Here is a 72089-nt window from a genome sequence, read left to right on the forward strand (position 1 = left end):
CAGGTTTTTAAAAATAGGGCAAATTGGGGCTTCCCTGGCGGCGCAGCAGTTGAGACTCCGCCTGCCGATGCAGGGGACACGGGTTCGTGCCCCGGTCCGGGAGGATCCCACATGCCGCGGAGCGGCTGGGCCCGTGAGCCATGGCCGCTGAGCCTGCGCATCCGGAGTCTGTGCTCCGCAATGGGAGAGGCCACAGCAGTGAGAGGCCCGCGTACCAAAAAAAAAAAAAAAAAAAATAGGGCAAATTGGAAAAAACAAACATTTAAAACTCTTTCCAGTAGTTTAAAGTCAATGGAATGTAGTATTCAACTAAATGGGCTCTGTTCTTCCAACAGAAAATTATAGATTCTTTGAGGGTTGAATGTTAACAAATAGTGTATCAAATTACTCTTTGCCTTCTTTGGAATTTTAATGAAGAATTCTAGTAAGTGATTATAAGTCAAAAAGAAATTTGGAAGACAATTTGATCAATGTGATTGGCCAATGTATTTGACATTCATTCTCTACAAATATTCTGCAGTAGCAATTAAAATGGCATCAGCAATAAAAACAAATCTATAATTTTGAATTAAAATCCAAAAGCATTCATTTTTTTTTTCTGAATAGCAACAATGATTCAGTGAAGGTCATTTACTGGGGATTATTGACTGCTACAGCTTTACTGGACTTAGATTTTGTAAAACCCTCAAATTTTTCCAAGCAGTCATTATAACCCTGAAATTGCCCTCCATATTCATTATTTTTACTTAATTAAGTTTCAATATTTGGGAAAAAAAATCACAAGCAGTAAGGATATAATAATATATAATACAGAGTTAATATTTCACTTCATGTTATTTTGTCCTTGAAATTAACAAATGATACACAATAGAAATTTCTTTCCTAACAATTACAAAGCAAAGGAAAGGAAACTAGTAGCCTTTTGAAATTGACATGATAGTATTTAAAGAAGACAAAAGACAATTATGCCTTCAGCTTCTTAAAAATCACCAGAAACTTCAGCTTAGTTATATCTTATTTAAGACATTTAGGGTCTATATATACTGAACAAATTATGGTACCCATCCTATATAATTCAAAATAGAAAGATTGTCATACATTAAGATATACGTGAAAAGGTCCAACAAAGTTCTGAGGTTTTCCAAGGTGACTGCTTGATAATATATCTACATCTATATCTATATCTCTGTATATATTTATACACACACGTATATCAAATAACACATTCTTTCAAAATTTTATGCTTTGTTACCTATTTTTGGCATATGCCCTTAGCAAGTACTTAGCTAACCTGCTCAGTAAGTCTTCAATAAGGAATAGTATAGAGTGAACAAAATGAAGAGACATCCATGTAATATTTTTCCCATTAAGAAGCCATTCCTCCACTGTCAATATTGCAGGTGTGATTTTCTAACTATAAGCCAGTTTTTAATTATAAAGAGTGGCACTAGGGTATACTGGTTAAGGCTGCAAGCTATATAGGAAGATGAAAAAGATTTAAGACTTTGTTCCTCAATTTACTAGCTCTATGACCTGGGTAAATTGATTGAATCTCCCTGTGCCTCATTCAGTTTCCTCATATGAAAAATGGGAATAGTAATATACTACTTTATGGAGGTGTCCTATGGTTAAATGAATCATGCTTGCAGAGGGTTTAGAACAGGGGCTGGTATATACAAAGTGCTCAAAGAATGCTTGCTATTATCATTACAATACCCAAACACTTATTCTGTAAAATCAGGAAGTTTGTCTGCATTACATTAGTACTAATGATTTAGTGAATTCAAATGGAACACTGGATAACTGGAATTATCACCCACATTTAGGAGAAACTTCCACTATATTCCAGAGAAGGAAATCTAATTAGCAGCTGATGTCATTTCAATAATGATGGGTACAGTAGACAGAGGTTGTCACAGAGGTTGTCATTGGTAAAAATACCCATTAGAGTCATAGTTTAGGGCTGGTATCTCTTCCTTGCTGCTGCCACCTTATCTTCTACTGCTGCTGCTGCCTTGTCTTCCTGGGTGATTAACATGGAAAAAGCTACTTTTGAGCCCAAGGCCAGACAGAGGGAAGCTTCCCCCGAAGGGTTTTATAGTTAAGTCTATAGCCTTAAGTATTGCAGCTGCAAACATTACAGTTAACTCCTGGGCCTTCCGACCTGAGGGGGTGGCTGCAGCTGGGCCTGCTGCTGTTCCAGGTAAGCACCCAGACCCCTGGCCTTCAGGCCTAGTGCTCACTGGTCCTTTTGGCACTGTACTTGAAAGAGCCTGGGAGGAAGTATAATGACTAGACATTTCTTTTTCTGACAGAAGTCTTATTTCATCTTAAAATGGTTATGCTTATATTCTAATGTTTTCATCATTCGAAATGTGGAGTAGGGAAAAATCGAAAAGTGTTTGTTAACTTTCTTTCACTGAAATCTGTTTCTACCAAATTAACTTTGCAGAACTCATGAAGCCTTTGATTACACTCAGAATGTTCATTTTTATTCAATGCTTTTCATAAAATAAAGGCGAGTTGTTTTGGATTGATAAAATATTATTCTGAATTTCTTTAAATACCTCAGAATAATTATTGGCTAGTTTATTTGGGAATAAATGGTACATCTTTGATGTATTTCTTCCCTGGTATTTATTATAGTCTGTAAAAAATAATATGCATCATTCACATTCTATCTTAGTTTCTTATTCTTCCATTATCTTCACCCGTTGTTCCTGCTCATATGTTGCTGCTGTTTGCACAGTCTGTATCACAGTGCTGACAACCTGTAATAATTGCATGCATTTAGGTAAGCCTTACAGTTTATACAGTCTTTCCACAGACATGTTCTTATATGAGTGTTATAACCACCATGAGGTGGGCAGAGTAAGGATTACTATTTACATTTTAAGGCTAAGGAAACTGAAACACACATCAGATTAAGTGACTTGTCAAAGATCAGTAAGGGCGAATCAGGTTATAGGGTCTGAAATCCAATCATCTGTCATTCCACTCTTGGTACCAGGACAGGGTAGCCTAATTGTACAAGTATGGGCTTTAAAAATCAGAAATATTCTGGTCTCAAATCTGGTTCTGCCATTTACTAGTTGTATTACTCAGGGTGACCAACCATCTTCACTTACTTTCAGACTGAAAGCAGGAGACCCAGATAGTTAAACAGAGATGTATTTCAATAAAATACAAAACAAATAACAAAAAACAAAACAAAATAATGGCAAGCTATAAGTAATTGGTAAGATTAAGTAGCGATTATTGGTTTGCTTATATTCTGTCTCCTTGCCTATCCACTTTCATCGGCTGTTCAAATAAAAGTAGTTTTTGGTTGAGCCACATGAAACTTCAGAGTTTTGAAAAGGAAATTGTCAAGTATCAGCAATTCCATATGGTTCTATCTAATTCTTACAGAGTCCTGAAATATCAAGGCTTCATGATGCTTTGATTTTGCCTTTTGTTTTGGCTTTGATATGCATTTAAAATGTTTTCTTTTTGAGTAGGTTATGCAAACACATTTTAGAAAAATTTTAAAAGATTCAAAACACTATATAGGAAAAAATTAAGTCCCTCATTTATCACTGTTCTCTAGTCACTTAGTTTCCTCCTCTTGAGGCTTCCTCTTTTTTCTTCTTTAACATCTTTATTGGAATATCATTGCTTTACAATGGTGTGTTAGTTTCTGCTTTGTAATAAAGTGAATCAGCTATACATATACATATATCTCCTTATCTCTTCCCTCTTAGTCTCTCTCCAATCCTCCTTATCCCATCCCTCCAGGTGGTCACAAAGCATGGAGCTGATCTCCCTCTGCTATGAGGCTGTGAAGCTTCCTCTTGAAGCAATCACTGATAGAAGATACCTAGAATACTTTCCAAAGATGTTTTATTTATTTATAAAAACACTCGCATAATGTATCATTTCTATGTTTTTTTCTACCAGATGTTTGCCTAATATATACATTTGACCAGACAAGCATATAAATTTGATAGATATTCCCATAGACCACACACAGTGGGTGAAGGGAATTACTCAATAGAAAGTTGATACAGTGTTCTTAAAAGAAGAGAAAAGGGATGCTAAGCAAGTACAGACAATAGATGATGACTCACTAACTAAAGCCTCCAGGCTAATAAAGCAGACCCAAATCAGTGTTCTCAGAGCCCCTTTATAAGCAAGTATACAAAAACACTAAATACATAACATGTTCTCACACTAGACTGTGAGCTCTCAGAGGGCAGGAGCTCGAATATGTTCATCTCGGTATCCCCAGCTCTAAGTATACTTAGTTTTTGACAAATAGAAGGCATAAATACATTTTGAGGGCATAAATGAATATTTTGCTACTTACTGAAATCTTTCTCAAGCATTTCAGTAAGACCTACTTAACATTGTCACAATATTACCATCCAATGTTTATCTTTTCTAAGCAGATGTTTTCCCACATGTAACATTTCTGTGTTGCAGCTCTTCTTATTTCTCTAAATCTTGGTAAACAATCTAAATTTCATGTATTTGTGTTACAAAACTGGAGTGGTTATTTCTTTTAAACACATGCCACTGGCAGTAAAGATTTCATCTGGAAAAAAATCTTATTTCAGACATTTTTTGTTTGCATAGCAGAAAGTAGAGTGAACATGAAGGCTGGATAGTTATTTGGCCAAGTCATTGAACGATAGATATTGTAATCCATTTGAAAGAGGGTACAAAGTATGGTATAAGGTACATTTTTTAATGTAAAAAATATTCAAGTATACAAGGAACACACAAGGAATCCTTTATATATCTAGCAAACATAGGTACTATGTCTACTGGGGAGACTGGAGACCAATTCTCATCCTGGGGTGGGTCACTAGCGCAGACCTGAACATACTGAAATATGAAAACCCAGAGAAGAACTAAAAGGGGGATGGGTAAATCTGTTTCTTTCCTATGTTCAATTTCCCTTCATAGGACAGGAATAAGTTCTTATTCCATGACTTCACATTAGTATTGTAACATTGAAGTTCAATTACAGAGGAGTACACAGAACAATAAGCCAAGAGGTGCTTGAATACTATCACTGACTAATGGACAAAATAAGCCTCAAAGCAAGCACACTCTCCTCCATTCCAGAAAGGCTAAGCATATTGGGCCTCAGTATTGGGGACTGGTTGAAAGAAAGCAGCTGCTGATAGAGGCATCTAAAGTTGATTGGAGACTAGCATTAAAAAAGAGAGACAAAGAAAAGAAAAGAAAGGGAAACAAACTTCCCCAAGTTCCTCTATACATGACAATTAGAGGTTTAATTCAAATTGTTCTTAGACTCAATATTTACATCTACAAACCTCAAATTGTTACTAGGATTAAATGAAACTTTGTAAACTGGGAAGAATTATTTTATTATTGTGTTTTCCACAACATCTAATACATGCGTTCCATATATTAATGTGCTCAAATGAATTGGGTTGAATAATATAAAATTTGGACCTTAATTATCTTACAATTGAAAAGTCTTCTGACTCAAACTTTTTACCTATAGCTTATATTTTAAAATGGACATGGAATTTTAAAGTGGTACAAATTTAATTAATAAGGAGTTTTTTTTAAAATAGTGGATATCATCAAATCACAAATATATAGTTCTCAGATATATCTATCCATCTCATTCAAAACTCAACCTCAGTGCCCAATGTGGTCCCTTTCACACAGTCAAGATAAATATTTGTTGAATGGATGTTTGAATTAATAATATCAGATATAATTATAAATATAAAAATGTCAATCTACTATTAGTCAAAACCTTGAAAGGAAAACTGTGTCTATGAAGCACCTTGAAATAAACTGTCAGTATTTCTAGTTATTTCAAACCTAACCACTGTGAACAAACAGTAATAGAAACCAAAATGACCTCTTTTATGAAGAAAAAAATCCTAACTACAAATTAAACTTTGTGCCCAAACGACAGTCCAGCGTTTGTGTGTATACATGTTATTTATGGAGTTTCACATTCTAATTGAATGTGTCCTGCACAGTTCTGGGCACTTAAAAAACACAAACTACTATTTGTTGAATTAAAATGACAACTGCATAAGCCCAACCGTAACTATTGCTGCAAGCTGCCATTTGCCTACTGTATAATATCAATGAAGCATCTGGTTCCTATTCTGTCACTTTCTCCTAGGGCTTCAAAATGAAAGCTATAGAGGAAAAAGTGGGATCATTATATATGTGGCTAGAAGAAGAAGTATGCTGTGTAGATCCTGAAACACATTTCTGTAATTTCATAAATGGTCTGGATGGTCTGTAATCAAAACTTTTTTAGTTTCATTTCAGTTCATCTATAAATGAGTTTGTTTCCTGCTAAATTACTCATATCCATATTTTCCACTATTTTAGTGGTAGTTGTTATCATAATGATGATGGTCTTTCTCTACAAAAATTATACAAGACAAGTTCAAGCCATTCCTATAAATAATTAATATATATTTATAGAGGACAAATGTTTCTTTTCAAACAAGCTTCCTTTTAAAAAAATGTTGTTTTGCATTGTTTTGTTTTGTTTACCTCCAGATTAGTAAATCCATTATTTATGGGTTCATTATTCCTGGAGAAATGTCAGCACAAAGTTCCTACATAATGTGCCCCCCTAGCCCTCAAACACATAGTAATGATACACTTTGATATACTTATTGATTATATTGTAAAAGTCAATACTGAAAGAAAAAGTTAAAAATGTTAGCAATATAGCATGATTAATTGATTTAAAAGATAAAAAATAAAAGAATATAAAAGCTTAGTGTTGACTTTTTTTGGGGGGGTACGCGGGCCTCTCACTGCTGTGGTCTCTCCCGTTGCGGGGCACAGGCCCTGGATGCGCAGGCTCAGCGGCCATGGCTCACGGCCCCAGCCACTCCGCGGCATGTGGGATTTTCCCGGACCAGAGCACGAACCCATGTCGCCTGCATTGGCAGGCAGACTCTCAACCACTACACCACCAGGGAAGCCCAGAAAACATTTTAAAAATAAACTCTTAAGCCCCTGAACAATAAGCAGGAACTTATTTTGACATGTAATTTATCAAGCTGTGAGACTTCTACTACTATAAAAAAGACAAACATACAGAAAAAAAAAGTAAATGAATAATATGACTAGTCTTGGGGAAGTTCCTCTGAACAAAATGTGAATTTAGGTGTTTTTGTCATTATTGTTACAAATTATAAAGCTGATCTGTACATATTAGATTTTTTTTAATAATTGAAAAGCAGTAAATGGAAATAGTTGCAATATTTTCATTAAGTGTAGAGAAAATCAGCTTTGACCATGTATTTATTTTGGTAAATCCTTTAAATGTACTAATATTTCTCATAAACCTCTAAAATTAATCCTCCAGAGTGCTGAGACTGGATTGGCATAGGATTTGAAATAAAAGGAAATTTAGCTAACAATTTTGAAAGGATTATTTTTCTGCAGCATATATTAATGTTTGCCACACCAAGTATTTCCTTGATGGTGTTTTTCCCTCTCTGCTGCATAGTCTGTCTTTTGGCTGGGTAATCACATTTTTTTAAAAATCTCAGATAAAATGATTTAAACCAGCAATGGTAGACTATTTAAAGTTGGATCATGTCACTGCAGTGTGAGCATGGAGTTTAACCTTGGTTTGTTAATTCTAGCCCTAGCTTTAATATAAAAAATATTGCTCTTTCTTCATGAATTTCCTCATTTCTCCAAATAATAGTCAAAATAGAAAGCTATTCCTGATGAAGGGTCGATTGGATATTATCAGCTTTGGGGAATTGGCTCCTCGCTTCTCAACAATTCAATCTTTTCTCTCTTTCAAGAAAAGCACAAATGGACTAGCATTTCATGAAAATATTTTGTGGGTTTGGAGGCTTTTTACTGAATATATTAGTCTTCTGCTTGAATCACGTTCTAATTATTAAAGCTCACGTAATATCCAAAGGTCCCCTCATAGTCATCTAGGATGCTTTGGTGAGGCTGTCAATTTTGAGAATGTGGTGGTCCATGATAATTTCTCCAAATCCATTATGACCTATTGTACCAGTGTTTTTGAAAGACTACTTTTTGGCCTTCCATTCTTTGGAATCAGCCCAGCAAACACCGAGGTTAGACAAATCTGAACACTATATTCTATAGCTTTATTTTCATAAAATAACACTCCTGAGTAATACAAGTTTCATTTTTGGGTTTGATTTGTATCATTGGAGAAGGGAAGAATAAATCGACCCCACTATTAGATATGGAAGCACTGTAGGACTCCCACTCATTATGGCCTATTTGTGTGCCGTTTTAAATGTAAAGCTCACCCTAATTAGCTCAGCTGTTTGGAGAAACTTAAAGATGAACACCCTCTGCTCTGCCCCAAGCAAATGTTAGCAAACTCTCTCAAGAATTGTGAAACTCACTCTTAAATCAAATGTATCAAATAGTAAAAAGTAGAGGCAATGAGGACCAAAAAGAACCTCCCCATTGGGTATGGGTGTGGATTCACTGTGAATGAGTTATATTAAGTATTTCCTGTTTAAATATATCTGTGTTGTGGATGTGCACTTCCCTGCCTGTGACACATCAGCGTTACTTATTGAAATGAATTGAAGTCAATTGCACCATTCCTGAGTCTTATTTTTCAGAGAATTCCAGTTTTATCAAGTTATTCTAAGGAAGCATCAGGCATCGTGGCACAGTATCTGGCACTACACAATTCCTTATTTAATAGGAGAACAAGAGAGCATTTACAGTAAAATAGTCATAAATTGTCAGCACATCTGTTGTTACTGCCCCGAGGGCCACATTCTCTCCCGTTTTCCAGACATTTTTCTATTTTCAAATATACATTGTACTTTGATCTGTTACATAACCAATCAAGCTGCCTTTTATAACCTGGCCACACCTATTTCTGTAGGTGTAGTAACTGAAAGAGAGCCCTTTCAGGATGGAGGAGAAGGGCTACCTGAGATTCATTTTGAGCCAGTCATTTGCTCACAGCAGCCTAGCAGGCAGTTTTGAGGAATTTCTCATGAAGCAAATCAGTAGGATTTTTCTCTTTCTTATCAGGGTGGCTTCACTTAGAATGAGAATACCTCACATAACATACTTTTCAAATGAGAGATCTATAACTAGGAGAACAGATATTTTTAAAGAATACTTGAAATTATTTTTTTGCATTATCTTGACTTTGTTTTACCCTTTTGAATTAACTTTGTCATATGTGAATTTGTGTGTTGGTTTTTTTTGTGTGTAAATAACTTCTCTATTACCATGTTTTTTTATATTATTTCATCTATCTATTTATTTATTTGATTTTTGCTGAGGGTGTGCAATCAACAAAAGCACTCATGGGCAATAGGGCTGGTTTTACCTCACCTCCTCTTAATCTGTTCACCCAGTGTCAGGCAGACTTCTTTCCTCCTGAAAAGCACACGTACTTACAGATGCTCACAACACACTAAATATCTGTAGCCATTGTTCTGATTCTAGTATATCTGTACACTTGTGCTTCTACCAGTTGAGTTGTATGCTTTCCAAGAGTCAGAAGCACTGTTCCACAACATTTTATATGATTGGAAATTTCTATTGTAATTAGGCAAACGTATTAATTACTGCATAAACTAAAAAGAAAAAAAAAGAGTGTAAAAATACTTGGCACTTTTGCCCATAAAAAACTTCAGTGCTTTAAAATAGCCTGGTAATTCATGCAACTCTCCCAAATGCTATTGAATTTAGATGTGAACCAAGAAATTGTAAACTCTGGTGGTGAGTGGTAGGGGGTGTGAGTCAGGAACATATAAAACAATACAATAGCCACTAGCCACATACAGCTCTTCATATTAAAATCCAAATTCATTAGAATGGAATCAAATTAAAAATTCAGTTCTTCAGTTGCTCTATGTTCAATACGCACATGCAGCTTGTGTTTACCAAATTGAACAGCACAAATATAGAACATTTCCATCATCCCCCAGGTTCTATTGGACAGCACCAAAGAGAAATTCTACCCTGGGATAAATCTGTACTTGTTTAATTCCTTACTCCAATTAAAGAGGTAAAAACTGAAAATTGTAGATGAATAATATCTTAGTGTTTTAGACAAGAAAATGATGCATAATTCTAACAAAAAGATTGACAAAGTGAACATTATACTTTTTTGCTTAAGAATGCTAAATATATTATGTTTTTCCATTTTAACCCATATTTCAGTTAATTTAATATTTACTCTCCCTGCTACTATAAGATAAAGCAGTTTTACTCCAATGTATGGGATAATCATTAAGCATGTCTGCTCCGAGGAGAATTGTGACTGTAGCATTGCTCTATCACCAAGGTCCTGTGGAACTTTGTGAAACTTTTGTTTCCTTATCTAAAAAAAAAAATAGGAATCTTAATAAAATTTAGATTATAGGGTTTTGTTATAAGAACTAAATGAGTTTATGGTAAAATGCTTCTGTCTGTGACTGGCACTTAAGAAGAAATGAATAATTGTTATAATAGTAAATTACAGCATCAAACGATTGTGAGACAGTTTGCAAAATGCCATCATGAATATTATTTCATTTAATTCTCAATAAATTGTTTTTCTTATTTTAGATAGAAAAAAGATCTCAGAGATCTATGATGAACTACTGAGTTTGATGGTAGGTAATTTTTCTCTGAGTTCAAAACATATCATTATACCTTTCCTATGTAATACTTTCCTTCATGAACTACTCCAAAAAGTGTGTGTTCTACTAAATTATTTTCATTTGAAGGAAGTCTTCTGGTTTATTTCTTATTTACAGACTTTATCAATAATATACACCATGGCAAAATGTCATGATTTGAGACACTGAAGCCTGGTAGATCTATTTCACTTGATGTATCTGTCAGTAGAACAGCTCGATTGTGTTTGGAAATAGAGAAAATAACACAGTCATTTTCCTCCAGCTGAGCATTCATCAATTAGTTCATGTAAACGGATTTCAAATCAGTAGAAAACAGAGTTTGCATCCATATTTTTGTCTTCACTTGAGACCATATCCTAGATCTAGTGTAAGATTTTTCATACCAAGTCACCCTGGCCCTGGATTACTGAGAGGGAGCTCTACTATAAACTAAGTCAATATCATAATACAGGACAAAGACAAGGTCTGCATAGGAATGCTGATTCCCATCTAATATTGAAAACATATATTATATCCCCAATGTTAATGGCTTATACGATTTCTCTCCCAGAAAGCTACAGACTAGTGAGAAGAGATAAGTTTCTACAAAATCTACTACATAAAAAGAGGATCTTAAGTACAGGAAGAGATGTACGTGGGTATAGCGAGTTTAAAAAACATTGAGTTTGCATTGTATGAGAGATATGAGATTCAACTTCATGGAAGGAGTGGCTTTCAATATGGATAAAACTCAGAAATAAAGTATGGGCTGGAGGAGATAAAAAAAAAAAAAGCTGTTTCTTATCGTTTGGGTAAGCCTAATTTTCTTTTGATGTCTTAGCATCATTTCTGACATTTTCTACACTTCTGTAGTTCAGATTCTGAGAAACTGAATTACTCAGACCTCTTTGCCACCAAAATTCTGGTTTAGGTGCTATCAGTGGGAGACCTCCACATGCAATTAGCAGGCAGAAAGTACTTTTTTTTTGCTTCCATAACAGTGGCTGCAGTAGGCAAACCCAGTTTAGATTGTTAAAGCCATAACAGCAGACCAATGTAGGTTCTTATAACTGCCAAAAGCAGGCTCCTGGAATGGCAGCCCCAGAGGAATGCAAAGTAGGCAGCAGCACTCCCAGCTTCCTACAGATATTGCCACTCCACCTTTTTGTTCCTTCCAACAATTTTGTAAAAACCTCAGTTCTCTTTCTTCTTGAAATACCTAAGCAGATTTCTGTTTTGGTATTTAGAACCCTTAATGATAAAGAGATAAACAAACAGACAAACAAAAACATGCATGTAGAAAAGTTGGGACATGTGTTGGGGGAAAAAATTCTAGTTTTCCTAGCAATTGAACTAAAAATCCAATTTAGAACTGTCTTAAATAGAGATTGTGATGCTCAACTGTTGAGTTTGCAATTCAGTAGTTTTCTGTCCCATATCTCTAGCTGTTCCTTTTTTGATAAGTTTTTACATAATCATGTAAGTCTTATTTTCTCTAGGTTTGAAAAGGTGAGAACTGATCAAGTCCAAAGTTAACTTTAAAAAAGTCCCCAGAAATACATTTATAAAAAAGCAGTAGAGAAGATGACATAAATGTCTATAATTTAGCTCAGTGAATTAACACCATAAGCTGTGAACACAGTAGGCCTGGAAAAGTGTCATAGAAAATTAAGGTCCAGAGATGTGAGGTAAATCATTGTTGATTGTAAACAAAATATTCTAACAATATAAAAAGAAATTGCTTGATAATATCCACAATAGTTTGTGGGTTGGGTAGAGGAAACAGAGGAAGTAAAAGCATTCCACAAATCTTGTCTTGGTAGGAGACAGCTATGGACACTCATAAACATTTAATATTTGAAAAATACAAGCATATGTAAGCATGTCATGTATTTAGGGATATACAGTAAGAGATCATACCATTCAAGTGAATACTGTGGAAAATCACTACAAAGAGCGTTCAACACTCAACAAAAGATAGTAAGGAAACTAAGACAATAACAATAAGGTATGGAAAATATAAAACACAAAGTCGGTATCACTTGAGATAAAGATGCAAATCAGTTCTCAGAGGGAAGTTTATAGCAGTACAATCCTACCTTAAGAAACAGGAAACATCGCGAATAAAATACCAAACTTTACACCTAAAGCAAAGAGAGAAAGAAGAACAAAAAACTCCAGAATTTAGCAGAAGGAAAGAAATCAAAAAGATCAGATCAGAAATAAATGAAAAAGAAATGAAGGAAACGATAGCAAAGATCAATAAAACTAAAAGCTGGCTCTTTGAGAAGATTAAAAAAAAAAAGAGAAACCATTAGCCAGACTCATCAAGAAAAAAAAAGAAGACTCAAATCAGTAGAATTAGAAATGAAAAAGGAGAAGTAACAATGGATGCTGTAGAAATATGAAAGATTCTTAGAGATTACGACAAGCACCTGTATGCCAAAAAAATGGATAACCTAGAAGAAATAGACAAATTCTGAGAAATGCACAAGCTGCTGAGACTGAACCAGGAAGAAATAGAAAATATGAACAGACCAATCACAAGCACTGAAATTGAAACTGTGATTAAAATCTTCCAACAAAAACTCAGGACCAGATGGCTTCACAGGCCAATTCTATCAAACATTTAGAGAAGAGCTAACTCCTATCCTTCTCAAACTCTTCCAAAAGATAGCAAAGGGGGGAACACTCCCAAACGCATTCTATGAGGCCACCATAACCCTGATGACAAAACCAGACAAAGATGTCAAAAAGAAAGAAAATTACAGGCCAATATCACTGATGAACATAGATGCAAAAATCCTCAACAAAATACTAGCAAACAGAATCCAATAGCACATGAAAAGGATCATACACCATGATCAAGTGGGGTTTATTCTAGGAATGCAAGGATTCTTCAATATACACAAATCAATCAACGTGATACACCATATCAACAAACTGAAGGAGAAAAACCATATGATCATCTCAATAGATGCAGAGAAAGCTTTTGAAAAAATTCAACACACATTTATGATAAAAACCCTGTAGAAAGTAGGCATAGAGGGAACTTTCCTCAACATAAAAAAGGCCATATATGAAAAACCCACAGCCAACATCATCCTCAATGGTGAAAAACTGAAACCATTTCCACTAGGATCAGGAACAAGACAAGGTTGCCCACTCTCACCACTCTTATTCAACATAATTTTGGAAGTTCTAGCCACAACAATCGGAGAAGAAAAAGAAATAAAAGGAATCCAAATCAGAAAAGAAGTAAAGGCTGTCACTGTTTGCAGATGACATGATACTATACGTAGAGAATCCTAAGGATGCTACCAGAAAACTACTAGAGCTACTCAATGAATTTGGTAAAGTAGCAGGATGCAAAATTAATGCACAGAAATCTCTGGCATTCTTATACACTAATGATGAAATATCTGAGAGTGAAATTAAGAAAACACTCCCATTTACCATTGCAACAAAAAGAATAAAATATCAAGGAATAAACCTACCTAAGGAGACAAAAGACTTGTATGCAGAAAACTATAAGACACTGATGAAAGAAATTAAAGATGATACAAATAGGTGGAGAAATATACCATGTTCTTGGATTGGAAGAATCAACATTGTGAAAATGACTGTACTAGCCAAAGCAATCTACAGATTCAATGCAATCCCTTTAAAATTACCACTGGAATTTTTTACAGAACTAGAACAAAAATTTTCACAATTTGTATGGAAACACAAAAGACCCCGAATAGCCAAAGCAATCCTGAGAATGAAAAATGGAGCTGGAGGAATCAGGCTCCTGGACTTCAGACTATACTACAAAGCTACAGTAATCAAGACAGTATGGTACTGGCACAGAAACAGAAATATAGATCAATGGAACAGGATAGAAAGCCCAGAGATAAACCCACACACATATGGTCACCTTACCTTTGATAAAGGAGGCAAGAATATACAGTGGAGAAAAGACAGCCTCTTCAATAAGTGGTGATGGGAAAACTGGACTGGTACATGTAAAAGTATGAAATTAGAGCACTCCCTAACGCGATACCCAAAAATAAACTCAAAATGGGTTAAAGACCTAAATGTAAGGCCAGACACTATCAAACTCTTAGAGGAAAACATAGACAGAACACTCTGTGACATAAATCACAGCAAGATCATTTTTGACCCACCTCCTAGAGAAATGGAAATAAAAACAAAAATAAACAAATGGGACCTAATGAAACTTAAAATCTTTTGCACAGCAAAGGATACCATAAACAAGACCAAAAGGCAACCCTCAGAATGGGAGACAATATTTGCAAATGAAGCAACTGACAGAGGATTAATCTCCAAAATTTATAAGCAATTCATGCAGCTCATTAACAAAAAAACAAACAACCCAATCCAAAAATGGGCAGAAGACCTAAATAGACTTTTCTCCAAATAAGATATACAGATTGCCCAGAAACACATGAAAGAATGCTCAACATCATTAAACATTAGAGAAATGCAAATCAAAACTACAATGAGATATCATCTCACACCTGTCAGAATGGCCATCATCAAAAACTCTAGAACCAATAAATGCTGGAGAGGGTGTGCAGAAAAGGGAACACTCTTGCACTGCTGGTGGGAATGTAAATTGATACAGCCGCTATGGAGAACAGTATGGAGGTTCCTTAAAAAACTACAAATAGAACTACCATATGACCCAGCAATCCCACTACTGGGCATATACCCTGAGAAAAACCATAATTCAAAAAGAGTCATGTACCAAAATGTTCATTGCAGCTCTATTTACAATAGCCAGGACATTGAAGCAACCTAAGTGTCCATCAACAGATGAATGGATAAAGAAGATGTGGCACATATATATGATGGAATATTAGTCAGCCGTAAAAAGAAATGAAATTGAGTTATTTGTAGTGAGGTGGATGGACTTTGAGTCTGTCATATAGTCTGTCATACAGAGTGAAGTAAGTCAGAAGGAGAAAAACAAATACTGTATGCTAACACATATTTATGGAATCTAAGAGAAAAAAGTCATGAAGAGCCTAGGGGTAAGATAGGAATAAAACACAGACCTACTATCGCATGGCCTTGAGGATATGGGGAGGGGGAAGGGTAAGCTGTGATGAAGTAAGAGAGTGAGATGGACTTATATACGCCCCCAAACGTAGGGTGGATAGCTAGTGGGAAGTAGTCGCATGGCACAGGGAGATCAGCTAGGTGGTTTGTGACCACCTAGAAGGGTGGGACAGGGAGGGTGGGAGGGAGGGAGATGCAAGAGGGAAGAGATATGGGAACATATGTATATGTATAACTGATTCACTTTGTTGTAAAGCAGAAACTAACACACCATTGTAAAGCAATTATACTCCAATAAAGGTGTTTAAAAAAATGTCTGATGGTTTAAAACCCAAACTGCTCAGATTAAATAAAAACAGAACAAAACAAAAAAATCCCCAATCAAATTCAAGACAAAATGCCCTAAATGTTATAAAGAGACATAATTCATATCAATATAAATAGCAATATACCAAAGCAAAGTAATAATCACAAATCTTCATGCATCTAAAATTTTTAAAAATTATTTTAAATTTCAAGAAGTGACAACTGCTAAAATGACAAATCCAACACTTCAGTGAGTTATTTTATTATCTTTCACAGAAAGCAACAGATCAAATAGACTAAAAAATAATTAAGCATACCAAATATTTCAATACAACATTTGAGTAGTCTATACTAGTAAGTGGATATGTATTATTTCAAAACAGAGATTTCACGATTTCTAAAATGCATCAATATTACATTGATAAAATAACCATATGTTGATTCTTGTCCGTGAACAACAATCTATTCACTTGACAGATATTTACCAAGTGTGTTCTATATGCCACACAATGTTCTCTCCTTGCAGATCCTAAATTGTACAGAGAGATGAAAAATGTCATGGTAAAAAGATTAGAGAAATGTGATCTGATTTACATTTCAAAAAGATCAATCTGCTGCAGTGGAGAATCTCATAAAACACAATTTTAACTTATAAAAACTCCACACAATTTTCTCAGAATTGTTTATATAAAATAGAAGACTAGAAGATTTAACATCTATCACTTAGCTCAAAGAGCTTACATCTCAGGCAAGAGATACAATACTTCTGACAAAGTTTAAAGTAAGAAAGAAAAACAAAACTGAAAAAATGTGCTGTCCTTGATTTCCCATTAAGAATTAAATGAGAGAGTTAAACTATATTTAAAACAGATTAAGTATAACTTAGAGAAACTGATAAAAATTTGTACAGCATTGCATATGTAAACCAAATATATTTTCAGAGGTAAATTTTTTTTCTATACACTATTTTCCTCTTCCTTGATGACTTTAGAATTTAACTCCTGAAAACAATGTTTCTCCATTGAAATATCCCATTGAATAGTTTGGCAAAATTGTCTGTTTATTTTCAGTATTTACTGATGAGGTTAACTGTCTAACCAGTCTATTGTCTAAGTCTATCACAAGTTTACTACTATTTAAATTAACATAAGCACAAATGGATATGTGTAAATGCATGGAAAATGTCACAGTGGAAAAACACTAAACTAGTAACAGCAGTTACATCTGGGGAGTCATCTGATTTAATAGAATAAGGCAGGTTTAGAGAAGAGGGGAGAGAGGATTTAGGCTTTAGATTTAGACTTATCTAGAATATTTGAATTTCTTTAAATGGGAATTCTTTTTATGTGAATGAGGCATTCATAGATTGGAAGGGAACAGAACACTGAATTGTCAAAATGTATTTTCAAGGGTTACAAACATGACTCATACAAATATAGAATGGACACAAGTCAGATATTTTACCAGACTCATTAATTAATGGAAAAACCAATAGAGCAATAAAGCTGATTTCAAAAGATTTTGAGGATTGAAGATTATATAGCCATCAGAAAAGATATACTTTTAAATATGGATATTAAAATAAGGTTTTTAAATTACATACAAAACTGATTTATATTCCACAAAGCATTAAAACCATAACTTCGGAAATATGTTTTCTACTGATTAGAAATCTACAGATTAACATGTAACTCCAGTTAAATAGCAAAACCAAGCCCAGGTATATTCTCTTGGAGAATTAAACAGTCCTTGGGTATGCTTGCAAAACAATAAACCAGCATAACATTAAAAGTACACACCATGCTCTTTTTGTGCTTATTTTCAAGCATTGTATGACTTTTTCTTTATGATGTAAAGAAAAACAGTAAGAAAAGACACCCCACTGTTAAGAACAGTGGTAGAAACAGATATTTTTTTGGTCATATATTGGGGAAACGTGAGTAATTTCTGGAATAACTGTAATAGAAATGCAAATGCATAGAAATGCATCCAAATGCAGATGGTGAAGAGGTAACATTATGAAAACTATTATTAATTGCAGAAAAAGAGAATCAAAATTCTTTGAATTTGGAATATAAGCCCTGATACTAGAAAATATTCATACAAATGCTGACAGGGATGTAACAGAAAAAGATAAAAGTTTTCAGGTAAGACCTGGAGAGAGATTGCCTTTAGCTACATGTGACTGATTATTCCTGATGAATAAGGATTGTTGTGTTATTGAATCTATTCTATATATTATTTTTAGTTTTTATATTTTCATGTTGAAACTGGTTGTGTAGGAAATTCCTATAAGGTTTTCCATGCTTTGTGTGTGTGTGTGTGTGTGTGTGTGTGTGTGTGTGTGTACACTCTTTATACATTTTTTCTGCTGTAATCAGAACATTATCTCTCTTCATTTATACATAAGGCTGGATAAACTCGAATTCCCAATTACAATCAAGATTTATGTGACGGGCTTCCCTGGTGGCGCGGTGGTTGAGAGTCTGCCTGCCGATGCAGGGGACACGGGTTCGTGCCCCAGTCTGGGAAGATCCCACATGCCGCGGAGCGGCTGGGCCCGTGAGCCGTGGCCACGGGCCATGCGCTGAGCCTACCCGTCCGGAGCCTGTGCTCCTCAACGGGAGAGGCCACAGCAGTGAGAGAATTGCGTACCAAAAAAAAAAAAAAAAAAAAAAAGAAGATTTAGGTGACCATTGTGAGTCCTGAAAAAGCAAAATAATGAACTAAAAAACATAATATTCTTGGTGTGCCACATGTCATATAAATGTAAAACATTTGTTAAAAAATTTCCCATAATTTTCACAAACAACTATTTTCAAATATTAGGCTTAAATCAGAATTAGCCTAGTGAGTACTTCCTTGTACATTTTTATTGATCTCATTTTGTCTTAATTACTTGAAGAGATTTTGTTTAATAGACTATAATAGAAATAAAGGTTGATTGACTCTATGGATAAAGATAAAAAGAACCCTGAACGTCTCTGATAATAAGGAAATATTAGTGTCTTAACATTTCATGATCTTAGTTAAACTTTCTGATATCTTTATCCTGTCTGTTGGAAATCTAGCAAGGAATGCTATCAAAGCCAGTTAATGAAAACAGAGCATCAGATTCTATCTGAAAATTGAGGAAACAAAGACTGAAACATACCTTCTATGAAAGTTAATTGGAGGGTTTAGAATTTATTGTTATAGGGTTACATAAAAATATCAGAAGTGATTATTTCCCACTATTATTGGAAGACCAAAGTGAAATGTACTCTAAAATAAACTTGAAACTGCGCTCCTTTCAAAGAATCTAGGGCACGCATATTTCTTTGACTTTACATTAAAAAAAAGAGAATACTGATTTACATAAATTTGCATATACTGCTTAAGTATGTAAAACTAATTAGTACAAATGAAAACGATGTGTTCAAGATTCACATTTAAGGCCATTCAAAGAACTGGGGTCAACCAAGGTTTGCAAATTAGGAAATCTGACTCCACCAGGGTATTTCTCCCAAATCGGGGATCATTTTCAAGGTGCTTTGCCTAAAGACAAAGGCTTCCAAGCCGATGACTCTGTAAAAACAAATGTCTGTTTTCTCCAGTGTTAAAGTAAGAGGCCCCTAAGTATTTTTAGTGCACTTGGGGCTGCTGTTCTCACTGATGGCTTCTTGTCTTGAGACGGTGCTGTGTATCATTCGGTCTTGTAGCTGAGGAGGCTATCAAGTGAGCTGCCTTGGACTGATCAAGTCCACGATAGGAAGCACTCAGTGCTCTAAAAATGGTATACAACCTCGAAAAGTCTTTAAAAATTGTCAGCTCTACTTTTAAACCTTAGTGGCTTAAGCTGTTTATAAAGGAGACTAAAATAAGCAAGTTTTCTGTTTTAAATAAGATAACCTAGGAAGTTTTAGAAGGTGCAACGTTTGGGCAGTGTATTTTCTTTTCCTGAGTTATAAGAGACCTTTAATAAAAAGTGTCAGTAATCTCAAATCCATTTAAACTTGCTTCCTGGGATGTTCTGATTTACAGAGCCATGATCTGCCTGTGATGGATCATAGCTGATCAGGTCATTTGCTGATAAACATCTTTCAGAGGATTTTCCTTTCCATTTTCCATTGAAATTCTCATAGGGTAATGGTATGTCCTTGCAGAGGCTACTCTGACTGCCAACTTTTCATTTTTCAAGATAAGTCTATTTTCTGGAAATACAGCTCATCTTGTAGAACTAATTTTACTATTTATTAAAGACCTGGACCCTGTCAACTAAACTGAGTGCTAAATATTGAGATTAAAAGTACATATCATCAAGCAGTCAATTTTTTGTGCTCATGGATGCTGAGTTGTTGAATATTTAAGATCATCAAGGTACTTGTCAGGAACTTTCTCTTTGCTAGAGAATACTTTTTTTTCTTGACCTGGAATTTAAGCATATGTTTTTGGATTTTCTGATGATTTCTTAAAATGGATGTTTTCTTAGTCCATTATTGGCACTACTGCCAAACCATTGCATTTATCTCTGTGCCAACTCATACAAAAACTGGGTCCCTGGCTGTCTGAAAACTAAGCTGATAGAGACAAATTAACAAGATAAAAACATATGAATTTATTTAATATAAGTTTTTCATGACATGTAAGCCCTCATAAAGAAATCAAGATCTGAAGAAATTGTTAAACTGGAAATAGTATTGTTTTGCTTTGCTATTGTTTGTTTTTTTATTAAAGTATTGTTGATTTATAATATCATGTTAGGTTCAGGTGAACAGCACAGTGATTCAGTTATATATATACTCTTCTTCAGATAAAATGTTTCATTTGGAATATTTTTAATGTTAGTTTTGACGAAGAGTACACAGCCATAGAGAAATATGATATAATATGAAGAGCATGAAGTCAAAAAAAGAGTGCGAGGTCAAAGAATATGAAGTAAGTGTAGTAAACTGCAGGAAAATTAGCAAAGCCTCTTTGTTCCTTTAGATTTTTCTGGCATCCTTCTGTCTCTGGAGATAAGGATGCTCCTTTCCTCTGGATAAAGGGAGGGCAACTCTCACATGAGGATTTTATGATCTCTTTCAGAGAAAAATGGTGTGGAGAGGGAAGGTTAGAGTGACCTTCTTGTTTCTGCCATTTTTTCAAACTACTTCAGTTTAAAATAGTCAATATGCCATGGTACCTATTTTGGGGTGTCATGTCCTGAACACTGTCTCTACCTAGTGCATCCAAGTCTACTGCCTGGCACTAGAGGGCCTCCATCCTCTGCCCTTAACTGTCAATATTTCTTTGTGGCTTGACTTTAGAGCATCCGCTGTCTAAAACACCTACATTGATTCTCCTCTTTTCTAAAATTCTTACCTGATTTTTTAGGATACACCTCATTCCCCACTTTTTCTATAAAAGAATTCCATGACTATTGTATCTTAATTCCATCTCTCAAGGCCTAGGTCACATTCTCCATATTTAATTGAAAACATCTCAGAGTACCTCTCCTTACCATCCTCTGTAACCCATATTATTACCTATAATAATAAAATCTCCCATTTATTTAAAATGTGTTATACCATTTTATGGATGAGAAACTGAAACATGGGGAAATTAAAGAGATAGCCCAAAGTAACAAAGCTAGGATTCATATCTGTTTTCTTTCGTTTCTTTTTTTCTCTCAATAAAGCCCTTGCTTATAATTACAATAAATATGCTGACTTCCTAAATGGTATTCATTCATTTCACCTTCACTAGCATGCTATTTTTATCATCTAAAAAAAATCACTTATTTTGTTTAGTAACACTGATGCGTTTCTGAAATTCTTCATATATTTTGTGCTTCTTTTTGTTTCCTGAAACTTAAGCACAGAGTGACGGAATACGATGTAAATACATTTCTTTCCTTAGCTGGATTAAAGTAATTTCAAACTAGTGATAAATCCAATATAAAAAATAAACAAGAGTGTTTCGGACATCTTACAAACTACCACAAACTTACTAAACTTTTTTGTTTCTTAGATACCACTGATTATAAAGTTAATCATAAATTTAATAATATTTTCAGAAAAAAAATCCTAGAGCATTATAAGAACACTGTGATAATAAAATGAACGTTTTCAATTTTAAGAGTATTTGTCAATTAAATAATGTTTTAGAAAAACAGAAAGGCAGTAATTAAGATGAAATTTTCTAATTTTCTGTGAGTTCTATTGACATTCACAGGACTCTCTAAAATAAAAATTAAACAAAAAATGTTCTCCCCAAATTCTGTGTATTATTCATGAATTATATATCAAATTCAATTACTCTTCCTTTTCCTGACTCTGGGCATTTAATGCGTCCATAGCTGTCATTAAATGTTGGAATAGAACATTGTGAAAGAACCAGATGAAGGAGGTTATCAAACTTCTCTAATTATCTTTCCAATTTTATTTAAAAATATTTACTTGATTTCCCTTTGACACTTATAAAAATGTTAACTTCTGTACTCTAGAGTAGGGGTCCCCAACCCCCAGACCACAAACCTGTACCAGTCTGTGGGAAGGAACCGCCTGTTGGGACCCGGGCTGCACAGCAGGAGGTGAGCAGTGGGCAAATGAAGCTTCATCTGTATCTACAGCCGCTTCACATAGCTCTCATTACTGCCTGAGCTCTGCCTCCTGTCAGCTCAGCAGCAGCATTAGATTCTCATAGGAGCACAAACCCTACCGTGAACTGCTCATGCGAGGAATCTAGGTTGCGTGCTCCTTACGTGAATCTTATGTCTGATAATCTGAGGCGGTGATGTTAACTCTGGGCAGTGGCCGCAAACACAGATTATCATTAGCAGAGAGGTTTGACTGCACAAAGACCATAATAAATCAATTGCTTGCAGACTTATAGCAAAACCCTATCAGTGAGTGGCAAGTGAAAATTAAGCTGCATCTGGTGGCAGGCTTTAGGTCAGAATCCGACACTTATTTTAGTCCATGCGTGGCCAGTGCATTATTTTATTTACCAAGTCCGTCCGCGCCTCTTTCCTGCACTGCGTTCTTGTCTCAGACACAGTTTTGGTAAGTTCACAAGCTAACGCTAGCCAAATGAATAAAAAACAAACGTCGTTGGAGAGCTTCTTTGAAAAGGGGGAAAGACCCAATGACGAGACAGCAGAACACTCTTAAGATTGCCAATAAAAAGAAAGCTGAATTTAAAAGAAAATATCAAGAGTCCTACTTAAATTACAGGTTCATTGCAACAGGTGATTCACATTCTCCAAGCCCTCTTTGTATAATATGTGGTGATTGATTATCCAGTGAAGCCATGAAACCTTCAAAACTGCTTCCCCACATGGAGGCCAAGCACCCTGCATTAAAAGATAAGCCTCTGGAGTTTTTCAAAAGAAAAAAACGTGAACATGAAGAACAGAAGCAATTATTGAAGGCCACCGCTTCATCCAATGTGTCTGCACTGAGAGCATCATTCTTAGTGGCTAACTGCATTGCTAAAGCTAAGAAGCCCTTTACTGTTGGTGAAGAGTTGATCCTGCCTGCTGCTAAGGACATTTGTTGTGAACTTTTAGGTGAGGCTGCAGTTCAAAAGGTGGCACGTGTTCCTCTTTCTGCTAGCACCATAACTAGATGAATTAATACAATAGCAGAGGATACTGAGGCACAATTGTTAGGATGAATGAGTCGCTGTGGTACGCAATACAGGTTGACAAATCTACCTATGTTGACAACAAGGCAGTAATGCTTGTTTTTGTGAGATATTTTTCGGGAGGATGTGCATGAGGATATGTTATGTGCACTTTTGTTACCAACCAACACCACAGCTGTAGAACTATTCAAGTCTTTGAATGACTACATATCAGGAAAACTGAATTGGTCATTTTGTGTCGGTATATGCACGGACGGAGTGGCTGCCACGGCTGGACGGCTTTCTGGTTTCACTACTCGGGTCAAAGAAGTCTCTTCTGAATGTGAGTCTACGCACTATGTCATCCATAGAGAAATTCTGGCTAGCCGAGAAATGTCACCTGAACTTAACAACATTTTACGGGATGTGATTAAAATTATCAACCATGTTAAAGTACATGCCCTTAACGCATATCTGACATGCAGCTCTGTGAGATGAACGCAGAGCACACACGTCTTCTCTTACACACAGAAGTGAGATGGCTTTCTAAAGGCAGATCATTGGCCAGAGTTTTTGAATTATGCTCCAGAGTTTTCTTTTAGAAAAACAGTCACTACTGGCAGCACATTTCAGTGACACAGAATGGGTCGCAAAACTTGCTTACTTGTGTGACAATTTCAACCTGCTCAGTGAACTCAATCTGTCACTTCAGGGGAGAACAATAAGTGTGCTCAAGTCAGCAGATAAAGTGGTCGCATTCAAAGCCAAACCAGCATTATGGGTGCGACGAGTGAACATTGCGATTTTTGACGTTTCAAACATTAGCAGAGATTTTTGAAAGAGACTGACTGAGCCAGGGCCTTCTTTCTCCCAGCTGGTGCGTGATCATCGATCTCAGCTTTCAGAAGTTTGAGCATTATTTCCTAACCACAAAAGACCCCCGAACTGGGAAGGAATGGATCAGCAACCCATTTGTGAATAAACCAGGTGACTCGACTTTGTTCATGCTAGAAGAGAATCAACTGCTTGAGATCACAAATAACGGTGGCCTTAAAAATATGTTTGAGACAACTTCAAATCTCCATACGTTCTAGATTAAAGTCAAGACAGTATATCCTGATATTGCCACAAAAGCACTAAAAAGCCTGTTTCTGTTTCCAGTAACCTATCTTTGTGAAGCAGAGTTTTCTGCAATGACAGAAACCAAAGCAAGATTATGGAGTAGACTAGATATAGCAACACACTTCGGGTGTTACTGTCTCACATCACCCCCAGATGGGATCATCTAGTTGCAGGAAATCGTTCAGACCTCCCACTGGTTCTGCTTTATGGTGAGTTGTATAATTATTTAATTATATATTACATAATAATATAATATATATTATTATATTATTATGTAATAATAATAGAAATATAGTGCACAATAAATTTAATGCACTTGAATCATACCAAAATGACACCCCACCCCTGCCATGGAAAAATTGTCTTCCACGAAACCTGTCCCTGGTGCAAAAAATGTTGGCAACGGCTGCTCTAGAGGTAATATTCTAGGAGGCCATTAAATTGAAAAAGAAAATTTTATTTTTCTTCTTTATTGCAGGTTATCTTTATATTTCTGGCATTTTTTGTCTTTTTTATACTTTTGTTTCTTTATCTTTTCTTTTTTCTCTGTTATGTAACTAACTTTGTTTTTAAATTAAAATTCAAAATTTTTATTTTGTCTCAACTATAATTTTAGAGAGCCAGAAATTTTATATCCATTGTCTAAAAAATAATAAATTAGGAGAAAATATTTGCAAACTGCACATATGACAAAGGAATATTATCTAGAACAAGAAAAGATTCTCAACAGCCAGCGAAAAGCAAACAATCCAGTTAAAACATGGGCAAAGGAAATAAACAGACACTTCACTGAAGAAGATATATAGATTTTTTTTAAAACATCTTTATTGGAGTATAATTGCTTTACAATAGTGTGTTACTTTCTGTTTTATAACAAAGTGGATAAGCTATATATATATATCTCCCCATATCTCTTCCCTCTTGCATCTCCATACCTCCCACCCTCCCTATCCCACCCCTCTAGGTGGTCACAAAGCACTGAGCTGATCTCCCTGCACTATGAGGCTGCTTCCCACTAGCTATCATTTTACATTTGGTAGTTTATATATGTCCATGCCACTCTCTCACTTTGTCCCAGCTTACCCTTCCCCCTCCCCGTATCTTCAAGTCCATTCTCTAGTAGGTCTGCATGTTTGTTCCCATCGTGCCCCTAGGTTATTCATGACCACTTTTTTTTTGCTTTTCCTTTTTTATTAGATTACAATTATATGTGTTAGCACACGGTATTTGTTTTTCTCTTTCTGACTTACTTAACTCTGTATGACAGACTCTAAGTCCATCCACCTCACTACAAATAAATCAATTTTGTTTCTTTTATGGCTGAGTAATATTCCATTGTATACACGTGCCACATCTTCTTTATCCATTCATCTGTCGATGAACACTTAGGTTGCTTCCATGTCCTGGCTATTGTAAATAGTGGTGCAATGAATATTGTGGTACATGACTTTTTTTGAATTACGGTTTTCTCAGGGTATATGCCCAGTAGTGGGATTGATGGGTCATATGGTAACTCTATTTTTAGTTTTCTAAGGAACCTCCATACTGCTCTCCATAGTGGCTGTATCAATTTATATTCCCACCAGGAGTGCAAGAGGGTCACCTTTTCTCCACACCCTCTCCAGCATTTATTGTTTGTAGATTTTTTGATGATGGCTATTCTGACTGGTGTGAGGTGATATCTCTTTGTAGTTTTTATTTTCCTTTCTCTAATGATTAATGATGTTGAGCATTCTTTCATGTGTTTGTTGGCAATCTGTATATCTTCTTTGGAGAAATGTCTATTTAGGTCTTCTGTGCATTTTTGGATTGGGTTGTTTGTTTTTTTGATATTGAGTTGCATGAGCTGCTTGTAACTTTTGGAGATTAATCCTTTGTCAGTTGCTTCATTTGAAAATATTTTCTCCCATTCTGAGGGTTGTCTTTTGGTCTTATTTATGGTTTCCTTTGCTGTGCAAAAGCTTTTAAGTTTCATTAGGTCCCATTTGTTTATTTTTGTTTTTATTTTCATTTCTCTAGGAGGTGGGTCAAAAAGGATCTTGCTGTGATTTATGTCATAGAGTGTTCTGCCTATGTTTTCCTCTAAGCGTTTTATAGTGTCTGGTCTTACATTTAGGTATTTAATCCATTTTGAGTTTATTCTTGTGTGTGGTGTTAAGGAGCATTCTCATTTCATTGTCTTACATGTAGCTGTCCAGTTTTCCCAGCACCACTTATTGAAGAGGTTGTCTTTTCTCCATTGTATATTCTTGCCTCCTTTATCAAAAATAAGGTGATCATATGTGCATTGGTTTCTCTCTGGGCTTTCTATCCTGTTCCATTGATCTATATTTCTGTTTTTGTGCCAGTACCATACTGTCTTGATTACTGTAGCTTTGTAGTATAGTCTGAAGTTAGGAAGCCTGATTCCTCCAGCTCTGTTTCTCTTTCTCAAGATTGCTTTGGCTATTCGGGGTCTTTTGTGTTTCCATATAAATTTTGATATTTTTTTGTTCTAGTTCTTTGAAAAATGCCAGTGGTAGTTTTTATAGGGATTGCATTGAATCTGTAGATTTCTTTGGGTAGTACAGTCATTTTCACAATGTTGATTCTTCCAATCCAAGAACATGGTATATCTCTCAATTTATTTGTATCATCTTTAATTTCTTTCACCAGTCTCTTATAGTTTTCTGCATACAGTTCTTTGGTCTCCTTAAGTAGGTTTATTCGTAGGTATTTTATTCTTTATGTTGCAATGATAAATGGGAGTGTTTCCTTAATTTCACTTTTGGATTTTTCATCATTAGTTTTTAGGAATGCCAGAGATTTCTTTGCATTACTTTTGTATCCTGCTATTTTACCAAATTCATTGATTAGCTCTAGTAGTTTTCTGGTAGCATCTTTAGGATTCCCTATGTATACTATCATGTCATCTGCAAACAGTGACAGTTTTACTTCTTTTGCGATTTGGATTCCTTTAACTTCTTTTTCTTCTCTGATTACTGTGGCTAAGACTTCCAAAACAATGTTGAATAATAGTGATGAGAGCCGACAACCTTGTCTTGTTCCTGATCTTAGTAGAAATGGTTTCAATTTTTCACCATTGAGGACGATGTTGGCTGTGGGTTTGTCATATATGGCCTTCATTATGTTGAGGTAAGTTCCCTCTATGCCTACTTTCTGGAGGGGTTTTATCATAAATGGGTGTTGAATTTTGTCAAATGCTTTCTCTGCATCTATTGAGATGATCATATGGTTTTTATTCTTCAAGTTGTTATACTGTGTATCAAATTGATTGATTTGTGTATATTGAACAATCCTTGCATTCCTGGGGTAAACACCACTTGATCATGGTGTATAATCCTTTTCATGTGCTGTTGATTCTGTTTGCTAGTATTTTGTTGAGGATTTTTTAAAATGAATTTATTTATTTATTTATGTATTTATTTGGCTGTGTTGGGTCTTCATTTCTGTACAAGGGCTTTCTCTAGTTGTGGCAAGCGGCGGCCACTCTTTATCATGGTGCACAGGCCTCTCACTGTCATGGCCTCTCTTGTTCCAGAGTACAGGTTCCAGACATACAGGCTCAGTAGTTGTGGCTCATGGGCCCAGTTGCTCCGTGGCATGTGGGATCTTCCCAGACCAGGGCTCAAACCTGTATCCCCTGCATTTGCAGTCAGATTCTCAACCACTGTGCCACCAGGGAAGCCCTTGTTGAGGATTTTTGCATGTCTGTTCATCAGTCATGTTGGCCTGTGGTTTTCTTTCTTTGTGACATCTTTGTCTGTTTTTGGTATCAGGGTGATTGTGGCCTCATTGAATGAGTTGGGGAATGTTCCCCCTTCTGCCATATTTTAGAAGATTTTGAGAAGGATAGGTGTTAGCTCTTCTTTAAATGTTTGATAGAATTCTCCTCTGAAGCCATCTGGTACCGGGCTTTTGTTTGTTGGAAGAGTTTTAATCACAGTCTCAATTTCAGTGCTTGTGATTCGTCTGCTTATAGTTTCTATTTCTTCCTGGTTCAGTCTCAGGAGGTTGTGCTTTCCAGAGAATTTGTCCATTTCTTCCAGGTTTTCCATTGTATTGGCATATAATTGCTTGTAGTAATCTCTCATGATCCTTTGTATTTCTGTAGTGTCAGTTGTTACTTCTCCTTTAGAATATCTAAGTCTATTGGTTTGAGTCTTCTCCCTTTTGTTCCTGATGAGTCTGCCTAATGCTTTATCAATATTGTTTATCTTCTTGAAGAACCAGCTTTTAATTTTATTGATGTTTGCTATTGTTTCCTTCATTTATTTTTCATTTGTTTCTGATTTGATGTTTATTATTTCTTTCCTTCTGCTAACTTTTGGGTTTTTTTGTTCTTGTTTCTCTAATTGCTTTAGGTGTAAGGTTAGGTGGTTTATTTGAGATATTTATTGTTTCTTGATGTAGGATTGTATTGCTATACACCTCCATCTTAGAACTGCTTTTGATGCATCCCTTAGGTTTGTGGTTTTGTTTTCATTGTCATTTGTTTCTAGGTATTTTTTGATTTCCTTTTGATTTCTTCAGTGATCTCTTGGTTATTAAATAGTGTATTGTTTAGCCTCCATGTGTTTGTATTTCTTACAGATTTTTTCCTGTAATTGATATCTAGTCTCATAGTGTTGTGGTCAGAAAAGATACTTGATATGATTTCAATTTTCTTAAATTTACCAAGGCTTGATTTGTGACCCAAGATATGATCTATCCTGGAAAATGTTCCACGAGCACTTGAGAAGAAAGTGTATTCTGTTGTTTTTGGATGGAATGTCTTATAAATATCAATTAAGCCCATCTTGTTTAATGTATTATTTAAAGCTTGTGTTTCCTTATTTATTTTCATTTTGGATGATCTGTCCATTGGAGAAAGTGGGTGTTAAAGTCCCCTATGATGATTGTGTTACTGTTGATTTCCCATTTTATGGCTGTTAGTATTTGACTTATATATTGAGGTGCTCCTATGTTGTGTGCATAAATGTTTACAATTGTTATATCTTCTTCTTGGTTTGATCACTTGATCATTATGTCATGTCCTTCTTTATTCTTGTAATAGTCTTTTTCTTAAGTCTATTTTGTCTTATATGAGAATTAGTACTCCAGGTTTCCCCCTTTTTTTTTTTTTTTAGCTATTGCTATGTCCTTGATTTTTGTCTGTCTGACTGTTCAACTCAATGAGTAGAATTTTTTTAGAGATGAGGCAGGATATAAGTCTAGCCACAAAGAATTACCTTCCATGTATGTTTCCTGGGACTTGTTAAAACAGACCACAGCTGCTACTCTTTAGATTATAAAGTAAGTTTCTCATTAATTCTGCCCTTTTAGCAGCTGACAGGCAATTTGATTGCTTGGAAAACACACTGGGTTTTTATGACCCACAAATAAGTAATCATAACTAGCCATAAGTAAAACCACAAAGCATAAATTGATGGAACTTATACAATTTTAACCTACAATATTAGAGGTTACATTTTAGAACTACAAAGTCCCTTTTAACATTTCAGAATTGTCTACAGAAGTGCACTGGGTTTTACTTTCATATTAAAAAATGCATAGTTTTACTAAAATTGTTAATTATTTTCTCTTTAACTTTTAACTTCTTTTTGCAAATATTGTTTTATTTTTGGATCATATTATATATTGGGAGTCTGTGTTAGTATTAAAATATTTAATTCACATCTAAACATTTTAGGAGCTATTTCAGAGAAGAATATATTAACACAAAAATTCACTTTCCTGTTTTCTGTCCAAGGACTTTGTTATTTCACCTATTATTGTTAGGACAAGGAAGTCAAATATTTTGTAGGTTTATATATAATGTATATATATACACACATATATACATATATATGAATTGTCTACCCTCAATATTCATATGTTGAGTTCTAATGCCTATTACCTCAAAATGTGACTGCTTTGGGAGATTGGGCCTTCAAAGGAGTGATTAAATTACAGTGAAGCTGTTAGGGTGGACCCTAATCCAATATGACTAGTGTCCTTATGAGAAGGGGAAACTTGGACATACAAAGAAACATCAAGATGAACACACACAGAGGATGAGGACATAGCAAGAAATCCACATCTACAAATGAAGCAGAAAGGCCTCAGAAGAAAATAAACCTGCCAACACCTTAATCTTGGACTTCCAGCCACCAGATCTCTGAGCAAAGAAATTTCAGTTAAGCCACCCTGTTTGTAGTATTTTGTTATGGCCACTCTAGCAAACTACTAGTAATAACATATGTTAATACATTATACACAGACACACACACACACTATAGATGGAGACAGAGAGTCTATGTATAAGAAAGAAAGCAGTGATAAATATATTTAAAAAATTAGTAGCTGAAGGCCAATTCATTTTTGCAATACATTTTGAATATTAAATGTTTGAAAATTATATTAAATTTTATTACCTAATGACTAAAATTATTAAAAAGTTGTTTAGTTACATGTCAAAGAAGAAATGAGGAAATTTAATGAGATGTCTAACATTATAATAGATGTACAAAACTATGGAATTCACAATATTTTTCAGAGCAAACTGTTACTGAGTAGCTACATGTTCAACATAACAGAAAATGAAAAACAACATAAAATCCAAATTTTGTAGGGTTTATATTGCTAATCCAATTCTAAGTCTTGCACAGTATTTAGAATGAACTTCACATATATAGCTGAAAGTAGTCTTATAGAAACAAACACATCATTGAGAAAGACTAAGCTACTCAGATATCCATTTCTCTAGAGACTTGTGACCCTTCCGTTTAATCAACTTTATAGGCTGTCTACTCAAATGTCACCTATCCATAGAGACTTTGCCTGTGCATCCCATCAAAACTTCATCTTCATTCACTCTCTATTCCTATATTGTGTTTATTTATTTCAGTATAATTTATCTGACAATATGTTTTATGTTTGTTTAATATTTGTCTCCCACACAAAAGGAAGGCGAAGATTTTGTGACTGGCTTGCTTCAAAATAAACTTAACCTCTAAAAATATTTCTAACACATAGGAAATGTTCACTAAATATTTACTGATAGATTAGTGATCAAATCAGTATTTATTCATTGTTCCCTAGGCTTATTTAAGTCAGTATATTTGTGATTGTTACAGAGTTTCATAACTAAGCCCTACCTGAACCATGGATATCACAATCTAACTGGGAAGATGAAAGGATGAATAAATAGAAGATAACTCAATTTTCAAAAAGTGTGCTGTCCATAGCCACTGTGGAAAATAGTATGGCAATTCCTAAAATATTAAAAATATAATGTATGATCCAACAATTCCACTTCTGAGTTTATTCTCAAAAGAAAGCAGGAACTCAAAGAGCTATTTGTACACACATGTTCATAGCGGCATTATTGACAAGAGCCAAAAGGTAGATGCTACATAAGTGTCCACTGACAGATGAATGGATAGACAAAGTGATATATACATACAATGGGATATTTTTCAGCCTTAAAAAGGGAAAGAGATTCTGACACATGCTGTGGTATGGATGAAACTTGAGGACATTATTCTAAGTGAAATAAGCCAGTCACAAAAAAATAAATACCATATGATTGCACTTATGTGAAATATTTAAAATAGTCAAACTCAAAGAACTGGAAAGTAGAATGGAGGCTGCCGGGGTTGAAAGGAAGGAGAAATGGGTAACTGTTGTTTAATGGGTACAAAGTTCAATTTTATAAGATGAAAAAGTTCTGGAGATTGATTGAACAATTATGTGAATATGTATACTTAATACTACTGGATTGTAGAGTAAATGGTTAAGATGGTGATTTTATGTCATATGTATTTTATCACAATCTTTAAAAAACATGTGCTATCCAAAACTGAATCTACATAGTTCTTAAAATCTGGATTTCCCTTTGATATTTGCTTTTAATGAAAAGTGTGGAAATAAATATGATAAACATAATACATTACCTCATTATAGTGTCTACATTAAGACCCAAGAATATCAACAGTTCTCATATCATCTCTAATGGATATGGTTTTAATACAAAAGGAGGAATGAAGTTGAATGATTCAGTAAAAAACACATTTTATATATTATTAAAATAACCATATTTAATAAAAGACTACTAAGTTTGATTTTTAAAAAATTACATGGGTAGGTGAGTAAAGTAAGGCCAGGTCTGATAAAGTTATTTGAGACAGATCTTAATAGCTAGTTCTATAAAATCACAAATCTCTCTACTATTTTATCATTAACTAATAAAGCAAGAATTAGGAGTTCATACCTTTTAATTTAATTTGTATTTGAGATTTATAGTTTTCTTAGTAATATTTCTACAATCACTATAAAATGTTTATTTTTCAGTCTATAACCAGAATGTTAGCTTACTGGAATTTAAGACAAACTCTAAACTACTGCCAGATATATTGATGGTCCCATCATGGAGTCATTGAAGTTGAAAAGAATTTTCATGTAATTGCCTAACTATAATAATAATAACAAAATCAATAATAATAAAATAGATCTGAAATATAATCCTTGTCACTGTCAGAGTTCTAAGTAATAGTATTTAAATCATTTTCACATGAAATTATGTATGGTTTTCCTCTTAAGTAAATTCAAATATTTGAATATTATCATCTCACAAAAAAATATATCTTACAGATTATACATTTTGTTATTCTACTTTTTTCAATGGATATTTTGTTGTTTTTGTTCATCATTTAAACTCTGTATGAAGAAAGCTAATTAGAGATTTATCTAGAGAACAAATAAGTGTAAATAAAATATACACTGTCATGTGAATATATAATAGAATTGCTTATGGAAGGAGGCCAAGCCATGGGCTCAGTCTTCGAGCCTCGAATCTGTGCTATTAGACTGTAGTCGTCTCCGGCATAAGATCTACACCTATAATGAGACCTTTGCCTTTGAATTAAGAGATAGAGGATTCAGCTTCAATTCAGAACTTTCCAAGGCTTTCTCTGCTTTTATCTCGATTCTTTAGAAAATTCATAGGGGAACACTCTGAAGGACAACAGGATGAAAATGTGTGTGTTCTCTGGGAGAAGAACTTGGATTCTTATGTTTTTGTTAACACAATCAAATATTGCAAAATTGTTATGACCTTTTGAAAACTACTAGGCCAAATGCAAAGTAAAATCTTCCCTGAACAGGTTTTGAAGATACCAAGAACATTTGGCAAGTGGAAACCTCTCCCTTCTTTTCAGACCTTCAATAAAAATAAAAATAGTGTCTTCTTAATGAGGCCTTATGTTTTCTAATGACTACAGAAGTTATAATCAGTGAATCAAGTAAATTGTGATAACAGGAGAGAAAAATAAATCAGCCTAGGGCCCGAAAAAAAAATTTTTTTGAATCAGTGTTAATTTATTGAATTATATTCTGAAGAAATATAAATTCATTTATTTTTCAGATTGATTCTTCTTCTTTTTAAAAAATCTTTATTGGAGTATAATTGCTTTACAACAGTGTGCTAGTTTCTGCTTTGTAACAAAGTGAATCAGTTATACATATATATATATATATATATATATATATATATATATATATATATATATATACCCATATCTCTTCCCTCTTGCATCACCCTCCCTCCAACCCTCCCTATCTCACCCCTCTAGGTGGTCACAAAGCACCAAACTGATCTCCCTGTGCTATGTGGCTGCTTCCCACTAGCTATCTATTTTACATTTGGTTGTGTATATATGTCCATGCCACTCTCTCATTTTGCCACAGCTTACCCTTCCCTCTCCCCATATACTCAAGTCCATTCTCTAGTAGGTCTGTGTGTTTATTCCTATCTTACCACTAGGTTCTTCATGACATTTTTTTTTTCTTAGATTCCATATATATGTGTTAGCATATGGTATTTGTCTATCTCTTTCTGACTTACTTCACTCTGTATGACAGACTCTAGGTCCATGCACCTCACTACAAATAACTCAATTTTGTTTCTTTTTATGGCTGAGTAATATTCCATTGTATATATGTGCCACATCTTCCTTATCCATTCATCCAATAATGTACACTTAGGTTGCTTCCATCTCCTGGCTACTGTAAATAGAGATGCAATGAACATTTTGGTACATGACTCTTTTTGAATGATGGTTTTCTCAGGGTATATGCCCAGTAGTGGGATTGCTGGGTCATATGGTAGTTCTATTTTTAGTTTCTTAAGAAACCTCCATATTGTTCTCCATAGTGGCTGTACCAATTCACATTACAACCAGCAGTGCAAGAGTGTTCCCTTTTCTGCACACCCTCTCCAGCATTTATTGGTTTTAGAGTTTTTGATGATGGCCATTCTGATCGGTGTGAGATGATATCTCATTGTTGTTTTGATTTGCATTTCTCTAATGATTTATGATGTTGAGAATTCTTTCATGTGTTTTTTGGCAATCTGTATATCTTCTTTGGAGAAATGTCTATTTAGGTCTTCTTCCCATTTTTGGATTAGATTGTTTTTTTCTTATTGAGCTGCATGAGTTGCTTGTAAATTTTGGAGATTAATCCTTTGTCAGTTGCTTCATTTGCAAATATTGTCTCCCATTCTGAGGGTTGTATTTTGGTCTTGTTTATGGTTTCCTTTGCTGTGCAAAAGCTGTGAAGTTTCATTAGGTCCCATTTGTTTATTTTTGTTTTTATTTCCATTTCTCTAGGAGGTGGGTCAAAAAGGATCTTGCTGTGATTTATGTCATAGAGTGCTCTGCCTATGTTTTCCTCTAAGAGTTTGATAGTTTCTGGCTTTACATTTAGGTCTTTAATCCATTTAGAGCTTATTTTTGTGTATGGTGTTAGGGAGTGTTCTAATCTCATACTTTTACATGTACCTGTCCAGTTTCTCCAGCACCACTTATTGAAGAGGCTGTCCTTTCTCCACTGTACATTCCTGCCTACTTTATCAAAGATAAGGTGACCATATGTGCATGAGTTTATCTTTGGGCTTTCTATCCTGTTCCATTGATCTATATTTCTGTTTTTGTGCCAGTACCATTTCAAAATCAATGCCAGTCCTCACTTACTGAGTTTGCGGAGTATTGTCTTTGCTCCTTCTCATGTTTTATCCTTCTTACTGATGAATAAATAACATCAACAGCAACAACAGAAAAAACTTAGAGAAGACAGAACAAAAGGAAGGAAAAATAGCTAAAAACAGTTCTTAAGATAGATTGACTCACTCAGCAACCTCGCCATATGCTCAAATTAATCCCCTGAAATAACAACGGAGTTCCAAAATAATAGATAATGTCACCCCCTAGTTTGGAGCATAGCAACAGAAAGCTACAAAGATAATGAACTTCACTATAGAGATATCTTTTTTTTTTTTTTTTTTTTTTTTTTTTTTTCGGTATGCAGGCCTCTCACTGTTGTGGCCTCTCCTGTTGCGGAGCACAGGCTCCGGACGCACAGGCTCAGTGACCATGGCCTGCGGGCCAGCTGCTCTGCGGCATGTGGGATCTTCCTGGACAGGGGCATGGACCCGTTTCCCCTGCATTGGCAGGGGACTCTCAACCAATGCACCACCAGAGAAGCCCCTTGAGATATCTTAATGGGAGTATTCTTTATTATCCAAAACTTATGATTTATGTATTGATTATAGTATATAGAGAGATTATCATAAAGGTATACAGATAGTATACAAGTAGGTATACATGGTATACATACAGATTAAACATTTTGAACATAACTAATAGTAAGGGGAATTTACAGAGTAACTCATTATATAGACACATAAATGTGCACACATACACACTACTGAAAAAATAGCTCATGTTTGTTTTTATGCTAAATAAGGACAATGCACTCTGATCTTTTCTTTGCTCTTCTCTTTAATTTTTTTAATTTTGACAGAGATTTACTAAATAAATTCATAGTCCATTAATAGATCACCACAGTAGTTTGAAAAAAATAATATATTCACATTTATGTGAACCAAATATATTTTCCCCTACTAAATCACTTTCAATTTATTATGAAATTATGAGGAATAAATTGCCTGATATTAAAATGTTATTCAAAATAATTTATTATGTTATTATTTTTACCTTCCCAATTCTACCTAATTAAGATTTCATGTCATCTATGTACTGTTCTCTATATCCACAATTGGAATCCTTGCCTCACTAAAATTCACAAGTAGTACAATGGGCTTTTCTCTTCCACTTAGCACTTTAAGATCTAGCTTTTAATAAAGTAACAGATGTACTTGTCTTCTTCATCAGATTGTAAGCTCTTTAGGACTTAATACATATTGTGTAACTCAATTTTGTATTCCAAATAGTGCTAACATGGTGATCTCCATGTAAGAACTTAACAAATGTTTATTGAATTAAATTTAGGAGAAGAAAAGAGAAAAGGATGAATAGTCATTTAGGTATTTCAGAAAGTTATGATAGGAAAGAGTAAAACATCAGAATTAGGATTTGAATTCTATGTTATTTCCATCATTCTCCATTTCTAGCACCTATAAAATATTTTGTTTGTGAAGATTTTTTAAAAATTTCATATGTAAACACACTTTAAAATTCTTCATCATAGTAATTCAAAACTTTCTAACATACTGCTTCCTTAGTCCTACTTCTACATGATTCACCTGTACACTCACAAAATTTAATTCTTTTTTTTTTTCAACAACATCTGATTCTCCTCTTAATGCTACTGTCCTGTGAACATGGTACCTCCTTTTCTTGTCTTTTCTATCTGCCTCTAATGGATATCTGACATCTATTTCCTTGGTTTCAAGTAATAACTGATTATGCAAGTATTATCTAGTTACATTGAGCTCAAATATTGAATAAATAGATTTGTAACTATGAAAATGCCCACATACAATCAGCTTATTTACAAAGCAATTTGATCTTCCAATTACACAACATTTTGACACAAACTGAGAGATGACAGAATGGTTTAAGTAATCAAATATGTTCTGAATTTGCTTTATATGTTTGTTTTTACTGACCTGTATTATCAGGTAGAATCTGTGACTATTTTGGTTAAGTTGATTGACATGGTTGATTCACTTTAGGAGCCAAGCCAAGTCACGCCCTTAAACTCTAACAGACAATTGTGTGCACACCAGGGTGAACTCACCTGACATCCAACCCTAAATAATAGAAGGTGAGTTATGAGAGAATTATGTTAGGCATCCCAACTAATTTTAAAAGAAAAGACATGGGAGGGATCAATGTCTAAAATACAAAAAGAAAAAAAAAAAAAATAACAGAAGATGAGCCTTTAACTTTGACCCATGAAAACAGGAACACCTATTTAGGGAAAAGTGAAAAACATTGGTGTTAAGTGAAAAACATTAAGGGAGGTATGTAGCATCATTCAAGAATTAATCAGAAGAAAAGAAATCTATCTATTACAAGTAGAAAGGGGACTTAATATAGGAAATAATATGCTTAAACATTTTGGGAAGGACTGGAGAACTAAAAATCTGGGTGGGCTCTGAGTGGAGGTCCAGCTGTGGTCCAAGGAAATAGAAGGTTGCAGTTGTCACCTAACTGTTAGAAACCTACAGAAAATTGTGCTGACATCATAACAGCTCAATCATGCAATACCTTCAGGGAAAGAAATTTAGTCAGAAACTAAAAACTCTCATCTGTCCAGATAACTTCCACATCTTTTAGAAAAAAAAAAAGAATATTCTTACCCTATCCTTCTGTCTTCTAAGTATCTCATAAGTACATTTCATATTTAGCAGAAGCTAAACCATATCAGCAGTCCTGCAGAAAATCGGAGGTAGAGGGTAGTTAAGCAAACAAAGGCCAGTGGTAGACAGCATACACAAGTGTCCTGTTGGTAAAAACTCACAGAGATAAAACAGTAGCAGATAGGCAAGGCCCCTCTTGCTATGACATTCTAGGTATAGTATACAGAAATCAAGCAGGGACAAACATCAGATTTTAAAGACCAGGCTCTGAAACTTGAGTTATGGGGAATTTATTAGAGACTTCTGATTAGGAAAGCAGTGGCAGAATCAGGGACAGGGATACAACAGTAATATGATGTGTCACAATCTTGACTGTAGTCACATCCTTTTAACTCAGCATACATAGAATTGGAAGCACCAACCCTTCCTCTGTGGTTCAGGAAGATGTGCAATTGTGATTGCCGTTATGAAACTTGTTGAATGAATGGCATTACTCATATCTTATCATGATTGGGTGAGTACTAGCCCCCTTCCTGATATAACTAAGGGAGGGGCTGAATTTCAAGTACTTCAGTTGAACAAGACTGAGTGCTTTAATTATTGGAGGGTAACTAGTTTCCCTGAAATCAACCCTTTTCATGTTTTAGACAAGTTAACCTTTACTGTTCTCTTCTACTTCCAATTCCACATCCCTTTTATCCTTAGCCAAAATCTCATTACTGGTGCAGTAACAGATTGAAATTTTCATTATTGAAGGTAGCATTATTATGCAAGTAAATTATTTAAATATATTCTTACAAATCTTCACTCCCATTCTGCTTTAGAACTATGAATTTACCCCCTTTGCCATGTAACTTTTCACTTCTCACTAGGCAAAGTGTATTTTCTTGCTCTATAGATATTGGACTTGGCCATATGACTTGTTTTGACCTGTAACATGTTAGCAAATGTGATGTGATCATGAGTCTTAGATATGATTTGCTCTCTGTGTTCTGACAGAAGAAGAGCATGTTCCAGGGAAGGATCATGTTATCTCTTCAGCCTAGTTTTGGAAAAGTCATGGAGAAGACCTGAACCAATCCAGAAACAAGATCCAGGCTTGTTCAGTTGAGTTTAGTCCAGATAAGCCTAACTTTAGCTGATTTACATGCCAGTAAACATTTAAATGTGACAATGTTTGTTTTGTTAACCACTGAAATTCTGAGGTTTTGTTGTTGTTGATATGGTTTTATTGTTACATCGCAAAAGCTGATACAGTTTTTCTTGATTGCACTGGTTACTGTAGTCTTCAACTATCTTTACTTGTGTTCTTCCTTTGGGAATGGTAACAGAGGTATTGTTAGAGAAGTCTTTTGAAGTCTTTTGAAGTCTTTTGACTGAGTTCTTCCTGCTACCATTGTATAATAGCAATCTTTTTTTCCCTTGATAATAAGGATTAATCCCTTCAATCAGTAATCTTTTTTTCTTTGCCTGTTGTTTCAGTGGCATAAGGAGCCTAAAAGGTGACAGTTTCAATTTCTACTTCAGTAGAAGCATTGTTGTGTCTTCTAGTGGAATCATTCATCTCTTGCTGACTGTGATTTTTGTGGGAGAAAAACTTAGGGCCAACAAATATTAACACACTCCCTATCTTCCTCGAAGTTGACTTAAGGCCATGTGGTTGAGTTCTGGCCAATGGAAATGTGAATGGGGTTGTCTCACTGCTGGTCTGTAGCACTTTAGAAATGGCATGTTTTCTTCATCACTTTTTTCCTTATCAGCCAGATTTTGGAAGCTGTGTATTGAGAATGAAGAACTACAAAATGGTTGGAACCCGTCTCCCCACATCATAGAACAGAAGAGAGACCCCACTAAACTTTGCATGAACAAGAAATAAACCTTTGTAGAGTTAAGCCACTGACATATTGGAGATCGTTTGCTGTATGACTAAAATTAAGTACAATTATTATGACAAACTCAAATCCAGAGAAGTCCAAAGTTTTGGGGACTGTAAGAAAAACATTACTGAGTTATGGTCTATAGCTATATTGACTTTCATTCTTTGACTCCCAGACAAATACAGTCTAGCTGTAAGAGAAAGATCATCATATGGTGGTTACTCATTCAAAGAGGTTTATAATGGTAGATGGTGGTTATGAACTTGCAGTTTTTCTCCCAATTAGGACAGTAACTGAGTCTTCATTATTTCAATATTCTCTAGAGCAGCAGTCCCCAAACTTTTTGGAACCAGGAACCGGTTTAGTGGAAGACAATTTTTCCACGGACGGGGGAAGGGAGGGATGGTTCAGGCAGTGATGTAAGTGATGGCGAGTGGTAGATGAAGCTTCTCTTGCTTGCCCGCCACTCACCTCCTGCTGTGTGGCCCGGTTCCTAACAGATCCACTGCCCGGGGGTTGGGGACCCCTGCTCTAGAGCCAGTGACATCTAGGTAATGGAGTAAACATTAAGAACCGTACATTGTATGGGGTGAGATGGTTGGTTTATTTATTTTGCTCTAAAATTAGTTCCTTGAGCAGAAGCAGAATTTTTCTTGTAAAATTGTATGTTGAAGTAAGTCTATAGACATTAGTGCTTACAGAAGATTTTCAGGAAGAAAAGGCAAATACACATCCAGAGTAAGTTTCGTTTTTTAGTGAGGAATAAAAATTCCCTCTATGATGGAAGGGGTCAAATTAAATTAACCTGCCTACCATTTGTCTGTCGAGTTCCAGTATTTAGTAAGAAGGTAGTAGCTGATCCATTGCAAGTGATGATTAGCCCAATGTTATTACTCATTACTCATCAGTCCTTAGTAGAGATTAATAGCTAACATAATAATCATAAAAGTTTATTCCATCTTGATTATATAGTATTTATCTTGGGTATTCAAGATAATTGGTTTTATGTCCTTGGTGTACATCTTATTAACTGAATGTGGCAGAAATAGGCTGGCTATTTCTAAACAAATTGGTTTTCTGCTGGGCACATAGCTAGATTACTGTGGCAGATTACACTTTGTAAGGTTGTTGGCAACAATATCTCCCACCCTCCATGCTCTCATTCAATGAGATTTTGCCATGCTTTCACTTAAAGAGTGATGTCTATTTTTCTACTCTTTTGAAACAGGATGGGGCCTCTGACCAAAGGAATATGGCAGAGGTAGCACTGTGCCAATCCCAGCATAATTCTGAATTGAAGAGTGTTTCCTTTTTCTGCTCTTTGGAATGCTTTCTCTTACGATGCTTCTTCTAGGAACTCAGATATCATGCTGTAAGAATCCCACATCACATGAAAAGGGTACCTGCAGATGTTCTGGTTTACAGCCTCAGTTCAGTTACCAGTCCATAGGCAATATCAATTGTCAATCATATGAGTGAGCTATCTTGACAGTAAGCCATCTTCTTATGGTTACTGATCCAGCCAACATTAAAATGCAATCACAAGAGGCCCTACATGAAAACCATCCAAGTCTGGTCAACTGTCAGAACCATGAGAGATAACAGTTAATCCTTTGAAGCCATTAAGATTTGGAGTGGTTTGTCATGCAAGAATAGATAACCAAAACAACTACACTCCCAAATCCTTTATAATTCAGTTATGACTCTAGCTATATGACTGTGTTCTGGCCAGTGGAATGTGTATTGAAGATATTAAAAACTATTCTCTGACTTGACCCAGAAAAAAAATGTCTGTGTAATCCAACACCCTTTCTCTTTTGTTTACTAGGAGTTGGTGTCCAGGATGACCCTGGAAACCACATGGTGAAGAATTCCAAGTTTAAATCAGCCTGGGGCCTTGAAGGGCTACATTGAACAGTCTCAACTACCAGCACAAATGAAGGTTGGACTCACTTGACTAAGCAATACATTTTTCGTGGGTTAAACAACAAATATCTGAGGGTCTATGTTATAGCAAATAAAATTATATTGACTTATATAATGTGATAATCCGGCATGTTCCTTTAACTTTTTAATTTCCTTGTCTGTAAAATGGAGATAATAGTCCCTGACCTTTATGCCTCACTGAGTTCCTATAAATAACAGATTACATACTAGTTCTTAAGATGATTTTTAAGCTGGAAAGAAGAATAAAATAACAATAATATTGATAATTATGGCTTTAGCTTTTGAAACAAAGTATTTTAGAAGGATCACACAGCATGGATTTCGGGATCAGATGTATTTGATAGATCAGTCATTGTCATGTGACATGGGGAAGTTATTTGGGATTTTTGTGTGAATTAATAAGATTATAATATATAATTGGTCATAATTAGAACCTATTAGTGCTCAACATATACCCATTTACTTCTTTTTAAATATAAATATGTCAGTTCCTGGAAAGAAAAGTAATCAGCACCCATGATCATAACAGTAGCCATTGTAGTTAACGATCAGCTGGAGAACTCATAACTGATCTGAGGAAGCCTTACTTGCTTCAGTTTTTCCTTTTTTTTGGCTTAATTCATCCTTTTTTTATGGGTAGCAATTGGAGAATGAATGAATAAATATAAAAGTTGTTCCCTGTTTAACACTTCTGTAAACTGAGGAAGAAAAAGATCTAGGATTTTACTCTTATCTTAGCAAAAATAGTATGGTATTCTTCTCCACCAGTCTAATAAGTAATTGAGTAATTATGTATAAACAGAAAAGTCAGGCACTTTAGGGAAGGCGATTGTCATGAGGTTACATGGCTAGAGAGATCAACATTCTTCTGTCAAACAAAATCCTTAAAGCAGAAAAGAGTTCTAATTCAGGAAATGCACTCCAGATACAAACTGGAAAAAGGGTTATTTAAAAATAAATAAAGACACTTAGTTCAGAGGATGTATGCAGTCAAAGGAGATAGCTTTGAGATGAAGAAAGAAATACAACATCTGGGATTTCAAGGAGAACTAATCATGAGTTATTAACACTCATTAAAATGACTGTAGTTCACATCAATTCTGTCTTAATCAACAATATGACAGATTTTCAAGCTTATAAATATTTAATGACAATTTAAAGGATCATTATAAAGATGATAGCCAATTGAAAGTGCTGTGGACTCTGTATATCTGTACAATGCAGAATGCAGCAACTTTTTTTCCTTTTAGTTTGAAGGGATGGTATATTGTCCATAGTTTGTGACTTCCACCTGAATAAAACATTTTAGTATTTTGTGTCATTTTAAGTATAATTAGGGAAAGGAATGCTTGATCTTGATGTGTGGAGTTGTGTAGAAACCATTTTATATGTGTGGTTTCCTAAAATATTTTTAATTGGAAAGATACTTTACACTTTTCATATCTCCTCATCTCTGTTTCATAATTACCTTGAAATGGGAGTCCATATGGAAGATGAGCAACATTTAATAAAAATAACTGACTAGCTTGCCAGAAACAATGATGTTATAGTGAAAAGATTTGCACATTACATAGTTCATTATTTTTATGGGAGACATAGGGTGAGTCATAAGAACTGTTTTGAGTTTAGAATCGAACTAAGATATACCACCGTTTCAATAATGAATAATGCAGAAAACATCTACACTCTGTGATCCTCAGAGCAGAGAAAGCATCTATCTAAAACATCTCATTAGGGAAAAAATGAAATGAACATACAGCACCTTGATGGAGAGTCCTGAAAGATTTTTTTTCTTCTTCAATTATTTGTAAGAGACAAATTTGCACATTTTTAAAGCCTTTGGCAAACTAAAAGCTAATTGAACAAAATGATCCTCTTTTTCTTCTTTCCAGATAACTGATAAAATATCTTATCATGAAGTTTTATATAGTGCAAATGATGTAGACCATTAACGTGATAAGACTTTTAAAATAAATAAACAAAAAGCTTATGCCTGGAAAAGACACAATGAGCTCAACACATTATAGCACCTTTCTTAGCACAAGACTGGAGTTTGCATGGTGTCAGCACTTCCACAACTCTTCCTTCTGTTGATTACACAAATGGAATTATAAAGATTCATTTCAGATTACAACTCAGACTGAAACAAATAAAGTATACTTTTTATGGTCAGCTTTTTTTTGGAAATTGAAAACACGAAGCAATCTCTACTTATAATAAATTTGTGAAAGCATGATTCCTCAGACCAAAAAAGAGAGTGTTTTTCTCCCTCCTCCTAACTGTGGCCTCAAAAAGACAAATTTACTTTTTCTCTATAGTTTTATTTTAATTATTTTGCAAAATTTATTAATGTTTAGAAACAATTATATGTGTATAAAGAAGAAATCAAAATGGCACACAGAGCTGCTGTCCAAAAATCTCTCGACATTGCTTAGACATGGTTTAAAAATCCAGACATTACAGACAGATATAAAAAGAAAAAAATTATGAAAAGGAATATATGTATATGTGTGTAAAACAATCACTTTGCTGTACAGCAGAAATTAACATTGTAAATCAGCTATACTTCAATGAAATAAATTTTAAAAGAAAACTAACTTCCTTACCCCATATCGTTCAAAAAGGTAATACTGTTACCAACACAGCTATGTTCATTTTTTTGGAATTTTTGTATATACATAAAAGGAATAATATTAGATGCACTACTTCACATCTTGTTTCTTTTTTTCATTTAAATGCATATTATTTCTGTCTTTCTCTACCAGCATATATATGTCTACAATATTCTTTATAATGGCTACATAATATTCTGTTGTATGGATATGTCAAAATTCATAAGTACTAAATAGATGTATAATTTATGTGGTTTACGCTTCTTTTGTTATTATAAACAGTTAATTGTTGTCCATCCTTGTACAGATACCATATTACCTTCTAACTAAATTTGAACTCCTCAGCTAGTTACATATATTGTGTCAAAAGACCTTATCTTCCTTAATGACCTCTTTTGCACCAGTCTCAAGAATATTCCTTATTCAGAGAGGAGTTTAATAAATATTACTTGTTGATAGTAAATATATTTATATAATTTGTGTAAATTCTAGCAGAGTAAATTTCTAGCAATGTGATCTATGTCAGTTGGTATATGCATTTTTAATTTTAATTGATTTTGCCAAATTTTCCTCCAAATAGTTGGCACCTACACTATTTGAAACCGTGTATTTCTCCATTACTTCACATGGTCTGAATTTTATCAAACATTTGCATTTTCTGTATTTAACTGGTAAAAAAGAAAATAAAGAAAATATTTTTATTTGCATTCCTTAAATTATAAGTGAGATGGAAATATTTTCTAATGCTTAGTGAGTATTTGTAATTATTTTTTGTTCATCCTGTCTGTTGCTCGGCCAGTCTACTTTTCCCATTATTTTTTATGAATCCATTGTAAATTAAAGAAACTAGCTCACTGTCAATTTTATTCTTGGTGAGTTATGGTTTTCCTGTGATTTTCATTTCAATATTTGTAAGTGTTATCCTCTACAAAAATTTTGTTATATAAATTTTATTTTTTTCTCCTACAGATTTTATTTTTATGAAATATAAAATTATTGACTTACATGGCTGGTACTCTTCTGGTGCTTGGGATTCATCACTGAACAAAACAAAGGTGACTGTTCTTGTGGAATATATTCATTATATCAACAAATAAGTGTGTTAATATCAAGCATAACATAGGAAATACAGCTTAATTTTTTTATCCAGTTGGGTAGTCTGTCTTTCAAAAAAAATCTACTGAATTTTTCCCATCAATTAAAATTATGCTTTTTGTCAGAAATTAAATGTATTTTGATCTATTGTGATCTATAACTCCCTACTCTGTCTCAATTTAATTTTTAGTGATATGAAATCTAGTAGATTCAAAATACATTTTAATATGTAGAAGAGCTATTCTTTCCTATTTATAAAAATTATTTTCCAAGATTTTCTGTGCACATTTATATTTGTTACCTGAATAAACTTCGGTATTATTTTTTCATTTCTCTAAAACATTTGAAAAATTATTTTGCTATTTTTATTACTATCATAGTAGATGGATAAATTAATTTACAGTGAATTATTATCTAATTATGTCCTTCTCACCAAAAGCAAATTATAACTTTCTGATTATTCAAAGGTTATATATTTTCCTCATTAGAGTTTAAAAATTGTATTCAAATATGTATTGGACATATCAAAGCAGGGTTAATTCTTAATTAATTCTTAATTCATTAAATTAAATTAAATATTACTTTTTAAATTTTATTATAAATGATGTCTTTTCCCACCTATATTTCTCCTTGGTAGTTATGTATCTACATAGGAAAACTATTAATTTTTGTATTTCACATTAAAAGAAATGTGTTACTTTCCTATTGCTGCTGTAACAAATTTCCAAAACTGGTGGCTTAAAACAATAGAAATGTATTCTTTCTCAATTCAGGAAGCCAGAAGTTCAAAATCATGGTGTCAGCTTGGTTGCTTCCTTCTGAAAGCTCTAACGGAGATCTTTTCCTTGCCTCTTTCCTAGCTTCTGGTGTTTGCTGGCAATCCTTGTCATTCTTTGGCTTACAGCTTCATCACTCCAATCTCTGGCTCCCTTATCACATGGCCGTCCCTCTGTGTCTTAACACGATTGTCTTATATAAATAGCAGTTATGAGATTTATGGCCCATTCTAATCCAATATGATTCATCTTGAATAATTACATCTGTAAAGACCCTATTTTCAATTATGGTCACATTCTGAGGTTCCAGGTAGAGATGAATTTTGGAGGAGACACTTTTCAACCTAATCCCCAGGATTTTTGTTGAAGTGTCTCTTTGTTTCTTATAGGTTTTCAGCTTTTCCTCTTGGGTTTTCTGGACATACAATCATATAAGAAAAAAAAAAAGTAATTTCACTTACTGATTTCTAATACTTATTTCCATTATTTGTATAGGATAGAGCTTCTAGAACATTGTAAAATGTAGGAAGGTATAGTAAACATCTGTCTCGTTCTTACTTAGTTGAAGATTTATGTGTATTTTGGGGGGACATTTAGGGGAAAAATAAAGCTGAATTTTCTGTCACATCTCATATCAAGATATAATCCAGAGTTTGAATAATTTTCCACAAGGATGGGCATCTCTGTTTTGTTCAGTGATGTAACCCAAATGCCAGGAAGAATGCCTAGAATATAGCAGGCACTCAATAAATATATGCTTCATAATGTTTTAATTGAAGTTTTATTATTTTTTAATTTTACCATTAAGTTTGTTACTGGTTTCTTGTTTAATTGAGATATGTATTGGCAAGTGTGCGTAAATATATTCATATATTTATATGTGTAAAAGTAGTGTTTATAATAGCATATTATTTATATTTTATATACTTACATGCATGCATATAGAGCATTATGTACCAATACACTATGTATATATAATTTTCTGTGCATCTAAATATGTATATATGTGTGTCTATATATGTTTAAGTATATACGTATATATAACTACATTAGTATATAAGGACCTATTCAAATGTACATACATATAATAATTTATGTGTATGTCTGTGTGTGTATATATATTATTTTTATACATATATTGATTGTGTATCAGTGTATGTATATGTACATATGCACATACATAAATATATTCCATGTATTACAAGCTTACTATGCTTTTTAATCAATAATTGATGTTTTGGTTTTTCAATGTCATTAATCAGTTGAACTAAATATAAGCATTTTTCTCCTTTAACATTTAATATGGGGTATCGTGTACATAGATTTCCTAATATTAGACCACACTTGAACTCCCAGGCTGAATCCCACTAACTGGTAGTATATTATTTTTATAATATACTACTGAATTAAATTTGTTAATATTTTATGTGGAATTTTATAAGTGAAGTTGCACTAGAATATGACTGTATTTGTATGTTTTCAAATGAATGTAAATATTGTGTGTGTATACTGACTGTCAGGGGTTGCTATCTTTATTATGTTGCCATAAGTAATTTCTAACATGACTGGAAATGTTTAGAAAATGAAATAGGGCTTTGATATACATTGCAGAATCATTCCAGGAAAGGATAGTTTAGGATGGTTCTTTAAAACTGACTGATAGTTCAAGGTAAAAGTTAAAGTAGGAAGGGATAGGAAAGAAGATAAGTTAGGAAAGGCAAGGACTAGTATACAGTTCCTAGAAATAGATATGAGAGAAATTATGGAATATGTTCAGATATAAAAGGAAGACACAGTTTTTCTGTATAGAATAATGAGAAATGATATGAAAAAGTAGACTGATGCCCTAACACCATCATCTCTGAATTCCAGGCTGTAAATCTCAGTCTGTTTGGTAAGAAGAGGTTATCAAAACTTTTGGGATAGATGACATGCAGTTTAATTGAGATTAAAACATATTCCATAAGATGTTACAGAAAAAAACCAAACGAATGTTTTAGCTAACACAATACTAACTTTAATATATACAGATAGTTCTACTCTCAAAACAACAGAAAAAAAACACTAGGAGAATAAAACAATCTTCATAAGTTAGTTATTTTCTGTGAGAATCAAATCTAGAAAATATTATAACGTGACAAAGTTAAGAAATATGGGATTAAAAATCTAAAAATTTATTATTTTACAGTTTTATAGGTCTGAATTCTAGTATGGGTCTCACCAGGATAAAATTAGTATCAGTAGAACTGAATTCCTTTCTGGAGACTCTTAGGGAGAATCTGTTTCCCTGCTCATTCAGGTTATTGACAGAACCCACTTCTGTGTGGTTGTAAAACTGCACTCCCTGAGTGGGACTCAAACCCAGCCAAAACTCAGATTGTGACTTGAACCCACAATTCCTGATGAGGAGGGGACTCGAACCCATTGTCTTTTTTTTTTTTTTTTTTTTAACATCTTCATTGGAGTATAATTGCTTTGCAATGGTGTGCTAGTTTCTGCTTTACAACGGTGAATCAGTTATACATATACATATGTTCCCATATCTCTTCCCTGTTGCGTCTCCCTCCCTCCCACCCTCCCTATCTCACCCTTCTAGGTGGTCACAAACCACCTAGCTGATCTCCCTGTGCCATGCGACTACTTCCCACTAGCTATCCACCCTATGTTTGGTGGTGTATATATGTCCATCTCACTCTCTCATTTCGTCACAGCTTACCATTCCCCCTCCCCATATCCTCAAGGCCATGCACTAGTAGGTCTGTGTTTTATTCCTGTCCTAGCCCTAGGCTCTTCATGATTTTTTTTTTCTTAGATTCCATATATATATATATATATATATATATATATATATATATATATATATATATATGTGTGTGTGTGTGTGTGTGTGTGTGTGTGTGTGTGTGTGTGTGTTAGCATACGATATTTGTTTTTGTTTTTCTCTTTCTGACTTACTTCACTCTATATGACAGACTCCAGGTCCATCCACCTCACTACAAATAAATCGGTTTCGTTTCTTTTTATGGCTGAGTAATATTCCATTGTATATATGTGCCACTTCTTCTTTATCCATTCATCTGTTGATGGACACTTAGGTAGCATCCATGTCCTGGCTATTGTAAATAGAGCTGCAATGAACATTTTAGTACATGACTCTTTTTGAATGATGGTTTTCTCAGGGTATATGCCCAGTAGTGGGATGGCTGGGTCATATGGTAGTTCTATTTGTAGTTATTTAAGAACCTCCATACTGTTCTCCATAGTGGCTGTATCAACTTACACTCCCACCAACAGTGAAAGAGTGTTCCCTTTTCTCCACATCCTCTCCAGCATTTATTGGTTCTAGATTTTTTGATGATGGCCATTCTGATCAGTGTGAGATGATATCTCATTGTTGTTTTGATTTGCATTTCTCTAATGATTAATGATGTTGAGCATTCTTTCATGTGTTTTTTGGCAATCTGTATATCTTATTTGGAGAAAAATCTATTTAGGTCTTCTGCCCATTTTTGGATTGGGTTGTTTGTTTTTTTGTTAATGAGCTGCATGAATTGCTTATAAATTTTGGAGATTAATCCTCTTTCAGTTGCTTCATTTGAAAATATTGTCTCCCATTCTGAGGGTTGTCTTTTGGTCTTGTTTATGGTATCCTTTGCTGTGCAAAAGCTTTTAAGTTTCATTAGGTCCCATTTGTTTATTTTTGTTTTTATTTCCATTTCTCTGGGAGGTGGGTCAAAAAAGGATCTTGCTGAGATTTATGTCATAGAGTGTTCTGTCTAAGTTTTCCTCTAACAGCTTGATAGTGTCTGGCCTTACATTTAGGTCTTTAACCCATTTTGAGGTTATTTCTGTGTATGATGTTGGAGAGTGTTCTAATTTCATACTTTTACATGTACCTGTCCAGTTTTCCCATCACCACTTATTGAAGAGGCTGTCTTTCCTCCACTGTATATTCTTGCCTCCTTTATCAAAGGTAAGGTGACCATATGTGTGTGGGTTTATCTCTGGGCTTTCTATCCTGTTCCATTGATCTATTTTTCTATTTTTGTGCCAGTACCATACTGTTTTGATTACTGTAGCTTTGTAGTGTAGTCTGAAGTCAGGGAGACTGCTTCCTCCAGCTCCATTTTTAATTCTCAAGACTGCTTTATCTATTCGGGGTCTTTTGTGTTTCCATACAAATTGTGAAATTATTTGTTCTAGTTCTGTAAAAAATGCCAGTGGTAGTTTGATAGGGATTGCATTGAATCTGTAGATTGCTTTGGGTAGTACAGTCACTTTCACCATGTTGATTCTTCCAATCCAAGAACATGGTATATCTCTCCATCTATTTGTATCATCTTTAATTTCTTTCATCAGTGTCTTATAATTATCTGCATACAGGTCTTTTGTCTCCTTAGGTAGGTTTATTCCTAGATATTTTATTCTTTTCATTGCAATGGCAAATGGGAGTGTTTTCTTAATTTCACTCTCAGATTTTTCATCATTAGTGTATAAGAATGCCAGAGATTTCTGTGCATTAATTTTGTATCCTGCTACTTTACCAAATTCATTGATTAGCTCTAGTAGTTTTCTGGTAGCATCTTTAGGATTCTCTATGTATAGTATCATGTCATCTACAAACAGTGAGAGCTTTACTTCTTCTTTTCTGATTTGATTTCTTTTTCTTATTTTATTTCTTTTTATTTCTTTTTCTTCTTTTTATTTCTTTTTCTTCTCTGATTGCTGTGGCTAGAACTTCTAAAACTCTGTTGAATAAGAGTGGTGAGAGTGGGCAACCTTGTCTTGTTCCTGATCTTAGTGGAAATGGTTTCAGTTTTTCACCATTGAGGACAATGTTGGCTTTGTGTTTGTCATATATGGCTTTTATTATGTTGAGGAAAGTTCCCTCTATGCCTACTTTCTGCAGGGTTTTTATCATAAATGGGTGTTGAATTTTTTCAAAAGCTTTCTCTGCATCTATTGAGATGATCATATGGTTTTTCTCCTTCAGTTTGTTGATATGGTGTATCACGTTGATTGATTTGTGTATACTGAAGAATCCTTGCATTCCTGGGATAAACCCCACTTGATCATGGTGTGTGATCCTTTTAATGTGCTGTTGGATTCTGTTTGCTAGTATTTTGTTGAGGATTTTTGCATCTATGTTCATCAGTGATATTGGCCTGTAGTTTTCTTTCTTTGCGACGTCTTTGTCTGGTTTTGATATCAGGGTGATGGTGGCCTCATAGAATGAGTTTGGGAGTGTTCCTCCCTCTGCTATCTTTTGGAAGAGTTTGAGAAGCATAGGTGTTAGCTCTTCTGTAAATGTTTGATAGGATTTGCCTGTGAAGGCATCTGGTCCTGGGCTTTTGTTTGTTGGAAGATTTTAAATCACAGTCTCAATTTCAGGGCTTGTGATTCATCTGTTCATATTTTCTATTTCTTCCTGGTTCACTCTCAGCAGGTTGTGCATTTCTAAGAATGTGTCCATTTCTTCCAGGTTTTTCATTTTATTTGCATAGAGTTTCTTATAGTAATCTCTCATAATCGTTTGTATTTCTGCAGTGTCAGTTGTTACTTCTCCTTTTTCATTTCTAATTCTATTGATTTGAGTCTTCTTCCTTTTTTTCTTGATGAGTCTGGCTAAAGGTTTATCAATTTTGTTTATCTTCTCAAAGAGCCAGCTTTTAGTTTTATTGATTTTTGCTATCATTACCTTCACTTCGTTTTCATTTATTTCTGATCTGATCTTTATGATTTCTTTCCTTCTGCTAAATTTGGGGTTTTTTTGTTCTTCTTTCTCTAATTGCTTTAGGTGCAAAGTTAGGTTGTTTATTCAAGATGTTTCCTGTTTCTTAAGGTAGGTTTGTATTGGCAAATATTAACAGCCATAAAAGGGGAAATCAACAGTAACAGAATCATAGTAGGGGACTTTAACACCTCACTCTCACCAATGGACAGATCATCCAAAATGAAAATAAAAAGGAAACACAAGTTTTAAGTGATACATTAAACAAGATGGACTTAATGGATATTTATAGAACATTCCATCCCCAAACAACAGAATACTCATTTTTCTCAAGTGCTCATGGAACATTCTCCAGGATAGATATATTGGGTCACAAATCTAGCCTTGGTAAATTTAAGAAAATTGAAATCGTATCAACTATCTTTTCCAACCACAATGTTATGAGACTAGATATCAATTACAGGAAAAGGTATGTAAAAAATACAAACACATGGAGGCTAAACAATACACTACTTAATAATGAAGTGATCACTGAAGAAATCAAAGAGGAAATCAAAAAATACCTAGAAACAAATGAAAATGGAGACACGATGACCCAAAACTTATGGGATGTAGCAAAAGCAGTTCTAAGAGGGAAGTTTATAGCAATACCATCCCACTGTCTTTTGATTAAAACTGCTCACCTGGTGTTAGGTTTTACTGAAGCTCAGCTTCTTTTGTCTCATCACAGAAGGAATTCAGCATGAGGGAAAGCAGCAGGCAAAGAGTGAGTTTATTAGCATAGGGAGCTTGTGAGGGATACAAGCGGGTTGACAAGGGAGTGCAGCAGCCCTGAGAAAAAAGAAAGTTACATTTTTATAATCAAGGAAAAAGTGGGGAGGGGCGAAGACAGCCTTCTTCCTCATTCTTGGGTAGATGTCAAGGCTTACATCATTAGTTCCTCCTTTGGCTCTTTATTGTTTAACTGACATTATTTAAATCATACATTTATTAGCAAAAGAGTAATTCATCTCAGGTTTTGGTATAAAGTCACCTTTCACCTAGTTTTTCCCCTTTCACCTATATTTCTGTCTTGGCTACATGCCGAAATGCTACTCTTCAAGGACTTTTAACTCTCTGATTTCATGTAAGATTCTGACCTCTTATCCATTTTCTTATGTTTTAGCTATCAGAGTTTGTGGCTTGCATGTGTCTGGTGCTTGGATGCACCTGGTCTTCCTTCAAGGTAGTGTAGATTGTTACTAGGTTACTGGATTATTTTCTTGAATGATCATTAGCTTACAACAGTCTCCCAAGCTCCTTTGAAATTCCCTTTCTATCCTTAATCCCTTAGAGGGATTTCTAAACTGACTAATTATCCTACTCTATCTGTATCAGTTGCAGGACTGAAATTCCTATTTTCTGTTGGCTGAGGTTTATTTCCAGTTTATAGAGGCCACTCATATTCCTTGGCTCATGGTCCAGGTCGAGTCCCTCTCATATTTTTTTTTTTTTTTTTTTTTTTTTTGCTTTTTTTTTTTATTTTTAATAGCCAAATGTTTTTTTTTTGTTTTTTGTTTTTTTTTTTGCATTATGCGGGCCTCTCACTGTTGTGGCCTCTCCCATTGCGGAGCACAGGCTCCGGACGCGCAGGCCTAGCGGCCATGGCTCATGGACTTAGTTGCTCTGTGGCATGTGGGATCTTCCCGGACCAGGGCACGAACCCGTGTCTCCTGCATCGGCAGGCGGATTCTCAACCACTGCGCCACCAGGGAAGCCCCCTCTCATATTTTGAATCTCTCTGATTTACTCTTTTTCCACTTTAAGGGAATCATGTGATTATACTGGATGCACCCAAACAATCCAGGATACTCTCCTCATATCAATATCCTTAATCTTAATAACATCTGCAGAGTCCTTTTCGCCATGTATGGTAATATATTCACAGATTCCAGGGATCTTTCCAGGAGTCATTATTTTGCCTACCATAGTGTCTCACCCTGACATATTTCAATAACTTCACAAGTTTTCTGGATCTGGTAAGCAATTTGGATTTTATTTAGTTCATGAGGACATTACTCTCATTACACTTTTAGGGAATGCTAAAATACATAGCTTATTGCCAAAATGCTCAATTACAGAACAGTTGGGATTCAGGTGGGGGTTATCATAGATGCCACTTATGCATAGGTCTTGTATTTCCTTTAATATTGAAAATCTAATCAATGTTATAAAATTTCAGTGTTCTAAACTTAATTATTATTAAGTAATCTTAATTACAAGTTTACTTATTGTGTTACTATTCTTAATACAGTGTTCAGCATACTATATGTGCTCATTAAAGGTTTGTTGCAGAATGAACACAGCAAGAAGATTCTCTTTTTTTCTCATTTAATTTTTTTAATTTAAAACAATATTTGTAGTAGGTGGATGGACCTGGTGTCTGTCATACAGAGTGAAGTCAGAAAGAGAAAAACAAATACCGTATGCTAACACATATATATGGAATCTAAAAAAAAAAAAAAAAAAAAAAAAGGTTCTGATGAACCTAGGGGCAAGACAGGAATAAAGATGCAGACATAGAGAATGGACTTGAGGACAAGGGGAAGGGAAAGGGTAAGCTGGGATGAAGTGAGGGAGTGGAATTGACATATATATACTACCAAAGGTAACATAGATAGCTAGTGGGAAGCAGCCACATAGCACAGGGACATCAGCTCAGTGTTTTGTGTCCACCTAGAGGGGTGGGATAGGGAGGATGGGAGGGAGACGCAAAAGGGAGGAGATAAGGGAATATATGTATATGTATAGCTGATTCACTTTGTTATAAAGCAGAAACTAACACACCATTTTAAAGCAATTATACTCCAATAAATATGTTAAAAATAATATTCAAATTAATAATATCAGTTGAGAACCCCCAGAAGCATAAAGCAGACATGGACTCTATGTGGCACACAGCATAGGCTTTTTTGTTACATAGCAATTTCTGTAAAAATGTAGAAGGTAGTTTTCAAATTGCTGCTTTATATTTATAAATCTTCTTATAGTTATGAGATCAGCTTGCTATTGATTTTTTTTTCAGTTTTCTTGAGGTATAATTGAGAATAAAATTGTAAACTATTTAAAGTGTACATTGATCTTCATGTATAAGGATCCTCAGATCTTAGTCATCTTGTAGCTCATCTTGCAGCTGAAAGTTTATATCCTTTCACCAACCTCTATTTCTCCCATCCCCAGACCCTGTCAACATCTTTACTACTCTCTGTTCCTATGAATTTGATTTTTTTAATTCCATATAGAGGTGACACCATACAGTATGTCTTTCCCTATCTAATTTATATAACTTAACATAATGCCCTCACATTTCATCCATGTTGATGAAAGTGGTAAGATTTCCTTCTTTCTCATGGCTGAGTAATATTATATACACATGTACACACCCTATACATCCTATATATTTTCTTCCATTGGTTAACATGGTCATATAGGATATTTCCTTATCTTGGCTATAGTGAATAATGCTGCAATGAACATGAGAGTTTAGATACTCTTAAATATTCTGTTTTCATTACCTTTGAATATACAACCAGAAGTGAGATTGCTGTATCATATGGTAGTTCTATTTTTAATTTTTTGAGGAACCTCCAATATTATTTGCTATAGTGGCTGCACAAATTTACATTTTCACCAACAGAGTATGAGGATTCCCTTTTCTCTGAGTCCTCATTAGGACTTATCTCTTGTCTTTTTTTGAGATAGCCATTATAACAGGTGTGAAGTGATATCTCATTGTGATTTTGACTTGCATTTTCATGATGATTAGTGATGTTGAGCACATTTTCATGTGCCTTTTGGCCATTTGTATGTCTATATCTTCTCTAGAAAAATATCTATTCAGTTCCTCAACCCATTTTTAATTGGTTTATTTGTTTTGATCCCATTGAGTTGTATGAGTTCTTTATATACTTTGGATATTAACCTATTACATATCTGATTTGCAAATATTTTTTCCCATTCTGTAGATTGCCTTTTTCATATTGTCGAAGGTTTCCTTTGCTGTGAAGAAGTTTTTTAGTTTGAGGTAGTGCCACTTATTTTTTTGTTGCCAAGTCCAAAAAGTCATTGCCAAGATGAATATCAAGGAGCTTATACTTACACATCTTAAAATAAAACAAAAATACACCAAATACAGGACAGAAATCTGCAAACCACCAAAGTTCCAAAGGTAATCAAGAATTTAAGATAATCAGGTCTTTGCAAAAAATATACAGAAGATAACTACTTATCACAAGGTAGCTAACCAACAACAGGGGGTGTTTCTGAGTTTATTCTATGTTTTCTAATCAAGCTTTCTTACAGATGTAGCCCAATCCTGAATATGGCAAATGTACCCTATATGCACACCCTTGCTTCTCCAGAATTTTCTCACCTAGCTCTCTCCATCAGTTGCAAATGCAATTTTCTTTCAGTTCCTTCAGTGTGTACTACCCACTAATTGCATGTGACATGTTCCTCTCCCTTAGCAGGCCCGTCCGTCTCCCTTCCTCCCCTCCCCTCAATACTGTTTGACTACCTAATTCACCAGATTCAATTTCCATTAACACTGCCTCATCAGAAAGACATTCCCGACTTCCCAAGGCAAGCTATATCTGCTATTATTCCCTTTCATGCTACCATACACATTTAAAAACAGACATTGAGATATAACTTAAAACCAATAAAGTTTACCCATTTTAAGGGTACAATTCTATGAATTCTGACAGATTTATACATCTGTATAATCACCAATGAATCAACATATAGAACATTTCCATCACCTCAGAAAATTTCCTTGTGTCTTTTTTTTTTCAGTGAATGCGATTGAAATTATGTTTACTTTATGGTAGCTGAGAATTATTAGAATTTACTATAGATTAGAATTTTCTCTTCTAGAAGTTCATAAAAGTATTTCTTATTTTGTGTCTGGCTTCCTTAATATTTTTTGCAATTTATCCATTTTGCTGTGTGCATCACTCATCTGTTCCTTAATAATGCTGAGAAGCATTCCTTTCATTGATATACCACAATTCATGGGTTCATGCACCAATAGAGAAACATTTATGTTGTTTCTAATTTTTGTATACTGCTAATAAAGGTGCTAGGAATATTCATGCATAAATCTTTGTGTGGACATAGGTTTTCACTTCTCTTGGGAAAATTAGGAGTGATGGGTCATGTAAGTAACTTTCATATTCTAATAAACTGCCAAACTCTTTTGCAAAGTTGTTGCACTATTCTACATTCCTACCAGCAATATATCCAGTTGATACTGCATATTTTTTAATCATAGGAACTAGCACAATCTATAATTATACATCCATAGAATTGTATATAGGTTTTACAAATGAAGAGGATGGGTCTACTTTTTGTTTTTAATTTAGCCTAACACATTCCCAGACATGTCATAGGCACACAACAATTATTTGTTAACACAGAATGAATTTAATCTAAATATTAACTTCTAAGTTGATATGAGAATATATTTCCAGATTTGAAAAATAATAATGACCTAATCTCTTAAATTTGATGGTTTACACAGCTAGTAACTGAAAAAGCCAGGTCTTGCCTAAGCTGCATTTCTAAGCCAGGTGTGTGGCTTTAAATGCTAATCTAAGTATACTTGGTTGTATAGTCAGTGTACAGGGTATTGTTCGTGCAGCACACCCTCTTTTCCTTTTGGACATAACATACACTTCTAAACATATAGACAGCCATAATCAACAAAGGTGTTGATTTCAAAATTGGAAAATTATATGAATATTTAGAGATAATAAATTCAATTGGGGAGCCTACCAGTTAAGGTACCTTGAAGTGATTATGTCATTTTTAGGAGGAGTTTAACCAGGAACAATAATAAATTCACTAATTGAACTGCTGCTTTGTACCAGAATATGAGAGGTATATGTGCAAGAGCTAAGCAGTGATTTAGGAACTATAACTCCACTTAAAGACTGCTTAGTTTACTGTCGTTTTCTACAAATCAGTTTTTCTTAAGGGAAAAAAAGAGTAAATGTTTATCGAATAGCACTGTGTTTTACATGATGTTTTTTATACCCATGGCAACACTGAACAATTCAAGAAGTGACTTACTGAATAAAAATAGCCATGATTATCTGCTTAGTCACAAGACAGAAACAGCATTTGGAGCATTTGGCATTATAAAAAATATGTGTGAAGAGATGAAGCACTCTAAGAATGCAGAAATCATTAATAATGCTATCAGGAGCTACTTTTAAGTGTGTGGCATGACACTGGTATTACAGTATTTCTCTATGTACCATGAGATCTTTAACATTTGCCTGGAGAATCATTGTAAAGTATCATCAATTTACTGACATATATTAATTCTCCCTGATTGAATTTATTATCTCTAAATACTCATATAATTTTCCAATTTTGAAATCAACACCTTTGTTGATTATGGTTATCTATATGTTTAGAAGTGTATGTTGCGGCTTGTTCTTGAAACAATGCACAACTTTTCTTCCTTTTTCCTCTTAAATATCTAATAAACATGAATTTGTGGCTTATATGAGCCCCCCAAAGGAAAATAAAACTCCAAAAGAATACCAATACTCTGTAATTTCTTTCATGTATGTATGTGTGCATAATATTTGCTACCTTTCTAATTGGTGATTTTGAAGATAACTGCTATCTTAGTAATTTTACACTATTAGCACAAAAGATATTCAGTAAGCTACAAGTTTTTAGTATACTTGTTAAAGAGATGAGCCTGAAAAAAATGATATCATTTGAGAGAGTATATAACTTCCCAAAATACTAGGAATTGATAGTCAATTAGTAACCTATGGGTCTTATATATAATTCAAATTTTTGTATCACCATTGTTCAGATTGAAGTCTCCATGTCTAAAGAGAGAAACAGGATGATTATTTACTTATTATTTTTTAAATTTGTTTTATTCCCCATGAGATTCCTTTTCATCTTTAGAAATAGAAAACCAGATGAAAGATAGTCATTGGGTAAAATCTGAGCATCTAGCTTCCTGAATATTTTGATTCATACACAAACTCTGTGGGATAGTGTAAATTTAGGATAAAAGTTGTAAAATGGTAAAACAGTTTTTTTTTTTTATTTTCATGAAACTTTATATGCTAATTTTCAGGTGCACCAAAGACATATTTCCATTTTAATATGGATTTATTTATGTCTTGCCAATCAATTGTCTTGAGGAAGTATGAAAAAAAAAACTTGGTAGTTGTATGATAATTAAGGAAATAGAGAACAGTAGGTAAACAGGAGTGAGGCATATAAGATGTAAAAGGAAAAGGTCTTGATTTAGTCTGGAGAAAAGAAGAGGAGGGTTGTCAATCTCAAGTTAAGGTAGAGGAAGTAGTGGTTATGTATAGTTTTCCAATGAAATTCCAATAACCTGCACATCTAGTGTGAGTCTTCTACTATAAATATCCATGTGTACTGAAACACACTACCATTGGTGATAGTGTTACATTTAATTGTATACAGTTGACCCTTGAACAACATGAGTTTGAACTGCATGGGTCCACTTATACCTGAATGTTTTCAATAGTAAATAGTAAATACTGCAGTACTATACAGTCCTTGATTGGTTGAATCTGTGGATGTGGAACTATGGATACAGAGGGCCAACTATAAATTACACTTGAATTTTCTGCACAAAGGGTCAGCACCCCTAGCCCCCAAGTTGTTCAAGGGTCGACTGTTTTTTTTTTTTTTTTTTGTGGTATGCGGGCCTCACTGTTGTGGCCTCTCCCGTTGCGGAGCACAGGCTCCGGACGCGCAGGCTCAGCGGCCATGGCTCACGGGCCCAGCCGCTCCGCGGCATGTGGGATCTTCCCGGACCGGGGCACGAACCCGTGTCCCCTGCATCGGCAGGCGGATTCTCAACCACTGCGCCACCAGGGAAGCCCTAGGGTCGACTGTTTTTAAAGGCAAAGAGTTACCTTTCTCAGGTGTTTTTTCTTCTAAAATATTGTTAAATAGTATATTGTCTTGTTTTGTTTTTAGCAAATATTATTGAGATTAGATCTAATCCAGTTTTACATATGAAATACCAATTTAATGAGTAATATCCAGTCTCCTTTAAACAAATTCTAAGGTTGTATTTAAAAATTTTAGCACTATAACTTTTATTTAAATAGCAACTTCTTTTCTAGATAAGGTACTCTTTCTGACTATGTTTTGGGAGGGATAGTCTAGTAAACTGTAGAATATGGTTTTATTTTTACATTTAATGTAATGGTTTATCAGCAAGACTTAGCAGTGTTTGGGTCAGGGTGGAAAGTGAAACATTTTTGAGCCACGAGATCTGTTAAAGTTGAATCAAGTGAGATTCTTGAGGACAGAGATTATGTATGAATCAAATGGCTGGTAAATGAAGAAACCAAATCAGTGCTATTGGCTGAATGGTGATGAAACTGATACATAAATATATAAATAGACTCACCTGTTTATAATTTAAAATCTCTTATTTTCTCTTTGCAATATTACTCCTTATATTGCATCATATTTCTCTTATTTCTTCATTTACTTAACTAAACTATGCAATTGCACTATAAATTATTCCCATTTGCAGTTCAGTGAATATGTCCTTTGTGTTGCTTTCCCTTGAACCACTGTAAATGCCTAAGTATATGGATTTTTCTATGTCTTATGTTGCATTTCCCATATGCATGAAGTATATGCTTAAATAAGCGCACATGTAAGACGTATTTTTTTATTATAAATACAACACCTGGGTTTTAGAAAGAAGAGGAAAATAAACTCTTAATGTTTCAAGCCCTGATGTCAAATACAAGAAATTAATCAATTTTAGATGTAACCTCCCACCATTTTTTTCCTAATAACTTTTCTCCTAGAGCTCTGATTTAATTTAATAAGAAAAATTTATTTAAATACTACTCTATGTCTTACAGTGCACACAAAGACATGAAGGTACATCATCAAGATATATTACAATCTAACTACACACAAAAAGGAGACTACCTAAGAAAGAATATAACTTCCTCGGAGGTTTCCTTACCTCTGACCTCAGTCTCCCTGATGTATTTTACTCATTGATGACAAAATATATTTCTTAAAACACAGCTCCAGTCATAACAACTCTCTGCTCATAGATCATCAAGGTTTATATTGAATGTAAATCCAATTAAGTGTAAGTATTTCCAGTGAGAATTAAATCCTTCCACAATATGATCCAGCATATTTTCGATGTAACTTATCTTTTTTTCCCATATATAGCTATGATACAGGTAAATTAAGAATTTCTTATTTTTCCAAAATTCTCAGTAAAATTTCCCCTCTCTGTTTGTTTCCTTGTTTTTCAATATGTCTTGTATCTCTATCACTTATTGTAAAAGCCCTAGCCAATCTTTCAAAGCTCTTCAAATACTATGTGTTATTTTTTTGCATTTTTTAATTGAAGTATAGTTGATTTACAATGTGTTAATTTCTGCTATAGAGCAAAGTGATTCAGTTATATATATATATTCTTTTACATAGTTTTTTACCATTATGGTTTATCATAGGATTTTTTTTAACATCTTTATTGGAGTATAATTGATTTACAATGGTATGTTACTTTCTGCTTTATAACAAAATGAGTCAAATATACACATACATATATCCCCATATCTCCTCCCTCTTGAGTTTCCCTCCCACCCTTCCTATCCCACCACTCTAGGTGGTCACAAAGCACCAAGCTGATCTTCCTGTGCTATGTGGCTGCTTCCCACTAGCTATCTATTTTACTTTTAGTAGTGTATATATGTCCATGCCACTCTCTCACTTCCTCCCAGCTTACCATACCTCCTCCCTATGTCCTCAAGTCCATTCTCTACATCTGTGTCTTTATTCCTGTCCTGACCTTAGGTTCTTCAGAACTTTTTTTTTTTTTTTTTTTTTTAAGATTCCATATATATTTGTTAGCATACGGTATTTGTTTTTCTCTTTCTGACTTATTTCACTCTGTATAACAGACTCTACGACCATCCACCTCACTACAAATAACTCAATTTCATTTCTTTTTATGGTTGAGTAATATTCCTTTGTATATATGTGCCACATCTTCTTTATCCATTCATCTGTTGATGGACACTTAGATTGCTTCTATATGCTGGCCATTGTAAAGAGAGCTGCAATGAACATTGTGGTACAAGAGTTTTTGATTTATGGTTTCCTCAGGGCATATGCCCAGTAGTAGGATTGCTGGGTCATATAGTAGTTCTATTTTTAGTTTTTTGAGGAACATCCATAATGTTTCCCATAGTGGCTGTATCAATTTACATTCCCACAACAGTATAAGAGGGTTCCCTTTTCTCTACACCCAGGTTTTATTGTTTGTAGATATTTTGATGAGGGTCATTATGACCAATGTGAGGGGATACCTCATAGTAGTTTTGATTTGCATTTCTCTAATGAGTAGTGATGTACAACATCCTTTCATGTGTTTGTTGTCTGTATATCTTCTTTGTAGAAATGTCTATTTAGGTCTTCTGCCCATTTGTGGATTGGGTTGTTTGTTTTTTTGACATTGAGCTGCATAAGCTGCTTGTAAATTTGGAGATGAATCCTTCATCAGTTGCTTCATTAACAAATATTTTCTCCCATTCTGAGGGTTGTCTTTTCATCTAGTTTATTGTTCTCTTTGCTATGCAAAAGGTTTTAAGTTTCATTAGGTCCCATTTTGTTTACTTGTGTTTTCATTTCCATTTCTCTAGGAAGTGAGTCAAAAAGGATTTTGCTGTGATGTATGTCATAGAGTCTTCTGCCTATGTTTTACTCTAAGAGTTTATAGTGTCTGGACTTGCAGTTAGGTCTTTAATCCATTTTAAGTTTATTTTTGTATATGGTGTTAGGGAGCATTCTAATTTCATTCTTTTACATGTAGCTATACAGTTAACCCAGCACCACTTATTGAAGAGACTGTCTTTTCTCTATTGTATATTCTTGCCTCATTTATCAAAAATAAGGTGACCATATGTGCATTGGTTTATCTATTTTCTATCCTGTTTCATTGATATATATTTCTGTTTTTGTGCCAGTACCATACTGTCTTGATTACTGTACCTTTGTACTATAGTCAGAAGTCAGGGAGCCTGATTCCTCCAGCTCCATTTATCTTTCTCAAGATTGCTTTGGCTATTTGGGCTCTCTTGTGTTTCCATACAAATTGTGAAATATTTTATTCTAGTTCTCTGAAAAATGCCATTGGTAGTTTGATAGTGATTGCATTGAATCTGTAGATTGCTTTGGGGAGTATAGTCATTTTCACAATGTTGATTCTTCTAATCCAAGAACATGGTATATCTCTCCCTCTGTTGGTATCATCTTTAATTTCTTTCATCAGTGTCTTATACTTTTCTGCATACAAATCTTTTGTCTCCTTACATAAGTTTATTGCTACATATTTTATTCTTTTTGTTGCACTGGTAAATGGAAATGTTTCCTTTATTTCTCTTTCATATTTTTCATCATAAGTGTATAGGAATGCAAGAGATTTCTGTGCATTAATTTTGTATCCTACTGCTTTACCAAATTCACTAATTAGCTCTAGTAGTCTTCTGGTAGCATCTTTAGGATTCTCTGTGTATAGTATCTACAAACAGTGACAGAATTACTTCTTCTTTTCTGATTTGGATTCCTTTTATTTCTTTTTCTTCTCTGATTGCTGTGGCTAAAACTTCCAAAACTATGTTAAGTAATAGTGGTGAGAGTGGACAACTTTGTCTTGTTCCAGGTGTTAGAGGAAATGGTTCCAGTTTTTCACCATTGAGAATGATGTTGGCTGTGGGTTTGTCATATATGGCCTTTATTATGTGAGGTAAGTTCCTTCTATGCCTACTTTCTGGAGGGTTTTTATCATAAACAGGTGTTGAATTCTGTTGAAAGCTTTTTCTACATCTATTGAGATAATCATGGTTTTTCTTCTTCAATTTGTTAATATGGTGTATCACATTTATTCATTTGCATATATTGAAGAATCTCTGCTTTCTTAGGATAAACTTAACTTGATCATGGTGTATGATCATTTTAATGTGTTGTTGGATTCTGTTTGCTAGTATCTTGTTGAGGATTTTTGCATCTATGTTCATCAGTGATATTGGCCTGTAGTTTTCTTTCTTTGTGACAACTTTTTCTGGTTTTGGTATCAGGGTGGTGGTGGCCTTTTAGAATGAATTTGGGAGCATTCTTCCCTTTCTATATTTTGGAAGTGTTTGAGAAGGATAGGTGTTAGTTCTTCTCTAAATGTTTGATAGAATTCACCTTTGAAGCCATCTGGTCCTGGGCTTTTGTTTGTTGGAAGATTTTTAATCACAGTCTCAGTTTCAGTGCTTGTGATTGGTCTATTATTTTTTTCCATTGCTTCCTGGTTCAGTCTCAGAAGGTTGTGCTTTTCTAAGAATTTTTCCATTTTCTCCAGGTTTTCCAATTTATTGGCATAGAGTTTCTTGTAGTAATCTCTCATGATCCTTTTTATTTCTGCAGTGTCAGATTTTACTTTTTCATTTCTAATTCTACTGATTTGAGACTTCTCCCTTTTTTTCTTGATGAGTATGGCTAATGGTTTATCAATTTTGTTTATCTTCTCAAAGAACAAGCTTTCAGTTTTATTGATCTTTGCTATTGTTTCCTTCATTCTTTTTCATTTATTTCTGTTCTGGTCTTTATGATTTCTTTCCTTCTGCTAACTTTGGGGTTTTTTTTTTGTTCTTTTTTCTCTAATTGCTTTAGGTGTAAGGTTAGTTTGTTTATTTGAGATGTTGCCTGTTTCTTGAGGTAAGATTGTATTGCTATAAACTTCCCTCTTAAATCTGCTTTTGCTGTGTCCCATAGGTTTTGGGTCATTGTGTTTTCATTGTCATTTGATTCTAGGTTTTTAAAATTTCCTCTTTGATTTCTTCAGTGATCTCTTGCTTATTTAGTTGTGTATTATTTACTCTCCATGTGTTTGTATTTTTTACACATGTTTTCCTGTAGTTGATATCTAGTATCATAGTGTTGTGGTCGGAAAAGATACTTGATACGATTTCAATTTTCTTAAATTTACCATGGCTTGATTTGTGACCCAAGATATGATCTATCCTGGAGAATGTTCCATGAGCACTTGAGAAGAAAGTGTATTCTGTTGTTTTTGGATGAAATGTCTTATAAATATCAAGTAAGTCCATCTTGTTTAATGTATCATTTAAAGCTTGTGTTTCCTTATTTATTTTCATTTTGGATGATGTGTCCATTGGTGAAAGTGGGATGTTAAAGTCCCCCACTAAGATGGGTTTACTGTCGATTTCCCCTTTTATGGCTGTTAGCATTTGCCTTATGCATTGAGGTGCTCCTATGTTGGGTGCATAAATATTTACAATTGTTATATCTTCTTCTTGGATTGATCCCTTGATCATTATGCAGTGTCCTTCTTTGTCTCTTTTAATAGTCTTTATTTTAAAGTCTATTTTTACTGATATGAGAATTGGTACTCCAGCTTTCTTTTGATTTCCATTTGCATGGAATATTTTTTCCATCCCCTCACTTTCAGTCTGTGTCTCTAGGTCTGAAGTGGGTCTCTTGTAGACAGCATATATATATATATATATATATATATATATATATATATATATATATATATATATATATATATATATATATATATATATATATATATGGGTTTTGTTTTTGTATCCATTCAGCCAGTCTATGTCTTTTGGTTGGAGCATTTAATCCATTTACATTTAAGGTTATTATTGATAAGTATGTTCCTATTACTATTTTCTTAATTGTTTTGGGTTTGTTATTGTAGGTCGTTTCCTTCTCTTATGTTTCCTGCCAAGAGAAGTTCCTTTAGCATTTGTTGTAAAGCTGGTTTGGTGGTGTTGAATTCTCTTAGCTCTTACTTGTCTGTAAAGCTTTTAATTTCTCTTTCGAATCTGAATGAGATCCTTGCTGGGTAGAGTAATCTTGGTTGTAGGTTTTTCCCTTCCATCACTTTAAATATGTCCTGCCATTCCCTTCTGGTTTGCAGAGTTTCTGAAAGATCAGCTCTTATCCTTATGGGGTTTCCCTTGTATGTTATTTGTTGTTTTTCCATTGCTGCTTTTATTATTTTTTCTTTGTGTTTAATTTTTGTTAGTTTGATTAATATGTGTCTTGGCGTGTTTCTCTTTGGATTTATCTTGTATGGGTCTCTATGTGCTTCTTGGACTTGACTGACTATTTCCTTTCCCTTATTAGGGAAGTTTTCAACTATAATCTCTTCAAATATTTTCTCAATCCCTTTCTTTTTCTCTTTTTCTTCTGGAATCCGTATAATTCTAATGTTGGTGCATTTAGTGTTGTTCCAGAAATCTCTGAGACTGTCCTCAATTCTTTTCATTCTTTTTTTTTTATTCTGCTGTAGTGCAGTTATTTCCACTATGTTATCTTCCAGGTCACTTATCTATTCTTCTGCCTCAGTTATTCTGCTATTGATTTCTTCTAGAGAATTTTTAATTTAATTTATTGTGTTGTTCATCATTGTTTGCTCTTTAGTACTTCAAGGTCCTTGTTAAACATTTCTTGTATTTTCTCCATTCTATTTCCAAGATTTTGGATTATCTTTATTCTTATTACTTTGAATTCTTTTTTGGGTAGATTGCCCATTTCCTCTTCATTTCTTTGGTCTGACGGGTTTTTGCCTTGCTCCTTCATGTGTTATGTGTTTCTCTGTCTTCTCTTTTTGCTTAGCCTACTGTGTTTGGGGTCTTCTTTTGCAGGCTGCAGATTTGTAGTTCCTGTTGGTTTTCGATGTCTGCCGCAGTGGCTACGGCTGTTTCAGTGGGTTGTGTAGGCTTCCTGGTGGAGGGGACTGTGCCTGTGTTCTGGGGGATGAGGCTGGATCTTGTCTTTCCGGTGGGCAGTACCACATCTGAAGGTGTGTTTTGGTGTGTCTGTGACCTTATTATAATTTTAGGCAGGCTCTCTGCTAATGGGTGTGGTTGTGTTCCTGTCTTGCTAGTTGTTTGACATGGGGTGTCCAGCACTGTAACTTGCTGGCCGTTGAGTGGAGCTGGGTCTTAGCATTGAGACGGAGATTATGGGAGAGCTTTCACCGTTTGATATTACATGGAGGCAGGAGGTCTCTGGTGGACCAATGTCCTGAACTTGTCTCTCTCACCTGAGACACAGGCCTGACACCAAGATGGAGCAACAGGACCCTGTCAGCTACACGGCCTTAGAAGCATCTTTCTCCTATTTGGGCTTGGTCACCTTTCCACTCATAGATCCCAGCTTGCTTGATATGGTTCAGCTAGGAGATGGAAGTCCTCGCCAAGTGGGCTGGACATGGGAGATTTCTTATGGCAGCAAGTTGTGACCGTGAGCTCCCCTCAGTGTGGCTCTGGGCAGAAGCCACTTTTCTCCAGTGCTGCCACCATCCCTATACACTTTGGGGACTCCTCTGATGGCAAGTGCCTGCACCGAACAGTGGAATCTCAGTCCAGGATTCGGCAACTCCTCACCTCCAACCAGTTGCCCAAGTTGAGACAGCTGGATTCTACGTGAGACGGGCATGCTGAGATCTGGTTGTCAGTAAGGCAGAAACTCTACTTTGCTTTTTTGAAGTCTCATTCTATTTTCTTAAAATAAATAATTTTAAGTAAGTTCTTGAAATAGTAATTTCTTTAATCTGCCCTCTTATACCACTTTTCACTTTTTTTGTAGCCATATTTGTGTGTGTGTGTGAAACTATTTTATCACCTACACTAGATTTCATTTTCTTTTGTAGAGTATCAGGATCAAAATAGTTATTTTTGTACTTGAATTAAGCAATTAGTAAGGTGAAGTATGAAGTATGAATTATCAAGTTAAGGTCTACTCAGTAAGAGACATGATTCCTAAAAGAAAAGTAAGATTGCTTTAAGATAAAATTGTCATATAAAAAGTATCTTCTCACCACATTCTTCAACACTATGTTGAATTCTAATTGTTGGAAAGTTGGAAAGAGCATATTCCAATCAGTTTAAAACCACATATATAAAACTTTAAAGAAGCAAAACAGAAGGCAAGTTTGTGCAATGATAACATTGGTTCTGTTTGAATGGAGGGGAAGAAATGGGCAGTTATCAAATATTTGCTGGGAAGTGTGTCAGATTTCTTCCATCATTGTGTTGAATTTAATTGTCTTCTGGAGCAAGGAACCTGTATAGGGGAAAGAAAAGATGTAACAATGCCAGACCAGAAAGGTTAGTTTCGTAAGGGTTGATGCCATGATGTGGTCTTTTAAGAAGACCTGCAGAACACTTGGCAGTGTCCAAAACATCCATAAAACACTTGGTCTACAGAAAAAGGTCCGTGAAATACTGTCCTATCCAAAATATCTATGGGTTTATTTGGTCCAGCCAAATGGTTTTGGACAGGACCACATATCAAGGACCATTTTGTGTGGACCAAATATCTTGTGACAATTTTGGATAAGATCAAATGCTTGCTAACGTTAAGAAGATTTAGTTTATACATAAAATAATGTATTTTCTATTTCATATAAAAGAAGTTTGGAGGTAAGGCTTCCAGGATAGGGTTATTACCCATGAAATTGTAATAATTTAGTCTCCTTCATTTAGGCTGCTGAACAGTAGATTCCAAATCATAATCCAGTGTGGCTGCCAGAACTCCAAACATCATGTGTATATTACAGCCAACAACAACGAGGAGGGGATGAAGCAGAGTATCATCTCTCTTTTGAAAGAAATATTTTAGAAATATGTCAAGACATTTCTGATCAATGGTAATGTCCAATGGGACAATAAGTGCTATATCTACTCCTAACTAAAGGGATATTGAGGCTTGTCTTTATTCCAAGTTGTCAAGTGCTTAACTAATAATCAGGAATTTTCTTACTATGGAAAGAGAGAGAATTTATTGAGGAATACCTTGCAGATTTAGTAGGAAAGAGACATTGAGTTTTGTAAGATACCTTTTGATGTCTTTGAGAGTATATTTTTAGTAGAATGATAAAAACAAAATTGTGCAGATAATAGAGAATTGTTGAGAAAATGATGTATCACATTTTCCATCAAGGAAGACATTTGCTTATGAAAGAAAACAAGAAATAGTAAGGTTTCTAGAGAGGGTCTCAAGGTTAAGGGAAGGGGAGAGAACTTTACATCTTTGAAGGAAGAGTGGTTGGAGCTATCAAGGTACTATTGGGAACCTGAGGGGAGAAGGTCTAAAAATACCTCTTACAGGTAAGTTTCAAATAATATATGTACAGATTAACCATCAAAAGGAGGAGAGCGATAGTTTGGTAGGTTCTATCAGATAGCCAGGACCATCTCATTTTAACAGCAGAACTAGTCATACATTATAAGTGAGGGTTAAAGGGAAGTAAAATAGTCCAGGTGGTTAATGGATAATGTTTGAAATACAGATACAAGAACTGAGGTAAGAACTCTCTAAATAAAATAAAGTATGGAGCATGTTTCTGAATGTCCCTGTCTCTGCAAGGTAAGAATTTCTTCATAAAATCTGAAGGAAACTCACATGTCCATTAAGAAACTTGATTGAAGTTTTTACCTGGCTTTGATTACCTGGATATTGCACAATTTAAAGAAATAAGCTCTCTGAGTAGACATAGTAAAGATATATATTTTACAAAACTGTAACTGGCTTTATACAGGCACTGTTATTGTTTAATTATGGATTTCTGGGAAAAACATCTCTTCCTGAAAATCTTGCTGTCAGAGACAAATTCTTAGCTGGTTTTGGAATGTAATGTTAGCTTCCCAAACAGAAAGCAAGTTACATGAAGTGCTGAAAATTCACCACTAGCTTTTTCAGTAAAACTATAAATAACAGCTATATTGTGCCTTGGGAAAACAAACATGGGCTCAAAACTTTATTAAAAGTTATTTTTTCCCATAAACTGCTGTGTAAATCACTTATAGGATAAACCTCATAATTTATGTTTTATCCTTAGCAGACAAGGAAGAAGGTAATTGGTTTGTCTGATTGTGTATTTATCCCAGAAATAACAACACAAAATATGTTTGGAAGTAGGGTGAGAAATATTCTAAAAGGATAGTTGACTGTATGCCTATTGGATTAATTTTTCAATGAGGTTAAAGATACAGTTATTAAATATCATTTTCCCAATTTTTATGTTTTCTGATCACTCCCTAATTGTATACAAAATAGGAATCTGATTTATTGTAATGTGTACTATTCCTCTGCAGGTATTAATAGAAGTAAGTCCTTTATATAATCTATTCCAAATAAGGTGAATATATTGTTTAAATAAAAAGATATTTCATTTTATAATTGATCAAAAGCACCTGAGAAAGACCTATTCAGTTTTGAAAGGTACCTGAATGAATAAATCACTTCCTCCCCTTAGATACCAAGTTATCACCTGACTGCTTTATTTCTCTGATTCAAGTTTATCATTAAAAACAAAATAAAATAAAAAAATTCAACATAGGAAGAGAGTACTTCTGTGAAAGGGATGAAAGAGAAAGACAAAGGGGAATGCAATTATAGTTACAAAGCTCCAAGCAATATAGTTTGTTTTTACGGGTTTTCTTTTCATTTACTCACTGCCAATTATATTAAATGAATCTACTGAAAACAAAAACAAAATCAAAAACCTTGATTCCCTTAGTATGTTTTTCTTTTGAATTTAGTTAAATTAAAATCACTCTTTATATTTCTGTCCCAAAGACCAGCAAATCTAATCAAAATGAATCCATTCACTAAAGGAGAAGGGAGTAAATATCTGGCTTTCTTAGGGTTCATATAAAAAGCTGTAACCAGCACAATATATAATATACCCACTGAATGCTCATTTATAATGAATTTGGAGGAACCGATGTAGAGGAAGAAGGCAGTTATGCATGGAAGAGACTGGAATCTCGGCTCTTTTGAAATAGCAAGAGAAGGTGAAAGGAAACAACACAGATACTTTTGTTAGAAGTGTGCTCTATGGTCTTTGAGGTGTATTTACCTTGATATAGAAGTACCTGTTCCATTTTCTAATTTCTTTTGTTGCTGTAGAGATTTATGTTAGGAAGTGGTAAAGGGACTCGTGGTCAATTTCTAGGCAGCAAAGTTTTGGCAAGGCAATTACTAAGAAAAAAAGAAAGATTCAAGAGAATGGTCTTTTTTACCTTTTTTATTTTGGAACTCTGAAAGGAACCGAGTTTAGGTATGTTAATTAATTAAAAGTAAAGTAACAACTTCAGAATAAATTATTCTTTTATAACAAATATCACATTGCACTGTAGTTATTTACTTACATTTCTTTCTCTCTCAAAAGATTCTTAGATCTTCATGGAAAATAATGTGCCTTATTCATTTTTAAAAATCCCCAATCTGTTATAAAAATGCTTGGCAAAAATGTTTGTATAATAAACTACCTAGCTGTGTTTTCCATGCTGTCTTTCACTTTTTTCTTTTTTTTTTCTTTTTAATAGGCTCTTTCTCCTATAATTCACTATTCTTATTCAGATTTGTACTTCTGAGGATTTTAGCTATGGATATCATTTTATGAGAGAACAGTGAACAAATATAGAATGTATACAGCAGGGGTGAAAGAATAAGAATGGATATAAAAATTTCTTCTTATGAGAAAACAGTATATAAATGAGTCTACGTCAGTTCAGTGGCTGACCTGAGAATGGTCTTCAAGTCCTTGAAGGGC

This window comes from Kogia breviceps, chromosome 1 (assembly GCF_026419965.1).
Source record: "Kogia breviceps isolate mKogBre1 chromosome 1, mKogBre1 haplotype 1, whole genome shotgun sequence".
Taxonomy (NCBI): Eukaryota; Metazoa; Chordata; class Mammalia; order Artiodactyla; family Physeteridae; genus Kogia; species Kogia breviceps.